Here is a 54,988-nt window from a genome sequence, read left to right as displayed (position 1 = left end):
GTGCTCGGCGAGCCGCTCGGATCGAGTTGTTGAGAAGTTCACACATAGCGATTGAGAGACGAGTTTCGATTGCCGAGTTGCTCTCAAGTCGGCAAATATAGCGTCGACCAGTTGCCGAGCGAAAATCAGGGCAAAAGTCATGTAGTGTGAACTAGGCATTAGGCTGCAAGACATGAACACACCCTGGACAGGGTGCCAATCGCTCATCCCCCCCTCTTCAGGCATAGCCAGTTATGTCTGCCCGGCCATCTGATAGCACTGCAGACAGTTTTTTTTTTTTTGCATTTATCCCAATTTTCCTCCCCAGTGTAGTTATATTTAATTACCCGATTGCATTACGCTTCCTCTCTACCGATGCTGATCTCCACTCCTGATTGAGATTTTGGACATTGACATTTTTCTCTTTTTTCTATAACCTAGAAGCAAAGAATGGAAGTAATTGCAAAGGAAAAAAGGAAACATCTGGATGAAACTCACTCCTGATATCTTACCAACCATCCATCATGATGGCCTGCAACAGCAGTGTTGGATGCAGCTCACCAGAACATCACACAATCAAATACATGACGAATGTAACCGAGCTTCTGGGAAATACAAACGACCCTTTACCCATCAGCCTCAAGGTTGTGCTGTCAGTCATAATGGTGATCATCATCAGCATCGGGTTCCTGGGAAACGCCATCGTCTGCCTCATAGTTTACCAGAAGCCTGCAATGAGGTCCGCTATCAATTTACTGCTAGCCACGCTGGCTTTCACCGACATCATGCTCTCGCTCTTCTGCATGCCCGTCACCGCCGTTACCGTGGTCTCCAATGATTGGCAGTTTGGTCTGGACTTCTGCCGCATCACTCTCATGCTGTACTGGCTGTTCGTTCTGGAGGGCGTTTCCATCCTTCTCATTATCAGTGTGGACCGCTTTTTGATCATCGTACAGCGGCAGGACAAGCTGACACCAAGCCGCGCCCGTCTGCTCATCGCGGCCTCCTGGCTGCTGTCCTTTTGCCTGGCATTGCCAGCTGCCAGCCTGCCATCTTTGGAAGATTCCTACTTCAGACCACGCTGTGTCTTAGGCTACGTGGAGTCCCCTAACCGCAGCTACACGCTACTGCTGGTGAACGCGGCCTTCTTCGTGCCTGTGAGCGTCATGCTACTCTCCTACTTGCGCATCCTGAACACGGTGCGGCGCAACGCCCTGCGCGTCCACAACCACACCTTCCCCAGCCCTGAGCAAGCCGGAAAGGCGAGTTTGCCAGTCCTACGTCGGCCACCGCAGCTCAGCGTTGACGTCAGCTTCAAGACTCGGGCATTCACCACTATCCTTATTCTATTCGTGGGCTTTTCCGTGTGCTGGCTGCCTCACACGGTGCTCAACCTCTTCGCCGTTTTCAATCAGAGGTTCTACACGAGCCACCAGTATTACGCCGCCAGCGTGGGGGCGCTGTGGCTCAGCTACATGAAGGCCGTCTTCAACCCCGTGATTTACTGCTGGAGGATTCGCAAGTTCCGTGAGGCCTGCGATGACTTCATGCCCAGGAGTTGCAGGATGCCCAGGTTAAGAACACATGGTGGACCAAGGGTCAGACCCTGCAGCATCTATGTCTGCGCCGAGAGCCAATCAGCCATGTGATTCTTTGCTAGAGATGCGATCATTTTAGATTTCGGTTGTGAATTTATTCTTTTAATTTGGATAAATCCCTAATTTGGACCATTTCCATCGTAGTATAGCTCAGAAAAGAAAGCTGCCTATTGTGTTATATAGTTTCAGTTCATTTTAATCAACCGTTTATCCTGGTCAGGGTCATGCCAGGTCCGGTTCCACACTAAAACACTGAGCGCAAATGCAGGAATACCCTAGATTTACCCAGGATATTTTCTAGATATAGCCAATCATGTCTGTCTGGATGCCCGGCCGGCCGACCGACACAGCTAAGATTCAAACCTGGATCTTAACAACGGTGGCACTGCACAACATGAGCCCCATAGTGTAATTTGTGTTGGCTGATACAGTATATACATATACAGTTTTTCATTTCGTTCCCATCAGCCACTTTATCCTGGTCAGGGTTGAGGCGGGTCTGGTTCCACAGGGTAACGCCAGGCACAAGGTAAGAATCTATCACAGGGTTATGGCCATTTCCATATGGACATAGTCCATAGACATAGTCAATCGTGTCTGTATAGATGCCCGGCCAGCCGATAGCACGCGGAGATTCAAACCCGGCTCTCAGAGGAGGTGGGCCAGCGTAATGGACTGCGGCGCCACCCGAGCACCTTTTATATACATATAGTGCCTTGAAGAAGTATTTATTCTGGTTTACAAATGACTGGTAGCTCAGTGGTTTAAGGTACAGTACAATTGATTGAAAGGTTGTTGGTTCAAGCCCCGTCACCACCAATCCTCAACTGCTTGGATTGTATTAGCCCACAATTGTAAGTCGATTTGGATAACAGTGTCTGCTTAATGTCGTAAATGAGCTACAAAATGTAAAATATTCAGGTTTATCTACCTCAGAAAAATGAAATCAACATGTCAACAATTCTGAATGATGATGCAAATCCCTGCCACCTAAAGACTCTCCATGACATGAAGCCACCACCATCATACATCGATCAACCATAACATTGAAACCACCTCCTTGTTTCTACACTCACTGTCCATTTTATCAGCTCCGTTTACCATATAGAAGCACTTTGTAGTTCTACAATTACTGCCTGTAGTCCATCTGTTTCTCTGCATGCTTTGTTAGCACCCTTTCATGCTGTTCTTCAATGGTCAGGACCCCCACAGGACCACTACAGGTCAGGTATTATTTGGGTGGTGGATCATTCTCAGCACTGCAGTGAGACTGACATGGTGGTGGTGTGTTCGTGTGTGTTGTGCTGGTATGAGTGGATAAAACACAGCAGCGCTGATGGAGTTTTTAAACACCTCACTGTCACTGCTGGACTGAGAATAGTCCACCAACCAAAAATATATCCAGCCAACAGCACCCCGTAGGCAGCGTCCTGTGACCACTGATGAAGGTCTAGAAGATGACCAACTCAAACAGCAGCAATAGATGAGCGATCGTCTCTGACTTTATATCTACAAGGTGGACCAACTAGGTAGGAGTGTCTAATAGAGTGGACAGTGAGTGGACACGGTATATAACTCCAGCAGCGGCACTGTGTCTTATCCACTCATACCAGCACAACACACACTAACACACCACCACCATGTCATTGTCACTGCAGTGCTGAGAATGATTCACCACCTAAATACTACCTACTCTGCGGTGGTCCTGTGGGGGTCCTGACCATTGAAGAACAGCATGAAAGGGGGCTAACAAAGCATGCAGAGAAACAAATGGACTACAGTCAGTAATTGTAGAACTACAAAGTGCTTCTATATGGTAAGTGGAGCTGATAAAATGGACAGTGGTGGTTTTAATGTTATGGCTGATCAGTGTATTTTTCAGTTCTGATATTTCCTGACTGATGCCTTGTTAGATTTATACTTTCTGTTTATTTTTGAACTGGTGAGCCACAACCCGTCTGTGCTTGTACAGAATGAGCCATTGGTGGATCCTCTTTAACCCTTTGATGCACAAGCTAAGCAAACCCCTTCTAATGCACAACATGGGTCAAAAATGACCCATATTCATCCAATCAAGAATATTTTCATATGCACATTTGTCAGTTATTTATGTATTTACTGTCTTAGCTAATAAAAGCTATCTATACTAGAATATGTAAACAGCTAGCAAGCAAATAGTATTGGACATATTCAAGATTCAAGAGCCTAATCTTTGGTTGTCTTTCAAAAGATCAGTAAATATGTTTTTGACTACAAACACTTAGAAATGTCAGTAGTTTCTGTCAAATTCCATAGTAAATACATAAGGGTCATTTTTGACCCATGTTGTGCATTAGAAGGGTAGTGATACAAAAATGCTTTTTATTAAAAAAGTAAAAAATATAAAACTGAAATAAGGATTTGTGATGATCAAAAACAAGTTAATTGAAAAATTCATGGAAGCTTGAATGACGAAATTAATTTATTGCAAAGATATAGAAAATAAAAACTCAGTTGGGTCACTTTTGACCCAGGTTGTGCATCAAAGGGTTAATACCCAATCATGATACCCTCACCTGTTTAAACTTCTGCTTATTGTGGAATGTTTTAAAATGGTGTAACTTGAATATTTTAAAAACTGTGTTGCAGGCATCAAATTTTACATGTGTTTATATTTAAAACAATATTGTTGGTAAGCCAAACCATTGAAAGTCATTTCTTTATGCTTTTTCAGTGACAAAGTTTAAGATAATGTATAAATCACAGATTATTGTTATTGCATGTTATAAAATGTCCCAACATTTATGGAAATGTTATTTATTCATTATTTTTTTATCAATATGATTCACATTCACAGTCTTAATTGGATGGATTAAAACATGTAAATGTATTTTTTGTTTGTAATTTTACTGTTTAAGTGGGCAAACTTTTTTAACAGGTTCAAGTCCAAAATGTGTAAAGCTTAATAAAGATACAGAACCTTACTGTGTGCCTCAGTGTAATTTAGTGTGGTGGAAAAACCCTTAATGAAGTACAGTGGTCCCTGGTAACTCGACGTCCCTTAAACTCAAAATCTTTGAAACTTGATTCCCTTGGTTGAGAAATTTGTACGCTTAAACTTGACGTTTCCCTTAAACTCATCGTGTGTGCGACCGCCGCTTTGTTCAGCGCTTGGCTGGAGTGGTAAACGTCATCCAAGTTACTAATATGAAAATGCATTTGTGGTAAATAACCGTCAAATTCACTCTAAAAGCATCCACATGTATCTGTGTTTCTCCTGTTTCGCTTTTAAACTTGTGTTGTAGCTCGGGGTGCTGAGAGTCTAAAATGCTTATCGTAAAAAAAAAAAAAAAAAAAGCTTAACGTGACTTAATGTATTAAAAGAACGACATAGAAACACTAAACCTCTCTTAATTATTACTGATCATAAGTTCTCTCCACTAATTAAATTTCTCACTCGTTGTTTTAGTACAATAAGTCACGTTAAGCTTTGTGCACCAGCACACTCCATAGGAAATAACGGCACAGCCAGTGCAAAAGCTATTTTGCCGCTTCTGAATACGCCTTTACTGAACGAAATACTGTATTCCAAGATGGCATGAGGGCTCAAAGGGACCTGTGTTTTTGTGCAGTAAAAATGACCAGAGCTCCAGTAACATTAGCAGTCATGTTTATTAAAATGGTCATCTTTACAAATTGTACATTCCACCTACACGGGCATCGATTTACAAAGCAACAAACAGTTCTAAATACAGTATGTACAGACGTAGATGTGCATTTAGAAAACACTGGAATGGACAGAAAGTCCATCTGCAGGTCAGCAGTCAGAGGGAGCGACGTCAGGATGTTGTTACATTTATGATCAGAAGAAATGTTGCAAACCAAATTTGAGACAGCAATTCAACATCTAGTCACAACAAAATGACCATCTGCTTTTTTTAATAAGAAAAATAATTCATTTATTTAATTTTGCCAACCACGTCAGGCAGATTAAAGGTAAACGGGCTATGGTAAATTAAGCAGCTCAGAATGACTCTTTCTTTGGCACTCATTGGACCCCCTGATACCAAGTGAGCACTCTTTCAATGTGACGACCTGTCTGAATATCTGAGTTCAGTGTACTTTAATGGCCTCTCCAGTCACCAGACCCGAATACAATAGAAAGATGATAGAATAGGAGTCTTCATGTACATGTTAATGCAGCATGAATGCAGCGGTTAACATGGACCAAAATCTCAAGGAAATGGTGAGAACACCTTGTGGAATCCATGCCACATAAAAATGAGGCTGTTCCTAATGAAGTGACCAGACTAGTGTGTATTTACTTAGATTAGAGCTCATTGCAAGCACCATTTATGCACATGCACACTTGAGGAAATCTACTAGACATCTGAATGTCATCAGAATGTCAGCATGAGATGTATGGACATTATAATCTCATTATTACCTGAAATACAAACATGGTCCTCACATTTCTTTAGTGCACCGTGTAGATGACCATCTGAATAATCTGATAAATGCAGAATGCAGTATATAAAGATCAGATTATCACTGTGCAACATGAACTCTCATTTTCCTCCTCTGTTATTCTTAGTACATCATCACAATTACTGCCTGAAATGTTCACTCATTTGCTACATATAAAACAAAAATAGGTCGAAACACAGAGCCACCTCAGTTATAGACCACTGCATCTAATTAACTACCCACCCCGGCTGGTGAACAAACTGAGACTCCCAATCTCCTAATGTCAGGTCAGGGTATTGACAAGAACAACCTGAGAAATCAGCGCAATCCTCTATATGTAATAATGTTCTGTAAAGAATCCCATGAGGCACGTGCTAGCCTGTGGTCCTCAAATCAGATAAGACAAACAGTTAATTAGATGAATCAAAAAACTGGAAATGGGTGGGAGTAATTCCTGTAGATATAAATGTTTCTTTAGATCGGTGCTTATACACCGATCAGCTATAACGTTAAAACCACCTCCTTGTTTGTTTGTAGTTCTACAATTACTGACTGTAGTCCATCTGTTTCTCTGCATGCTTAGTTAGCCCCCTTTCATGCTGTTCTTCAATGATCAGAACTCTCCCAGGACCACTACAGAGTAGGTATTATTTAGGTGGTGGATGATTCTCAGCACTGCAGTGACAATGACATGGTGGTGGTGTGTTAGTGTGTGTTGTGCTGGTATGAGTGGATAAGACACAGCAGTGCTGCTGGAGTTTTTAAATACCTCACTGTCACTGCTAGACTGAGAATACTCCACCAACCAAAAATATCCAGCCATGAGCGCCCTGTGGGCAGCGTCCTGTGACCACTGATGAAGGTCTAGAAGATGACCAACTCAATATGCTTCAATATGGTAAGTGGAGCTGATAAAATGGACAGTGAGTGTAGAAACAAGGAGGTGGTTTTAATGTTATGGCTGATTGTGTGTATATCTTCAAATAATCAGATGAACTTTCGAGTAATCTTAGTTTTATGATATGTTAATAGGAATATCTGACTTGTAGCACAACCAGAACCCAAAATCAACTTCTAAACTGTCCTTATGTGTCCAAATACTTTTGTGTTATAAGTAGTTTCCAGTTTCTCAGTTGCTTTGCACACTTGTCATAGGACAATTATTGTCTTTTTGAAATATTGCACACCTCTTTACATGGATAATTTATGTTCTTATAACACTACAAGTACATATATGGTCAATGTCTGGCAAAAGGGGGGCTGTGATTAATTAGGGCCTTATACAGGGTGTTCCTTTCAGGTATCGGATCCTGGATTAAACTGGATTGACTGACTATATTCAATTTTTTATATATATATTTTTTTGTTTATGCATGTTCTCCCCTTTTTCTATAAACTTTTAGCGTATCCAGTTACCCAATTACATTATGCTTCCTCTCTACTGATGCCAATCCTCGCCTTGGTTGAGGAGAGCAAGACTACCACACGCTCCCTCCAACACGTGTGAAGTAGCCGACTGCATCTTTTCACCTGCACGAGGCGAGTTCATATGCGGATCAGCTTTGTGTACGGAGAGCCACACCCTGATCAATGCATTATTCACCGACTCTGTGCAGGTCCCATCAATCAGCCAGCAGAGGTTGTAATTGCCTCAGTTATGAGGTCCCTATCCGGCTCCCACCCTGTATGAACAACAGGCAATCGTTGTTCATGCAGGCGCCCAGCCCAGCCGGATGGCAGACCTGAGTTTCAAACCGACGAGTTCGAAATGCCAGCCCTGGTGTGATAGCGTGTTTTACCGCTGCACCACCTGAGCGCTGAATATATTCATTTTTTAATGAGATGTTTTGCAGGTAAATTACCATGTTGTGTTTTCCAGTGTCGCTTAATGTGGCGTTGGCACTAAATTTAAATGTTTCAGAAAGGGTGCAAAGGCCACTGAGAAAAAAAGGCAACAGCAATCAAGCCACACACAGAATTGATCAGATATGTCCATGCTTATGTAATTACATCAGAAAAGCCCATTAGTGCATGTGTCAGTATCAGAGCGTTCTGTTAGTGTTAAAATACAGGAGGGGCAGAATGACTGATGAGGTGTTCTAATGTACAAAGGGAAATGCTAGGACACGAAGAAAACAGGGGTGTTATGATGCACAAATTCCATGACAGGTGCAGCCAGGGAAGGTCATCAGGGTGCACTGAGCGTATTCAAATTAGAATTCAAAAAGAGAAAAAACAAGGAGGAAGATTGGTGTTCCATGTATGTAGTACAGTTCTGAATCCATCCTAATGCACATTCAAACATTATAATTGGCGTCTGCTGGTCCAGCACCCTACCTAGTGTTCTTCATGCTGTTTTCTAGTGATATACACTCATCAGGCAAAACATTAAAACCACCTCCTTGTTTCTACACTCACTGTCCATTTTATCAGCTCCACTTACCATATAGAAGCACTTAGATGGACTACAGTCAGTAATTGTAGAAAATTTCTTTACATACTTTTTTTTTTAGCCTGCTTTCATCCTGTTCTTCAATGGTCAGGACCACCGCAGAGCAGGTATTATTTAGGTGGTGGATCATTCTCAGCACTGCAGTGACAATGACATGGTGGTGGTGTGTTAGTGTGTGTTGTGCTGGTATGAGTGGATAAGACACAGCAGCGCTGCTGGAGTTTTTAAATACCGTGTCCACTCACTGTCCACTCTATTAGACACTCCTACCTAGTTGGTCCACCTTGTAGATGTAAAGTCAGAGACGATCGCTCATCTATTGCTGCTGTTTGAGTTGGTCATCTTCTAGACCTTCATCAGTGGTCACAGGACGCTGTTGTCTAGATAAGACACAGCAGCACTGATGGAGTTTTTAAACACCTCACTGTCACTGCTGGACTGAGAATTCTCCACCAACCAAAAATATATCCACTCATACCAGCACAACACACACTAACACACACAGTGCTAAGAATGATCCACCACCCAAATAATACCTGCTCTGTGGTGGTCCTGGGAGAGTCCTGACCATTGAAGAACAGCATGAAAGATGGCTAACAAAGCATGTAGAGAAACAGATGGACTACAGTCAGTAACTGTAGAACTACAAAGTGCTCCTATATAGTAAGTGGAGCTGATAAAATGCACAGTGAGTGTAGAAACAAGGAGATGGTTTTAATGTTATGGCTGATCGTGTACACTATATGGATAAAAGTTATTGGGACACCCCTTCTATTTTTAATTAATGCATTTAAGCCACAGCAGTTAATTTCAAGTGAATTAGATCAATTACATGAAGGAAATTCTATGCTTCCAAATTTAAAGCAACAATTTCCTGTTCCAGCATACTAGCAAGGTCTATAAAGACAACAAACAGCTTTAAAATAAACTGGATAATCTATTGAGGCTTTCTTGACCAACATCAGTGCCCAGCCATAAACTGTTCCTTTGACTGAATGGGCACAAATTCCCACAGACAGACTTCAAAGTCTTGTGAGAAGCCTTCTCAGAAGAGTGGCTGTTGGTGTAGTTAAAACAACTGCATAGAGGTTTATTCTATTTAAAACCATTTTTGGTTTTTGAAATGGGATGTCCAACAAGCTCATGGTCAGGTGTCCAAATACTTTAGGCCATATAGTGTAAATGCTCATGGTTTTTGGAATAGACTGTCCAACAAGCTTATGGTCAGGTGTCCAAATACTTTTGGCCATATAGTGTAAATGCTCATGGTTTTTGGAATAGACTGTCCAACAAGCTTGTGGTCAGATGTCCAAAAACTTTAGGCCATAGAGTGCAATAGAAGTGGACACTATGGTAACATTATTAAGGGTGTGAGTTGTTGCAACACTAAAACAGTTCTAGTACAGTCCACCCCCTCACTCTCTCTCTCTCTCTCACTCTCACACACACACACAGCCCAGCTTTGTCAGATGAAAATTCCCTTCCACTTCCCCACTCCCACATGATCAGCATCATCACTAACATGTTCTGTGTCCAGCGATCTGAGCATTCGCCGTGTAGATGCGCGATCCGTACCCCAATTCCTCCCTCCTCCTGTGCCCGTCTCCACTGGTGCGCCCTCACCTTTCCAGGCCCAGGACATGCAGATGCCCCTGCAGTGCAGTCCATTTCCAGCAAGCTTCAGGTGTGATTGCTGGTATGGGAATGGTCTAGTTGCCGCTTTGAGGGCGAGTCCTGAAGTCTCTTGGTGGCACAGTGCGTGTGGATGGGAATTCCACCCGGTAGGCACACACAGTCAGGCTCGTTGAAGGTGTTGTGGCACAGGTGGCATCCCTTCTTTTCAGATATGATGACTGGCCCTCCACGATACTTCAGCTGAAGATGCAGAGAGAGTAAGAGAAGAGGTTCATGTGTAGAATACATTTACCAATGTTGATTTCCATGTACTAACTTTAGTCTGCTTTAAACACATTAGTAAACTCACCCTGTCATGCTGGAGCTGAAGGTTTTCGGCTCTCGCCAGCCCCAGGGCGATTTGGGAGGTGCGCCGTTCGTGCATGCTGGCCCTCACTGCCCCACACAGGAAAGGCTGAAGCAACGACAGTGACCACGCCTCAGGGACGAGCTCTAAAACCTTCGCTGCATCAAAAACATCAGCGTGACGGTTCAGCAAGTCTACGGCTTCTACAGTCCGTGACCCACCTGGTACGTCGGGGTCCAAATAAACACGCAGCAGCTGGTGAAAAACGTTCTCGCGGTAGCTACGATCATAAGCTTCAGACGCCCATATGCAGTAATCTTCAGCAGCTCTGGAGTTTTTCACTTGGTGCACCAGGATGTGCAGGGCTTTGTCGTGCTCCTCAAGCTTCCCATGCAGAGTTGCTCTTTCTGTTAGCAGAAGCTCAGAGTCCTTTAGTTTACCTGCACGATAGACACGCAATAACATTTTTAATTTGTCTGTTAATTCATGTAATTATTTAATTAGGTAGTTTTGTGGCAGCAGCACAATGAAAAACACAGACACAGTTCAGGCAGGTCAGTTAATGTTTACATCAAACATCAAATTAAAAATACAGTTTAATCTAGTGGCTTTGATGGTGCCAGATGGGCTGGCTTGAGTATGTCAGCAAAAATGGAAAAACATCCAAAGAGCAGCAGTTCTTTTGGTTGAAAATTTGTTGATGTGCCATACTGGGTGGAGCTGACAGAAAGGCTGTGCAAAAATGCATCTATAATACGCAACATTGAGCTTTGTCTAAGATTGGAATTTGTAGCCCCTTTGCATCAAAGACAGTGTAAGAATTACAGCATGGACCCAATGATGACTAGTTTTACCCTACTGCACTCAATGGCATTAGTATCATAATTTCATATGAAACAAGAAGAGCAGAGACAGTATTTCTTAAATGTATATATGTTGTGTGTTTTAATCCCGAATTGTTCAGTCTAACTCTGCTGATCCCAAGTTACACTTGTGTATCTTGCTACTGCTTCCTGTAATAAAGATTCACCATTTTCATCAAGTTTGGAGAAGACGTCCTTCTGTTCCATTTTTTCCTTACAACAGGCTTATTTCTTTATCTCCCAATCTAGTCATTTCGAATTCCTTATTGTGAATCTGCTGCTGCTTGCACAACCCCCGATCTACACAAGAAGCTTTGGATCACCACACACCCCTCTGACACGCTCTTATCATCTGTTAGTGTTGGGTTCCCACACACTCTCTGTGTATGTGTACAGTGTATCACAAAAGTGAGTACACCCCTCACATTTCTGCAGATATTTAAGTATATCTTTTCATGGGACAACACTGACAAAATGACACTTTGACACAATGAAAAGTAGTCTGTGTGCAGCTTATATAACAGTGTAAATTTATTATTTCCTCAAAATAACTCAATATACAGCCATTAAAGTCTAAACCACCGGCAACAAAAGTGAGTACACCCCTAAGAGACTACACCCCTAAATGTCCAAATTGAGCACTGCTTGTCATTTTCCCTCCAAAATGTCATGTGATTTGTTAGTGTTACTAGGTCTCAGGTGTGCATAGGGAGCAGGTGTGTTCAATTTAGTAATACAGCTCTCACACTCTCTCATACTGGTCACTGAAAGTTCCAACATGGCACCTCATGGCAAAGAACTCTCTGAGGATCTTAAAAGACGAATTGTTGCGCTACATGAAGATGGCCAAGGCTACAAGAAGATTGCCAACACCCTGAAACTGAGCTGCAGCACAGTGGCCAAGATCATCCAGCGTTTTAAAAGAGCAGGGTCCACTCAGAACAGACCTCGCGTTGGTCGTCCAAAGAAGCTGAGTGCACGTGCTCAGCGTCACATCCAACTGCTGTCTTTGAAAGATAGGCGCAGGAGTGCTGTCAGCATTGCTGCAGAGATTGAAAAGGTGGGGGGTCAGCCTGTCAGTGCTCAGACCATACGCCGCACACTACATCAAATTGGTCTGCATGGCTGTCACCCCAGAAGGAAGCCTCTTCTGAAGTCTCTACACAAGAAAGCCCGCAAACAGTTTGCTGAAGACATGTCAACAAAGGACATGGATTACTGGAACCATGTCCTATGGTCTGATGAGACCAAGATTAATTTGTTTGGTTCAAATGGTCTCAAGCATGTGTGGCGGCAATCAGGTGAGGAGTACAAAGATAAGTGTGTCATGCCTACAGTCAAGCATGGTGGTGGGAATGCCATGGTCTGGGGCTGCATGAGTGCAGCAGGTGTTGGGAAGTTACATTTCATTGAGGGACACATGAACTCCAATATGTACTGTGAAATACTGAAGCAGAGCATGATCCCCTCCCTCCGGAAACTGGGTCGCAGGGCAGTGTTCCAGCATGATAATGACCCCAAACACACCTCTAAGACGACCACTGCTTTATTGAAGAGGCTGAGGGTAAAGGTGATGGACTGGCCAAGCATGTCTCCAGACCTAAACCCAATAGAACATCTTTGGGGCATCCTCAAGCGGAAGGTGGAGGAGCGCAAAGTCTCGAATATCCGCCAGCTCCGTGATGTCGTCATGGAGGAGTGGAAAAGCATTCCAGTGGCAACCTGTGAAGCTCTGGTAAACTCCATGCCCAGGAGAGTTAAGGCAGTTCTGGGAAATAATGGTGGCCACACAAAATATTGACACTTCAGGAACTTTCACTAAGGGGTGTACTCACTTTTGTTGCCGGTGGTTCAGACATTAATGGCTGTATATTGAGTTATTTTGAGGGAAGAATAAATTTACACTGTTATATAAGCTGCACACAGACTACTTTTCATTGTGTCAAAGTGTCATTTTGTCAGTGTTGTCCCATGAAAAGATATACTTAAATATCTGCAGAAATGTGAGGGGTGTACTCACTTTTGTGATACACTGTATGTACAGCCATGCCATGCTCCATGTGACTTCCCCCATCACACTCACAGACGCCCAAACCTTTCCCAGAGATCACATATCACAACGGCAGCTGTAAAAAATCCCTGTTCAACCTCTTCTCCCCAATTTGCCAACAGAGTGCCCCAAAAATGGGAATTTAAGAATACGGTGGACACAGGTTCCATAAAACTTTGCAGCACAAGTTTGAAAAGAAAAAAAAACATTGCTTGTTATGGTGAATCTTGCCATCTTACCATCCAGTTAAAAGCGTCAAAATTTGGCATATACAGCATGAATTCACAGACCAAACCTGCTTTGAGTTGCGTGAATAGCATGGTGGTGAATGTTTTCTTGGTACACATTGGGCTTCTAATACCGATCAAGCATTGGTTGCATGCCACAGTCTGAGTAATCTGAGTAATGGTTTGCTGTGAATCTCTTTGTGGCTACAATTTGCCTCATGTTACAAAGCACAAGTCAATTTAAACTGGCTTCATAAACAGGACAATGACTTTAGTGCACTTTATTTGCCTCCCTGGTCACCAGATCTGAATCTAGTCTTACAAACCTTAGAACATGGCAGCATAAATGTGCAGCTGATAAATATGCAGCAATTACACAATGTCATGTATACTGTACATGTATACATGTATATGTCATCTATACTAGAAAGAATTTATGCTGTTCTTAGAGCAAACGGGGGTCCTACTTGGTGTTAGTTTGGCGTTTCCAAGTCCAGCAATAGTTGCCACTGTTGGTCCCTTAGGATAAGCCCTTAATTTTCAATGTCTTGCATTGTATTATTGGACAAAGAACTCACAGAAATAGATTGGACAAAATGATTGGCACCCTCAACTCAATATTTGGTAGCACACCCTATGGAAACAATCAGTAAAATCATGAATGACTTTTTTACACCTCTTTACTTCTTTTGCTAACTGTTCCACACCTCTCAGATTTGAAGTGTTTCGTCTCCCAACTGTTTTTAGATCTCTCCACAGGAATTAGATAGGATTTAGATCTGGACTTAGATTTAGTGCTGGTCACTTCAGAACTCTTCAGCACTTCGTCTTAATTTATTTCTTGGTGCTTTTTAAAGTATTCTGTGGGTCACGGTTCTGCTGTAGGACTCATGACCTCTGACTGAGACCCTGAGCCCTGACTCTAATTGGAAAGTCAACTGTGAGCCAGGCCTCTTCGACCAAACTTAGTGCCTTAGCTCAAAAATACTATCTAAACTGAATGGGTACAAATTCCCACAGACACAAACCAAAATCTTGTGGAAGGCCTTACTGTAACAGTAGAATCAGTTATAACGGGCCAAATCCATATAAATGCGCATCCAGAAAGCTTCTGGTCAGGTGTCCACATACTTTTGACCATAGTGTATTTTGAGTAGCATTTTAATTATTACATGTCTAGATCTATTTTTTACCGAGTAGCAGCTGAACTCTGTACAGGTTGGACTCTCTGAGCAGTTGCTGCAGTTTCTTTCGAGCTGAGGAGATCTGCTCCCCTGTAGCTGAGGGTCGGGAGATGAGGGTCAGCACTCGGTCAGCGTACAGCACAGCTAGGTGTGTGTGGTACTTCTCCTTCTGCATACAAATATAAATGCACAAACAAGATAAATGTAAACTGAACACCATTCATTAATTCATTCATTTCTACTCAACACTTAGTTTAAATAGAGCCAATCCACATTCTGCATGTTTGAGGTGGAAAGAAATCAGAGTAGAAATGTAAAGATTTGAGCAGAGGTAGGTCAGCGATTAAGGTACAGGACTAGTAATCGGAAGGTCGCTGGTTCAAACCCCATATCGGCCATGTTGGCACTGTTGGACCCTTGAGCAAGGCCCTTAACCCTCAACTACTTGAAATGTATACAGTCCTAATTATAAGTCGCTTTAGATAAAAAGGCGTCTGCTAAATGCCAAAAAAGTAAATGTGAAGAATTCAGAATGCTTGCATTTATCAAACTACTACTTTCTGACAACAGTCTAAGGGAAGTCCTTTCCTGTTGGCGCATGACCAACCTTAAACAGTGCCAAGTTATAAGGGCTCATATAATTTTACATTTAACAAACCCGGTGCCACTAATTGACAGAAGTGACCCAAAATGAAAGGACCTGGTGCTAATGACATTTTCCTAATGGATCCATACAGCTTGTTAGCATCTCGTCATGATGGCAAACACACAATTAAAACTCTAGATTTGGTTCTCACCTGCAATCTTCTCTCCAGAACAATGTGTTCCAGATACAGCATGAGGGCCTGGTGGTGCTTCTGCAGGTACGTTATCACCTCGTCTGGATTCAGCTGCCCAGTCAGCTCTTTAGAGGCGGGTCTCTTAGTAAAGATCTGCACTCCAAGCTATATAAAAGGGAGAGAGCGCAATAACTGAAATTCTCTCATGGTGAAAGTTTATATTCCAACTTCCTGTCAGGCAAAAATCAGGCTGCCTATTCTTGCTTGCTACTAAACATGAGCTGCTAAACAGTTTATTTAGTTGTTTTCCAATTCTCCTGTTCATGACGTGCAGTACATTTTCAATAGGAGACAGATCTGGACTGCAGGCAGAACAGCCAAGCATGCACACTCTGTGTCTACAAAGCCACACTGTTGTAGTACATAAGGAAAGAAGCCTGGCATTATTTTGCTAAAATAATCATAAATGTTCCTGGAAATGATCTCTCTAAAATTCCAATACATGCCTCTGGGTCAATAGTACATATGCAAGTCACCCATGCCGTGGCCACTGATGCACTCCCATACCATGACAGATGTTTTTTCCAACATTCGCTAATAAAGGTTTGGATGTTCCTTTTTGTCTCTGATACGGAAAACTCTATGTCTGTTTTTTTGTTTTGTTTTTAAAAACAATCTAAAAAGTGGATTAATCTGGGTTCGAATACCCAACACAGCTATTGGCCAGTTGGACGTCTACATGCAGATATGATTGTCTATGCCTTGGGGGGGAGGGGTGTTTCTGCAGTAAGCAAAGTAATTCTAAGGAAGCTGGACCCAACTCTGACCAGGATAAAGTGATGGTAAAAACATGAATATTATTATTTTTTACATCTCTTAGCAATGGATGTGACTGATACACCTGAGCTCAATAATTAAAGGAACAGATTCTGCAATTTAAGCCCACACTAAATTGTGGTAGCCTAGTGGGTAGAGCTTTGGGCATTCAATTGGAAGGTTGAGAGTTCGAATCCCAGCTCTGTCATGCAGGTACTGTTTGGTCCTTAAGCAAGGCCCTTAACCCTATCTGCTCCAGGGGTGCCGTACAATGGCTGATCCTGCACTCTGATCCCAACTTCCAAAAAATATGCGAAGAAAGAATGTCATTGTGCTGTACACATGTACACATATATGACAAATAAAGGCAGTAAGCATGGACACTTCATTTCGAGTTCTGGAGCGCATCAAATAAGCAGTTCGTTTCTAACTAAATTCTGGTGTGATTCGTTTCAGGTCTGAGTGTAATATGAATCAAAGGCATCTAAACAAACTAAGCATGTAATGATGTCACAAGACGTGACACTAAATGTGCTGTGAGAGAAGAGTGCATTAAAAGCAATTATTATCATAAAGGTAAATGTGCAGTGGAGGAATTTCCTGTGCTGTTTTGTGTTCTATATCCATTTTACCACATCTTTAATAGGATTTTAATGTCATGTTTTACACCCTTTGGTTACATTCATGACAGGACAGGTTATTACTCATTACACAAGATTCATCAGTTCACAAGTTTAATTTCTCCAATTCACTTCACTTGCATGTCTTTGGACTGTGGGAGAAAACCGGAGCTCCTGAGGGAAACACAGGAAGAACATGCAAACTCCACACAGAAAGGACCCAGACCGCCCCACCTGGGGATCGAACCCAGGACCTTCTTGCTGTGAGGCGACAGTGCTACCAACTGAGCCACGGTGCCGCCACATGACCTGATAAGTGCAGTAAGCCCATCGTGTTGCTTTGTTATGCCTGTAACCGAGTGCAATTAGGGTTCACTGAACTCATAAAGTATGAAGTAAAGTATACTGAGACAGAGTTACAGGGAACATAACTGTACTTTACTGTGACTCTGTGAGCGCAACACAGAACACAGAGAGAGAGACCAGGACTAAAATGTAACAATGTATCATTTTTTGGTTAGTCCAGACCAAGGGAAGTGAACTACAGATGCAAACACAGCCTTAGTTGCCTTGCATGGCTTCAAATATAACTAGGGTGCTGCTAAATTCACAGGAAAAGTGCTTAATTTCACTAACTTTGTTTTTCAAAAATCACAGATTTCACAGAGAAGCGCCACATAACACTTTGAATTGAATGAATAAAATAAATAAAACCTACAACACACGCACACCCTACCTTAATGGTTGAATGTAAACCTAGAACATCCAGCAAGGTGCGAGGCATCATGCGTCCACAAAATTGGTTGGGAGTTTTCCAAACTCAGTTACCCGAGTCGTGTTTTTACCTACTTTACACTTCAACATCTTGGACATTTTGACTAACCGATTGCTAGCTGAATTTCTGTAGGATTGCTAGGACCGCCTCATAGTGCAAATTGACCAGCAAACGTAAGGCACTTGGACGCTATGTGAATGTAAAATGTTAAATTGCTAAACACAAATCTTACATTTTGAATTTCACAGCAAATTGCATATTACACGGGAAACTGCTCCTTTCACTGTCTGTGACGCAATTTTCACGGCCGTGAATTAGGTGAGGCCTTAAATATAACCTATCAAAGTATTAATTGTCAGAGCTTTTTACAGATTATGCACACTGGTAATTGGCAAATCTAACTACTTTTTTGTACACATCTACTGTTTTTATGTATATGTATACAGTATAGACACAAAAGTTAACAAGCCATATGAAAGCAAGTCTTGACTCTTACACATTGTCAAATGAGACAAATAGTTTTTTTTCATAATGTGAAAGTTCTCACCTTTTGGTCTTTGTGTAAAGCCCAGTCCGCATACTTCCACACAAGGTCCAGATTCTTGCAGGAGCTGAGGAAGTCCACAACATACTCAAAGAGATCAGCCCGTGTGGAGTCCTGGAGATCCCCGTTAACAATTCTAACCCACATCTATGGAAAAAAGCAAAAAATTTTTTTTTTTAAATATTACATTGTGTAATACTAACTCTACATGTACATGCCTCAAAAAATTCCAGTGTGACACACTGAACGTGATTCGGGAAACAGTTGCAACACGTCACTACCTAATTTCCATCTTTCTTCACTAAATTTTAAGTAGACAGGCACACAGGTGGTCTATCCCAGCGGCCAACCGGGCATCTACACAGACATGACTAGCTATGTCTGAGAGGGGGTGATCAAAGCCAACAATGGACTGCCACCTTTGTCTAGGGTATTCCTGCCCTGCACCCAGTGATTTTCTATGAAACTGGATGGCACGATCCTGACCCGGATAAAGCGGTTGATGAAAATGTTATACTTGTTTAGTCTTTTTATTAGAATTTCATTATTCCTGACATAATACAGACTCATAAACAAAACTGATTCAAGATCAGTTTCTCTTCTAATCTTTGGTGCATATGAATTCGGCTCATACCTGTAGAGCAGCAGCATCCTGGCCGTTATAGTGATACAGCAGTCCGAGTGCAAAGTATCTAAAAGAAAAAAGAAACACTATTACACTGGAGCTGCCGAACACATTTGTTGCTCGGCAAGGCCAAGCTACTGTCAGACAGTGACATTTAATACTGCTTTAATCGATGTGCTGTCATGGCAACAGCAGATTCTTCCACAGCAACCAGTATCGAGGACAGATGAGAAAAACTGCTGCACAGTAGTGTTTACCAGTATATCAAATCCAACTGATGTAAACCTCCCACACGGATACACTCCACGGCCTAAAGTATGTGGACGCCCCTCCTAAATCAGTTGTTCCAGTGTGAGCCCATAATGCCATGATTTGACAAGCCTTACCCTGAACCACTTAAAAATGTCTGGAATGAATAAAACTTTCCTCATTCAACATCAGTGCGTGACCTTATGCTATTTTGATCGCCTGGGCACAATTCCCCACAGGTACACTAAAAAATTTTGAGAAATGCCTTTTAAGAAGACTGGGTCAAGTATTTCTGCTGTAAAATACAGCTGCGAAATATATAGAAATATTAAACCCCCCACCTTAAAAGGAGTTATGGTAATATGCATAGAATGTAATGTTGAAACTAAAAGTCTCACTAAACAGAAAAATAATATTTATTGATACATAAAAGCTATTTTAAGTCGTATCATAAGTTGACATAATTTTGAGCTGAAATGAAAAACATCTGGTTCTCTTGGCAAATGTATTATTCAGCCCCCCAGTCTCAGTACTTGGTGGAACATCCCTTTGCCTTGATAACATCTAATAAGTGATTTCAGTAAGTGCTAACAAGCTTCTGACACCTCTCTTGTAAAATAATTGAGGCTGATGGTTTTCGTGCTGCAACTGCTTTCTTTAAATCTGGAGTCTAAAAAGGCCACTCCAGGATTGATTTCTTAAGTGTGCTGGGTATCACTATCCTGCTGGAAAGCCCAACTATCACAAAGGTTTAATTTCACCTTTAAAAAACATAAATTTACTTTCAAAATGCAGTCAGGATTGCCAGTTCCAGCAACACATGCTTACATTATCAATGGCCCACCTCCATGCTTCACCATTGGGGTGATGTTCGTCTGGTCATAAGCTATGGCTTATGTTCAGATCTATTTAAATTCCTTATGGCATATTTTCTTTAATATTCTTTAGATATCAATAATGTACGAATGTATGTACACCAATCAGCCATTACATTAAAACCACCTCCTTGTTTCTACACTCACTGTCCATTTTATCAGCTCCACTTACCATATAGAAGCACTAGTCCATCTGCTTCTCTACATACTTTTTAAACCTCCTTTTACTCTGTTCCTCAATGGTCAGGACCCCCACAGGACCACTACAGAGCAGGTATTATTTAGGTGGTGGATCATTCTCAGCACTGCAGTGACACTGACATGGTGGTGGTGTGTTAGTGTGTGTTGTGCTGGTATGAGTGGATCAGACACAGCAGCGCTGCTGAAGTTTGCTCACTCTGAGCTGAACACCTCACTGTCACTGCTGAACTGAGAATAGTCCACCAACCAAAAATATCCAGTCAACGGTGCCCCATGGGCAGCGTCCTGTGACCACTGATGAAGGTCTAGAAGATGACCAACTCAAATGGCAGCAAAAGATAAGCGATCGTCTCTGACTTGATACTACAAGGTGAACCAACTAGGTAGAAGTGTCTAATAGAGTGGACAGTGAGTGGACACGGTATTTAAAAACACCAGCAACACTGCTGTGTCTGATCCACTCATACCAGCACAACACACACTAACACACCACCACCATGTCAGTATCACTGCAGTGCTGGAAATGATCAACCACCCAAATAATACCTGCTCTGTGGTGGTCCTGTGGGGGTCCTGACCATTGAAGAACAGGGTAAAAGGGGGCTAAAAAGGTATGTAGAGAAATAGATGGACTACAGTCAGTAATTGTTGAAGTACAAAATGCTTCTATATGGTAAGTGAAGCTGATAAAATGGACAGTGAGTGGAGAAACCAGGAGGTGGTTTTAATGTTATGGCTGATCAGTGTATGTATCTACAGTGAAGCCCAAAATTATTCATACCCCTGGCAAATTTTGACTTAAAGTTACTTTTATTCAACCAGCAGTTTTTTTTTTTGACCGGAAATGACACAGGCGTCTCCCAGAAGATAATAAGACGATGTACAAGAGGCATCATTGTGGAAAAAAATATTTCTCTGCTTTTATTTACATTTGAACAAAAAGTGGCATGTCCAAAATTATTCATACCCTTCTCAATAATCAATAGAAAAGCCTTTATTGGCTATTACAGCAATCAAATGCTTCCTATAATTGCTGACCAGCTTTTTGCATGTCTCTACTGGTATTTTTGCCCATTCATCTTCAGCGATGAGCTCCAACTCTTTCAGGTTGGAGGGTCTCCCTCCACAGATTCTCAATTGGATTCAAGTCAGGACTCTGGCTGGGCCACTGCAAAACGTTAATGTTTTTGTCCGCTAACCATTTCTTCACCACTTTTGCTGTGTGTTTTGGGTCGTTGTCGTGCTGAAATGTCCACTGGTGCCCAAGGCCAAGTTTCTGTTCAGACTGCCTGATGTTGTTGTTGAGAATCTTGATGTATTGCTCTTTTTTCATGGTGCCGTTTACTGTGATTAGGTTCCCTGGTCCATTGGCTGAAAACCACCACCAAATCATTAGGTTCCCACCACCTTGTTTGACAGTGGGGATGGTGTTCTTAGGTTTGAAGGCTTCTCCTTTTTTACGCCAAATGAAGGATACATCATTGTGGCCAAACAATTCAATTTTTGTTTCATCTGACCATAAAACAGAAGACCAGCAGTCTTATTCTTTGTCCAGATGAGCATTTGCAAAGGCCAAGAGGGCTTTTGTGTGCCTTTTCTGGAGAAGTGGCGTCCTCCTTGGTCTGCGTCCGTGGAACCCAGCAGTGTGCAGTGTCCGTTGGACTGTCTGCCTTGAGACGTTGCCACCAGCAGAGGGTGGTGATCCTTGGATTCTTTTTCACCTCTCTCACTATCTTCCTGGCCAGCACAGGTGTCACTTTTGGCTTCCGACCACGTCCTCAGAGATTTTCCACAGTGCGGAACATCTTGTATTTTTTAATAATATTTTGCACTGTAGCCACTGGAACTTAAAAACATTTAGATATGGCCTTATAGCCCTTTTCTGACTCGTGAGCAGCCACAATGCGTAGCCGCAGGTCCTTAGTGAGCTCCTTTGTCTAAGCCACGACTGTCCACAAACCAACTGCAGAGAGCTGCTGTTTTTCACCTGTTGAGTTGATTAAAACAGCGGTTTCCAGTGAATCAGGGTAATTAGGATGCCTTAGAACAGCTTGGACTATTTGGAATGGTATAGAACTAGGGATGTCCCGATCACGTTTTTTTGTTCCCGATACCGATCCCGATTATTAATTTTGATCCCGATCCGATACCAATTCTCAAACCGATACTTGTATTTTCTAGATATTGTCTAGATAAGAACTAGATAATACTGTTCACACAGTGCACACTTCAAGTACATTACAATTATTCAAATTAATCCAGTGTATATGTTTAACAACTAAATAGCTCTGCAGTGCTGAAGGGAAAAATGCTGCATCCAAGCTATTGCTTAATGTTTTTGTATTTTTACAAAATCAATCAAAATGAGTGAGATAATTAGTTTTACTTTAAACTTTACAGAAGAAGTTAATAAAGTGTTCTGCTCCCGACAATATGTGAATATACTGTGCATTTATTTCTTTATTAAACGAGTGCATCACTACGTTGTTTTGTAAACCGGTGTGATCCTTAACTCACACACACTCTCACACATGAACGCAGCTCTGCTCCCACCGCCTCGTGAAACGCTCACACTGCAGACGTTACACTTCACTGTTGGACTTGTTTTACTTTTCAATTTAAAGTATTTCCACACAGCAGACATGCTGACGTAACACAAAAGATCGGGATTAAAGTCGGGTTTAGTAAAGCCGATTCCGATCAATTAAAAAATGCCTTGATCGGCCCCGATCCCGATCTTTGAGATCGGATCGGGACATCCCTATATAGAACTCTGGATTTTCCCATAGACTGTGACAGTTTGCAAAGGGTATGAATAATTTTGGACATGCCACTTTTTGTTCAAATGTAAATAAAAGCTGAGAAATATTTTTTTTCACAATGATGCCTCTTGTACATCATCTTATTATCTTCTGGGAGACGCCTGTGTCATTTCCGGTCAAAAAAAAAATTGCTGGTTGAATAAAAGTAACTTTAAGTCAAAATTTGCCAGGGGCATGAATAATTTCGGGCTTCACTGTATCTATCTACCTTAAAGACCCCTTGAGGTTGCTTTAATAATGCTGCCACCACCATGTTCAATGTTTTCACTTTGTCACTTCACATTACATTACATACTTTACAAACACAACACATAAAATGTGTGCAAATGTTCAAGAGGTCTGGAAACTTTGGTTTCCTAATGGTTAAATGTAAACCTAAAACATCAAGCAAAATGATATGAAAATATCATATGAAAATGCTTGTCCGTGTTTTGACACCCCCCCCCCCCCCCCCCCCCTCTCTCTGCACCCACAGAATTGGTTGGGAGTTTTCCAACCTCAGCTACCCGAGTAGTGTTTTTAGCTGCTTTACACTTCGACATCTTGTACATTTTGAGTAACCGATTGCTAGCTACATTGCCGTAGGATTGCTAGGACCGCCTCATAGTGCAAATTAACCAGTAAACGTGAGGCACTTGAATGCTACACAAATGAAAAATGTTAAATTGTAAACATAAACCTTACATTTTGAATTTCACAGCAAATTGCATATTACATGGGAAACGATTGTCACTGCCGTGAATTAGGTAGGGCCTTAGACATTACCTACACAGTAGTGTGCAATTACAGTTCATTTGCTGAATTTAACACATCCTTTTAGCCATATTTGTAAACAAATGAGTGAACATACAGGAACTGTATGTAACAAACTATGCAATTTGACCATAAGTGTCCCAACTTTTGCATTAGACTGTATGAGTACTGACCTGTGGTGTTTCTCCAGCCAGGGGGTACTGTCTGCCAGCAGGCAAGCATTGTCAGAGCCCAGCAGCTCCAGCAGTCCCTTGTGTCCCATCTCGGCATAGAGTTTAAGTAGTGCGGTGTCCACATCCTGCCTGAACCCGTTGGCGCTGTCACTGGCACGTACCTCACACAGGTAGCTGATTAAGAAGTTCTTGCAGCGTTGCACCTTTTCTTGGTCACCTTGTGCCAGCTGGTTGAGATCTGCAAACTCATGCAGCGGCGGGTGGCATCGCATGAAGGATGAAGAGGCGGGCAGCAGCAGCGGGCATAGTGAGATCAGCTCCCGCACGTCTAACTGCCCTTTTCTGTCAAAACACAAATGTATGAATTTAATACAGACCCAAAATGACATACACTATAAGGCCAAAAATACGTGGACACCTGACCTTGAGCTTGTTTGTTATCCTATTTCAATAACATCTGCATTCAAATAAATGTTAAACCTCTACCATACACCCCTCTCTATGAGGCTAACAGCCTCCACTTTTCTGAGAGGGCTGTTCACAAGATTTTGTAGTGTGTCTGTAAGAATTTGTACCAAATTCAATAAAAAAAATACATGAAACATTTGTGAGAAGATGCTGACGTGGAACGAACATTCCAATTGATTCCAGAGAGTACAGTAGCGTTGACGTCGGGGATTTGTGCAGGCATCTTCAAATTTGTCAAACAATCACTTTAAGGACCTGACTTTGTTTACAGTTCTCCAAACTGTCGCCACAAAGTTTAAAGCATGGCATTGAACAGTTCAATTTAGCAATTAGATGGGAGTCCACATACTTTTAACCAAGCTTATGTTGACAGTGAATGGGTATTTGGTCCGGTTCCTGATGTCTGTCGATGTATATTCAATGGCTATGTGCTTGATTCCATGCACCTGTTAGAAGACAGCTGGATAATCCGCTAGCTCACCACTGCCGAGATTCTGAGCTCCTGAGTTCGAATTTTGGCTCGGCTAGCAGGCACAATTGTCTAATGACTGCAGCAGACAAAACTGGCTTCCAGTCTGCTGGGTGGGGAAGACCGGACTAAGGGGTGGGGTTATCAACATTGTGTAAGGACCCTGGTTGCCCAGGGCACCTGTACAGAAAGTGGAGAAGCGCACAGATAGGGGCGTGGCTCTCCGTACTCAAAGCTGGGTTTGAATGTTAGCACTGCTATCAGCCAGCCGGGCACCTACACAGACATGACTGGCTATGTCTGAGGGAGGGAGGAAATTGCTGCTGCCCTGCAGGTTGGTTGATAGCCCTTATACAAGAGATGGAGAATAATGCAGATCAGTTTGTGATACCGATACCTTGTGCAGGTGAAAAGCAGCTACTACACATGTTGGCATTTGGCCACTACACATGTTGGAGAGGGCATGTGTAAGTTTTGCCCCTTCTCAGTGAGGACAGGGGTCTGCAGAACTAGAGAAGACACAACTGGACAAGTGCAGAAATATGTATATTTTATATAGTAGGGTATCTAGATCCAAGGCAGAGGACCACAATGTTGCCTAATAAAAATGGTCACATTTGAAACAGTTTTTGACCACACAAGAGAAACAGCTTTCATTTCAATGCGATGTTAAGTGGTAACACTTTTCCATTCAAAATGACTTTATGTTCCTACTTTATGATCTCGCTCTCAGTGTAAAGTGGAAAGTATTAAACACTAATGTGATGTTGGCAGTATGTGTGTAATTCTGTTACATTAGGCATCCCTGCAGCATCCACGACTAAAATCATGCTGAAATCGGATCACAGATTCATTATGTTGGCCATTTATTCAGCTATCAGCCATGTTCTGCTCCCCTGTCATTAAGCACACAGTCATTTAGGTCAGGTGCATTAAAAGGGATGAAGCAATTACATGAGCTGTTAACTGACTGCATTCAACGGCTTTTTAAACATCTGGACTCAAAGTGGCATTAATTACAGAACGATTTATTCACCTAAAATGTTCTTTGGCTTCGGTAAACTGGAGCTGTCCAAAATGGATGAATCCTGCTTGCTGGAGAATTCTTCTGTGCAACATCTGCAAGTATACAAAGTAAAAACCAACAACAACAAAATATTATTTAAAATGTTACGCTAGAAGTACACCAAGTACTTAGTACACTAGGAGTAGTAAATGTTCTGCAGACTGTACATATTAGCCACATCAATTGCTAACATGTCTAATATAAATGACAAGGCTAGGGATGGTCAATGGTTTGACAACCAGCAAAAAGGTCATTGTTCGATAGTTTGATTAATGCCGAGAACTAAAAAAAAAAAATTCATTTCCAACAGCTGAGACTTGAGAGCACAGCTATTGTCTGTACAGTCAGAGTGTTGATTTGAAACACACCCCAACCCATCCCCAGTGCTCAAGTGCCAGCTCTGCTTTAAGACTGGTAGAAAGAAAAGTGGAAAAAGTTCTAGTATTAATTATTAATCTTGGTCTTTTTATACACCAATCAGCCATAACATTAAAACCACCTTCATGCTGTTCTTCAATGATCAGGACTCTCCCAGGACCACCATTACTTGGGTGGTGGATCATTCTCAGCACTGCAGTGACACGGACATGGTGGTGGTGTGTTAGTGTGTGTTGTGCTGGTATTAGTGGATAAGACACAGCAATGCTGATGGAGTTTTTAAACACCTCACTGTCACTGCTGGACTGAGAATAATCCACCAACCAAAAACATCCAGCCAACAGCGCCCTGTGGGCAGCGTCCTGTGACCACTGATGAAGGTCTAGAAGATGACCAACTCAAACAGCAGCAATAGATGAGCGATCGTCTCTGACTTTACATCTACAAGGTGGAGCAACTAGGTAGGAGTGTCTAATAGAGTGGACAGTGAGTGGACATGATATTTAAAAACTCCAGCAGCACTGCTGTGTCTGATCCACTCATACCAGCACAACACACACTAAAACACCACCACTATGTCAGTGTGTCACTGCAGTGCTGAGAATGTTCCACTACCCAAATAATACCTACTCTGTAGTGGTCCTGGGAGAGTCCTGACCACTGAAGAACAGCATGAAAGGGGGCTAACAAAGCATGCAGAGAAACAGATGGACTACAGTCAGTAATTGTAAAACTACAAAGTGCTTCTACATGGTAAGTGGAGCTGATAAAATGGACAGTGTGTAGAAACAAGGAGGTGGTTTTAATGTTATGGCTGTATATGTATGTATATGTATCACAAACACCTAACTCTCCCCCTCTCTCTCTTTCTCTCTCTCTCTCTACCTTTTCATGAACAGATGAATATGCTACAGTCAGTAACTGTTTACCCTTAAAGGCTAGCTATATAGTAAATGTAACTGATAAATGGTTAATGACTGTGTAGGCAGTGGTAGCTCAGCGGTTAAGGTACTGGACCAGTACCACTGTTGGGACAAGTTGCCAGACCAACCCTCAATTGCTTGTACTGAAGGCATTCACAAATGTTGCAAATGTAAATAATCATATGTACAAAGTAGGTGAAGCTAATAAAGTGGCCGGTGAGTGTATTTTTGTTGTGGTTGTTGTTGATCGATTCGCAATAAACAAAAGCGCATATAAATGTTATTTATTACTATACTTCTGAGCTTTGTACCTGAAACCGGTCTTTAGGAATGTTCCTCTGCGCACCCTCGGTAAGGATCAGTGCCTCCTCTACTCGATGCCCTGCTAACAGGTCCTGGATCTGCTGTTCCATAGGCAGCGGCACCAGGACATACACCGCCCTAGTGGAGGCCAACAGCACTTTACCTGTGAGAGAATGAGATCATGAATGTACCTGCAGTCGATGAACACAGTTTTTCGTTAAAGTAATTAATATTCCATAAATGTAACATAACATAACATTTAATTCCATAATATAACATAAATGCCTTCAAAAACAGTGTAAATGTAGAATTTTATACATTCATGTTCATGTTTTGTACACACACACACACAATATCACAGCACCCTAGTGTTTTGGCAGGAATTCATTCACTCTAGATGCATTTTGGGTCAAATTCATTCCCTTTGGCAGAGCCAGCTGCTCCACATGAGCGCCCTAAGCTTTCACTCGTTTTTGTAAGGTGGCAAGTACCCAGAGTGCACCCGTACAGACATGGGGAGAAAATGCAAACCCTTATAGACAGAGAACAGGTGCACTACGGCATCAACTCTTATTACCTATGCAAACCGTCTTACAAACACCTTCAGAAGAAACCAATCATTTGTGTAGCAAGTCTGAGTAAAACCAGTTATCTAATCCTAGCAAAACAGGTGGGAAAAACAATAAACCAGAAAACAAGATTACTTTTTTGAAGTTTGCCTTCATATGATATTACAAATCTCAGAGGCCATGTACAAACCCCATTTCTGGAAAAGTTGGGACATTTTATAAATTGCATTAGAAAACAAGAACGATTTTAGAATTAATTTCAATGGTTCGGTTGAACAACTTTGTATTTTAAAAATATAAAACACATTTTGAATTTGATTCTTTTTTATTTCTTTTTTAAGCAACATGCTGAAAAAAGTTGGGACATGGCATGTAAGAAAAAAGTTTAGACTGAGTATATTCAGGTTACACTGTTTAAAATTCCACAATAAGCAGGTGACTTGGTAATGCCAAGTTTACACTACACGACTTTCCAAGTCGTCAGGTCGCTGTACAGTTCACACTACACAAATGGATCTCTTGTAATCGGGAGTCTCTTAAGTCGGTGTGTATTTCACACTACACGACTGATCAGTGATAGGGGGTTTCACTTTACACAATCTATCACCAACTGGAATCGCAGGCGAGCTTCTCTGGTCTCTCAAACTACATTTTGTCGCAAAAACAAACGCAAGAATGACGAGAGGTTTAATTATATCATGTCCAAAAATGCGCGTCAACAAGTAGCGAGCGATAAAAGTTGTTAATGCGCTGATGTGCAGCGTTAAATCAAGGAGAAAAAATAAATGAATCTGAGTGGATTTGGCTATGTGAGCAGCATGGATTGTTCTATAGTGAGTTGGAGGTTAATAAATATTTTTTGCAATGCAACGTTGGTGTTTTGTAGAGAACAATAAGGTCAGAAATACTGTAAAACTTGTGTGTGCCGATGTATTCTGATATAAACTATATTACGCCCCTGTCCCACCTTTTTACAACTCCTCCCCTGCGTTTCCCCTCACACTGTATCTTGCGGTCTCATTGGCTGTTCGACATAGCACTCACTGTCAGTCGGGCAACTTAGATCTAGATATCTGACATGCTAGAAATCTTGCTTCGGTCGCCGAGCGCTCAGCGAGGACTCGGCGAGCCACTCAGTTGTTTAGTAGTTCACACATAGCGATTGAGAGCCGAGTTTCGTAGCGGAGTTGCTCCCGAGCCGGCAAATCTAGCGCTGACCAGTTGGCGAGTGAAAATCAGATCTAAAGTCGTGTAGTGTGAACTAGGCATAACAGGTGAGGGCATCATGATTATAAGAGGAGTCATCAAAGGTTCAGTCTTTTCAGTCTGTGGCTCCCCACTTTACGCCAACCTTTGTTGGGTCTCCTAGACAGATGCCATAGATCATGAAGGCTGTGGCGTCTGGTACAAACCAACAGAGGAACTATTAGGGTTCTAACTGTAGATCATTTTAATACTGGTGATGAAGTTAATGTGTCAAATCAAACCCTCCAGTAACTCGTGTCCAGCATAAAAAGCACCTACAATGGGCAAATCCTGTGGAAGGTCCGGCATGTGTGGATCATTTACCCATCAAAGAGAAGGCACCAGGATGCACTGTAGGATGATCCATTTTACAATGTACAGAAGTTAAAGGTACTGCTGCTAATGTTATACATTGTATTTAAATATTATAACTATCATAAATAAATATATCACATCATAACTAAATTATGCCACTTTATACACTTGATTGTGTTATTTATGGCACAATCGGTGCCATAACTAAATAAAACCAGGTAAAACTCAGCTCAGTGTATTAGTGTAATCAATACTCTCAATCTCATGCAGCCCTGACACCTTCAAAAGGCTCTTTAAATACCAAGAGGGGTTTTAAACGCCCTTGTCTGTCTAAACAAAGATCAGAATCTTTATAGCTGCCAAGCGACTTATAAAAATAGTGATATACTGTCCGGTCACGCCGGCCATGAAAACCATGACCAATAGTTATTCACTTATTTAGTATTTAAACGTCATGTTTTACACTTTGGTTACATTCATGACAGGAACGGTAGTTACTCGCTACACAAGATTCATCAGTTCACAGGGCTCTAGAGTGCGACCAAATTTCTCAATGGTGCGACTAAAAAAAATCTCAGGTCGCACCGGTGCGACCAGGCGTCCGAGGGACAAAAAAAACAACAGACACACATTAGGCCAATATCATGGTCTAAACCAATCAGAGATAGTGAAGAGCGGGACAATATTGTAGCGGTGATATGTGAGCGACATTCAGCTCAGCCAATCAGAATGCAGCACCAGGTTTATACACGTGCGTTCGAACCAGAGCGGTAGAGAGAACAGAGTGGCGACACTCCCATAGGGAACCGTTGGAAAGGGGGCGGGACATATTTTCTGCGCAGCTTCCGGGTTGTGGAGCTCTGTATAGTTCCAAACATCCCATAGAGCCCCATTCATTTCCACTACTTATCAAGCATTTTTAGCTGTTTGTTGCTTTGTTTTAAAAAAATTATGAATTTAATGTCATTAATATACTTAATACTGTTATTGTTTAGCATTTGCTCAGCACTAAATGTTACATGTTTATCTTAATTAATAGGTATAACCCAATTTAGCTTAGTCAGTTAAGCTTAATTAATGACACACGAGTCTTTTCACCTAAAATGAGTTGATTAATCAAGAGTCTTGTTACAGAAATGATCATAAAACATTAGAACCACAATAAATCATTATACTTTTACTTTCATACTTAAGTACATTTGAAGGTAAATTTAGTTTAGTACTTTAGTGGAGGTAAAGAGTATTTTTACTTTTACTACTACTTTTACTGGAGTAATATGTTACCTTGGATATCTCTACTTTAACTCAACTACATGGTTTGTGTACCTTGTCCACCACTTACATTAGACAAAATGAACTAGTGCATATATTCATAATGAATTCATTAATGTATTACATGTAGGAATCAATTATTAATCACTCATGAAATAAGAGATGAATGAATGCTTTTTCATGTACCTGCACTATAATGTTTTTGGTACGGTAATGTGTTTATCAATCTGTTCATTCAGTGCAGGTAAACCTTATGAATCCAGCACATGACTTAGTGTTTAGCCAAAATGATTATTATTATGAATCCTCAGGAAAGTGAAGGGAGATTAGTTTATGCAAAAAACAAAACATAAAAAACTTTAATGTCTATACTGTATATTGTCTCTACTACTTAATGATATCGCATTATGTAATGTATGCTAATATAATGTACTGTGTGTTAACAAGAACGACCTATTAACAAATCATTATAAACATCAATCTTCCACTTTATGGTTGCAGTAAGATGCAGTAAATGTAAACGCAGTTGAAAATACCCAGAAATTGTACAAATGTTTATTATTTGCCGTTTAATATTTCATTTACTGCTGACTGTCCCATTTGAGAACATGACAGCGCCGGGTTTGTTTGGAACTATTGAGGGTTACATGAACCACGTGACCGCGTAGCGGCGAGATCAAGGAGTGTCGCAACTCTCTCTATCTACGGCTCTGGTTCGAACGTTCTGCCGTAAGTTTAGTTTTGTATATGAGACTCGCCGGATGTTCCAGAATGGAAGTTCGGGTTCTGGAGCTCGGCGGTGTAAAGTGTTGTAACGCTCACTTAAGTCCTGACTAAACAGTTAAAGTGACTCTACCCTGCCGTGTGCCTTTATTCCCACACCTCCACCACCGCACAGCAAAAGACCCGCAGCATCCCCACCGGACAGCGGCTAGGTGAGCCGACCCTCTACAGTAGCAAGGGGCTAATGCTAGCGGTAAAGTGCCGCGATAGTGAAAGTAAAAACACGACAATATTTTCGTTAAGTAATATATAAAAATAACTAAAAGACCAAAATATATTACAATACATGTAGTCAAAATACGCAGTGAGTGCACCGCAAGCGATTTTGGGAATCTGTGTAAAAGATTCAGTAAAGCCGATAATATAATGCACTGCATTTAAGATTACACTCTAACACACACACACAAACATATACATATAATTTTAAATATACACACACATATAAATAGATATACACACATACATACACATTTACTCTATTATTTTTATAATTTTTATAAGTGTGCTATAATTAGTCTGTAATACTATAATTAACTGTAAAGAAGACAGTGGCCGGCAATAGTATATTTGTGACTGGTTCTAATACATTTCGAATTGAAAGGCTGAAAAAGCCCAATGCATCTATAAAACACATTACATGCCTCGATAAATGCACTGCCCAAGTGTCCCCTCTCCCCACTGCCTTTCAGCGGCAGGCAGCAGCAAACAGATCATCAGACGAAACCATGTTGACCAGATTGTTAGTTATTTACAAGTCAATATTGCCTGTATGGACAGTGATTTAAAAAAAAAAAAAAAAAGTGAACCTGTAAAACTGCGGTGTTAAATGCGATGTGGTCGAAAATTTGGGTGCACCTAACTTTTGTGCTGGTGCACCTAAGAAAAAAAGTTAGGTGCACCAGTGCAACCAGTGCAAAACGTTAGTCTAGAGCCCTGGTTCACAAGGTTATATAGAACACAGTCATGGACAATTTTCTATCTCCAATTCACCTCACTTGCATGTCTTTGAACTGTGGGAGGAAACTGGAGCACCTGGAGAAAATCCACACGGACACGGTGAAAACATGCAAACTCCACACAGAAAGGACCCGGACCGCCCCACCTGGGGATTGCTGTGAGGCGACAGTGCTACCCACTTAGCCGTGCCGCCCCCATGACCAATACGTTAAGCTATAGAAATAAATGGTAAGGAAATATTCCAACAATTTAAAATCTCATCAAGTGTGTGTTCATCACTGTAAAAAGATCTGAAAATCTATCTCATTATAGAAAACTCAGTAGAAACTATAGTGCAAAAGTTAACCTCACGCAGGTGCAATGTACACTTTAACATTTAATTTACTAGGCTCCAAAAGTAAAAAATAATACTAAGAAAATCCCAGAAGAAACTGTGTAATGACAGAGCCTTGATAAAAACAATCCATAATTTCCCCTCAAGTCACTTGTAAGAAACAGTTAAAGGAAACTAAACCAGTGACATCACTGGACATGTACCATGGAGGGGGAAAGGTACTGCTAATTTACTCAAAGGTAAGTATTCAGTAGACAACATAAGACAACACAAAACTGTGGCTAGGACCAACTACTAACTGTGATAACGCATCTACTGTAATTTAGTAGATCAAATAAAAAATAAAAAAATAAAGCATTTTCTGACAAAATTATTCTAGTTATAAAATGATAAGCAACGTTTTATATTCATACTGGGGCATAATTCAAAATATCCACATTATTTTGTAGAAACATATATGGCTTTGGAAAAATCAAGACACCACTCCTGTTCTTCAATAAGAATCTTTATAAGTTTTAGGTGAGAAAAAGAAGGATTAAATTCAGGATTAACTGGCAAAGGGGTACAATAAGCATCCAATACAATAAGCTTATATGGACAAGGTCAAGCAGCAGAAATTGGATAACAAAAATTCTAGAGCAGCAGAGGGCGAAAACGACTCTTCACTGGTCTGGATGACCAGTTCCTCATTCAAATGTTAGTCAATGACTTTAGAATAACAAAATGACCCTCAAAAAGAATGGTGAATGGTAGCTGAAAAAAAGCGTACGGCATGGACAGCTAGAAAATGGCTTTTAGGGGCAACTGAAGTCGTGCAAAGCAAGAAAAGAGTCCTTCATTAATGAAAATCAAAAAAGAGCCAGGCTTTGTAAAAGATCATAAGGACTGTACAATAGGGGACTGAAGTAAGGTCATTTTCTCTGATTATTATATCTCTGATGGCCCAACAACCTGTTGTCTAAAGGTTAGACCGAGACCTGGTGAAGGTCAACAAGCCACACTAGATAAACAAGTCTGCTTAAATGTAAAATGTAAATGTTTTAAGATTCAGTCCAAATCCACACTGATGCAAACCAGCTTCAGTTTATAATTGTACTATGTAATATTTATGTCATTCATATGCATAATAAAGTTCTTTTATGCATATGAAGTAAGAACTGCAACGCTCTTTCCACAGCTGGAAACAAACTGTGAATGATGGGTGAGGGTGAGTTACAAATAAGCACTCTGTACGACTTATTTATGAGATCTGTAAAAACCCTCTTGTGCTTACTTATACTGTGTAATACTGTGTTACAATCATTCATCCTGGTCAGGGTCAAATGGGTTACTTGGCACAACGCATTAATACACTGCATCCTTGGACAGGACACAAATCCATTGTGAGGTGTCAAACATTCCAATCACAATCCCATCCCTTTAATCCTCAGACACAGCCAATCTTGTCTGTATGTAAATGTCTGACCAGGCCAATAGCACCGCTGGGAATTCAAACCCTGAATCCCAGCAGCACAGACTAGCATAATATAACACTGCACCAGTGTAGCGTCTTGCTATTATTTAGTCACAAGAAAATGAACAAAAATGAATCAATGTGAATCAATCTTAAAAACTGTCATATCATACATGACTCTTACAAACGTATGTTAAAAATTTACATTGTTTATGTTTGACTGTAATTACATTTTGGGCAATCTAGACATGGTTCTGGGCAAGCGCTTCAGAAGATTCATTTGGCAGGTGGGCTATCTGTCAAATGTATTATTTGTCCACACCTAAAGAACAACGCACTATATGACCAAAAGTATTTGAACATGAGCTTGTCGGACTAAAACAAATGGCATTCAAATAGAGTGGCCTATGTGATATAAGACAGCCAAAAGACTTTAAAGTATGTCTGTGGTAAGTCATTTCAGAAAAAAAAAGCATTTGTATGGCTGGGTATTTGGTATGGTATTTAATGTTTGGTATGGTATTTAAATAGTGACCTCTATGATTTTTTTCAGCTACAGGAACAGCCACAAGACTTTAAAGTATGCTTTTATTCATGTCTTTATAGACCTTGCTTTATACACTTTACACACTATTGTGGTACAAGAGTGCTGGAACAAAAAAGGGCCTTCCCATCTGAAAACATGTAATTTTCTTTATATAATTGTTGTGACAATTAGCAAAAAGAAGGGTGTCCCAATACTTTTATAGCTTTACACAATGATAAAAGATGTTCAGGAAACTAATAGTAGCAGAATGGAATGCAAACCTTCAAAATCTTGCAGGATGTGTCCTTCTCGGAAGGAAATCGTCTGTTTGAGCTGCTGATCCAGCATGCTGTGAACCGTCACAAAGCCCTCATCCAGAGCCACCACGTACGGAAAACAGACAGCTGCGCTGATCACATACTCTGACCAGTTCACTGGGGCACGCTGGGATATGCCCTCAGCATTAGCAAACATCCCTGAGAAACACAGACAATGAGAGAAAGGCATAAATCATTACTGTTGTGAACGCCAGAAACATTTCACTTGTGACTGATGCTGCTTCAGACAGCACAACACATTCAGTTGTGAAAATGATTGTCAGTAAAAACCTGGAACATGAATTGCTTAACAAAAGCTTTGCTGTTCGGCATTCATTATAATACTTATTAAGCTAACTGCGTAAGGCAGCAATACTGTAATAAGTTTAATTTATTTGATTGCACTTTTATTGTTTCTACTTGTATCTGAGCTACACATACACAAACACTGAGTCATGTGGTGGGGGGGGGTTGGGGGGTTACTGCTCCTTAAAGCACAAAGTTTGTACTGTAAAACTGTTAAAATCTATAGATCAGGTGCTCTGGTTCGCAACACTAATACACTAGCACACCACTGCAGAGTTCGAATCTCAGCAGAGCCACCAACATGGTTGGGCATCCTCATAAAAAAAAAAAATTGGCCGTGTTTAGGGAGGGAAGGTCGGATGGGGTCTTTTCCAACTGCCACTGGGATATCGACCTCTGGTACTGTTCTGGGGTGGGGTCACATGGAGCTTAGTGTGGCTTTCCGTACACAATACGCTCTGTGTGGGAACCCAACGCTGGCAGGTAATAAAAAGCGGCCACAGATCGGACATGTGTCAAGTGGGAGTGTGGCTTTCCGACTCTTCTTGATCTGATAAGTTTATTGTTTTTTTTTTGTGACAGTCAGGGATTTATTAAATGTTACACTGATGGTAGTTGCTGGTAGTTCACATGTTGAATGATGTAGATATGATCAGGTGTAAAGACCTGAGTGACTGTGATAAGGGCTAAATCGTTAAGACCAGACAACTGGGTTGGGGTATCTCTGAATCAGCAGCAGAAGCTTACAGGCAGTTGTGGTGAGTACCCACAGACTGCAGTCCGAGGAGGGACAAGCCACGAACCGCTGACAGGTTGTTGCACAGCTAAAACTCATTGATGCCAGAGAACATAAAGAAAATGGGAGTTTATTATGCAGGCCTACCTTGGCCATTTTATGCGTTACACCTGCTACAAGGCACTTTCGATATAATTACGGACGGTAGACTATTGGTCGCTCTGCACACTTTGTCACTGCTCTTGAAAGACCAGACGTTATTTGTGTTGGACCATTCTCTGGTACAAAATGACAGGTAAGTATTAATGACATGGTAGTTCGAGTAGTGCTAGCATGAGCATATTTGGTGCAGTAAAGTTGTTGGGATTTTTAACTAGCTAAGTTCAACCAACTTCAATCGCAGCACCCCCAGACATAGCCAATGTCTGCGTAGGCGCCCGGCCAACCGACAGACCTCTGCCTACCATAACAGACCTCTGTGCCACCTGAGCATTAGTTTTATTCTATTTATGCATTTTCCCCTTTTCTTAATTTAATTGTGTCCCATTACCACGTTGTATCTTCTCTACGGCTGCTACCCTTACCGAGAAGGGCCTGACACTGACACATGTGCAGTAGACAACTTGGTCTTTTTACATGCACAAGGGGGGTTCACACAGGGATCAGTATTGTGTATGGATAGTCACACACAGATCTCACGTTGAGGAATCCTTTTAACCTGCCCTGCCTCAAATATAGCCAATCTTGTCTGTGTAGGCATCTGGCATTTGCGCATCATAGGTTCCAACAACATGGTGCTTTAAAAAAAAAAAACATCCAGTGAGTGGTAGTTTTGTGGGCAAAAATGTCTTGATCAGCACAGTAAGGCTACAGTAACTCAAACAGCCACTTTTTACCTCTGCATTGAGCAGAAAAGCATTTCAGACCACATAAAATGTTAAACCGTCAGACAGAAGGGCAACAAAAGCAGAAGGTCAGGTTTCACTTCTGTCAGCCAAGACTCGCCAAAACTGAACAGTTGAAGACACCGTAATCGTCATCCAACACTGGTACCCAATAAGTCCGAAATTTAGAATTACTTCCTACACAGCAATGACCTTTGTACCGCATCTAGAGAGTGACTTGAACGTGAAAGTAATAATTACAGGAACTCAAGCTTGAAAGCCCTGCACTGGTGAATTATTAAACACCACAGTCAGAATACTTCAACTTTCCCCCAGGTGGCACGGTGGCTTGGTGGGTAGCACTGTCGCCTCACAGCAAGAAGGTCCTGGGTTCGATTCCCAGGTGGAGACGTCCGGGTCCTTCCTGTGTGGAGTTTGCATGTTCTGGGTTTCCTCCCACAGTCCAAAGACATGTAGTCAGGTAAATTGGAGATACAAAATTGTCCATGACTGTGTTTAACATTAAAAACTTTAAGAACTGATGAATCGTGTGTAACCAGTAACTACCTGTCCTGTCATAAATGTAACCAAAGTGTGGAAAACATGACAGTTAAATCCTTATAAAATAAATAAACAACTTTCACCCTATATAGCGTCAGTACGCGCCGAGATTTATGTTGAACGCAGCACAAAACACTTATCATGTGAAAGCAGCCGTGGCTGTATAAACATGGGTTCGATGACTTGGTATAATGTTGAGCCTGCAAAATCATACTGACATTTTTAAAACTCACCCAGACCACCTGGTGCAGCCAGAAGAAACTCCTCTCTGCCAGTGCGCTTGATGATGGGCTTTCTTTCCTCACTGTCGTAGGGAAAGAGGTCCTGCGATGCACCCGTGCCATAGTTCAGGATCACATATCGTGTGGGAAGAGCTAAGCAAAGAAAGTAACCATCAACACTGAGTGCACAGGGTTGATCAGGAGTGGCCACTTCCTTCAGGATCTGAACCCGATCCTCGTGCACAGTACAAATGTGGACAGCACGCCGCCGTGCAGACGCCACCGCCATCTCCACGCAGAACGGCTCGGCCGTCACAGGGTTCTCGTTGACGCAGAAAACAGTCACGCCTTTTAATTTGGTCCCTCCTGATGCCACCAGCTCCAGAGTAACCATATTCACCAGCAGGATGACACCATCACATAAGACGATGAGGCGTTCCAAAGCCGAGGCAGCTTTTAACTCGGACGGCGGTTTCTTCAGGCCTAGCTGCTTGTGCAAAAGCTTCTGGGAGCTGTAGGCCAGCCTGCATTTGGACGTGGCACGCTCCTCCAGGAGGAAGTGATGGATGAAGCCATCGTTAGTGCCCAGATAAAGGTGCTGGCCGCAGCATTCGATGCACTCAATACTTACGCGTGCCTTCTCGCTAGCCAACTGCTCCCGCTCTATGGCGGGCACCAGCTCGAAGGCCTTCACGCTCATGCTGCCTGTCACATCTGCAGAAAGAGGAGGAATGAAAGAGACTTTTTACAGACTGACTATAAGAAAAACACATTTTGTATAACAAATTATTAGGTATAAATTGTTTATTATTTACGCAACAAAGGTATTTAACACCCATATTACCCATGTTAAAAAAATTAATTGCTACCCTTGGTAACTTGAACAAATCGCAAAACAAAGCCAGGCTTGATTTCAGCCAGTCCTCTGAAATACATAAATCTTACTCATGTTAAACCTTACCATTAAAGTTAATCAGGTGCCTTTTACAGAAAGAGATACTAGAAACATCTAAGGCTTTAGGACTCCACCAAACCACAATTAGTTCACATTTTACATAGAAAAGATAAACCTAAAAGATTTTGTCCAAACCAATGTACAATTACTAACAGCTACATAGCCAGAGCACTTCCAATCAAAATCAAATGCCATTACCACTGACCAAACACCTACCAGTAATCCTACCAGTAATCTACCCTTGATGAAATGTCTCCAAAAGCTCAGTGACTCATTCAGGATACCATTAAACATCCCAGATAACAAAAAAGCAACTGGAGGATCCACTGACACTTGAGGAAAATGGACTAATAAAAAATGAGATATTTTCAAATCAATAACAGACTTTCTAGTGTCCCAGTCCAAGTACCGACTTAAACCCAATAGAGATTACGTGAGTGACATGAGGAGACCAAAGACAAAAAGTTTGTTTCTGGTCAGATTTTTTGACATTGTCCACAAATTTTTTTTATTTTACATTTACAGCATTAAGGAGACGCTTTTATCCAAAGCGACTTACAATTGTAGGGCTTAAATCAGCAATCTTTTTAATCAACAGTCTGGAACCTTAATCACTGAGCTACTAACACCTTACTCATTGCCTTTGCCAAATCATTGCCATTTTCCTGGTGCAATTTTCATGCCCCTTAATACTTTCACCCTCCTCCCTCACAGAGAGTTGTACAGCATATGGGGAATCTCTGTGAATACCCACCCACATAGGCATTTATACCAGCACTAGGGATGCATCAATACCATTTTTTCCCAACCGAGTACAAGTACATGTATTTTTGTACTTGCCGATACCGATACCGATACCAATACCTATTTAGAATACCGTTTTCTTTTAAACAAAAACACACGTGAGAAGTGACGAGAAGTTAAATGATACCACGTCCAAAAATGCACGTCAACAAGTAGCGAGTGATCAAAGTGTTTGTGCGCTGACGTGATGTTGTTATGTTTTGTAGAGAACGATCAGGTCAGAAATACTGTAAAATGTGTGTGTGCCGGTGTATTCTGATATAAGCTATATTATCCCCCTGTCCCACCTGTTTACACTCCTCTCCTGCGTTTCCCCTCACACCGTATCCTGCGTTCTCATTGGCTGTTCGACATGTCACTCATTCCCAGTCACACATCTCAGATCAGATATCTGACGTGGTAGAAATCCCGATCCGGTCAGGCGAGCGCTCGGCACACTTAGTTCACTTAGTAAGTTCACACTTAGTGATCGAGAGCCGAGTTTTGATCGCCGAGCGAACGCCGAGTTGCTCCCGAGCCGGCAAATCTAGCGCCGACCAGTCACCGAGCGAAAATCAGGGCAAAAATTGTGTAGTGTGAACTAGGCATAACGCAGCAACGTGCACTAGGCACACGGTATCGGATGTTTAGTATCGGAGCCTCGTTTGCGAGTACGAGTACAAGTTAATGAGCGCGGTATCGGGCAAATACCCAATACCAGTATCGGTACTCATGCATCTCTAACCAGCACCAATGAACCCATTCTACCATCTTTCTACTCCATCAGGCACAGCCAGGTTGATATTACCACAAAGGAATTCAAACCACTCGTTTTACATAAGTAATATAGGTTTCAGATACCTTAATTAATACCCTTCAACAGTACAGTACCCTAAACAATCTGTTTTTCTTTCCTTTTAAGTGCTTACATATTAAGGGGTTGCCAAAGCAGAACATTTTGGTTTGCATAACTGATTTGGCACCATTATTTTTGCTAATCCAACCCTTCCTATTTTTTATCCAGGCTTGGGACTGGCCCTGAGACCGTACTGAAAAGTGCACCTTCCAATGGCTAGGCTGTTCGACCACCAATTATGTCTGTTTAGATGCCCAATCGGCCAATAGTTGGTAGATGAAAGCTGGCCACACCACCCAAGCACCTACCCTTAATATGTTTTATAATGTGTGTTGTATTATTATTCAGATTTTTTCTTTTTCTTGTGCAATATGTAAACTATTCATGTGACATTATGTGCATTCTATGCCTGGTACTTTATTACTGTTTATGGTAGGAGCAACCAGACTGAGGCAATCGTCCAACTTTCCTAATAGGAATTCCCAAGTTGAAACAGCATTTTGCATTTTTCCTAGTCAGAAGAAATGAATTCAATACATCGTTTTGCTGCGTTTAGTAAAACACAGCAAAACGTAAAGAGTTTTTATTATATTGTCTTTGTTGTAAAGACTGTATATGTGTTCTGGTGACAATACCAGTGTATTGTAACAACATGGTATTGAAAATGGGATGAGATCAACCCTGACTTATTAGGTACACTTACACCTAATGCAGACTGACTTCAGTTATGACACTTTGCTGTCTGAAAGTATCTGAATACCAAACTACAAGCTTGTTGTTCCAAAACCATAGGCATTAATAACAGTAATTCTATTGGTCATTATTTTTTATTTTATTTATTTATTAATTATGATTTTAACATAATGTTTTACACACTTTGGTTACATTCATGACAGGACAGGACAATTTTGTATCTCCAATTCACCTCACTTGAATGTCTTTGGACTGGGGGCGGCACGGTGGCTTAGTGGGTAGCATTGTCGCCTCACAACAAGAGGGGGGACCGGAGCTCCTGGAGGAAAACCACGCAGACACGGGAGAACATGCAAACTTCACACAGAAAGGACCCGGACCGCTCTACCTGGGAATCGAACCCAGGACCTTCTTGCTGTGAGGTGGCAGTGCTACCCACCGAGCCATTGTGCCGTCCCCAGTTACTTTTGATTACTAAAGTAGCCAGTGATTGGAGAAGGCTCTTCCACAATAATTTTACATTTGCTTTTAGCCCAGACACTGATGATAAACAAGGCCTGTCTCGCAAATGACATTCTAATTCAAATCGCAGGTGTTCAATGTGTTCAGGTGTTTATTTATATCATTGATTCTATACACCTGTAAGCACTGGGTGTGGCTTTATCACCTGAAGTCAATTAGGAAAGGTGTAAATGTACTTGGCCTTACATTGTATCTTTAAAGCTTGGACAGTGTAATGTGCATTATAGGTTTCATTACTCGTGATCACAGAGGTGTGTTTAACATATCTTGATCAATGAATAACGGCTTCCAGACAGAACGGCCACTCACTACTAGTGCGAAACAGGGGATGCTAACGTGCTAGCTACAGCTAAACAGCACCTATTCCGCAGCAGTTGAACTGACTTTAATAACCTGTAGCATGTGATCGCACCTTTATCACCGACCACTATTACTACAGACCAGCCAGAACCAGCTGCTTCTCTCAGACTGACAGTGGACATACACTCACCCCTCAATACATTAGTGCTGATACAGCTCGCTAACGTCCAGCTAGCTACCAAAACACGAGCTGGCAGTTAGCTTCCATTATAATGCGAACGCCGACCAGAGAGCAAACACTTCATATTATTAAAATTAAAGCCCATTTATAAGTTAGTATACACACTTTACACTTAATATATATTTAGTGACATGCTGTAGCAGTGAGAGCAGTTACAGCTAACTGAAGCGTACAGTAGCAGTGAATAAGCACTAATGAAAGTTTAGCAGTAATAATATATGACTGTGCCATTTGTTCTTATTATTTTTTTTTACCATGAACAAGGTAGTGAGCAGTAAGAAATAAAAAAATCGCTCCATACCCTAATCATGACCACTGCAGTAACGCTGGAGAGATGATGAACACTCGGCCTCTCCGCTCACTTCCACTCTCCTCCACTTTCTCCTCACTGCTGTCTTGGTGTTTTTCCCACTCGTATTCCGACAGACTCCTCCCACTGGGTCAACCTACGTTATGTCGGAAAACGGGTAGAAAAAAATATGCTCGTCTTCCAGTGATACGTTACATATACGGTCGGTCACGTGATATATGATTTTCTTCTGTGTATAAACTCATGTTCATATATATACGTATATATACACCGACGAGACATAACATTATGACTACCTCCTTGTTTCTACACACTGTCCATTTTATCAGCTCCACTTACCATATAGGAGCACGTTGTAGTTCTACAATTACTGACTGTAGTCGATCTATTTCTCTGCATGCTTTGTTAGCCCCCTTTCATGATGTTCATTAATGGTCAGGACTCTCCCAGGACCACTACAGAGCAGGTATTATTTAGGTGTTGGGTCATTCTCAGCACTGCAGTGACACTGACATATGGTGGTGGTGTGTTAGTGTGTGTTGTGCTATGTGTTGACACAGCAGCGCTGCTGGAGTTTTTAAACACCTCACTGTCACTGCTGGACTGAGAATAGTCCACCAACCACAAATATCCTGTGACCACTGATGAAGGTCTAGAAGATGACCAACTCAAACAGCAGCAATAGATGAGCGATCGTCTCTGACTTTACATCTACAAGGTGGACCAACTAGGTAGGAGTGTCTAATAGAGTGGACAGTGAGTGGACACGGTATTGAAAAACTCCAGCAACGCTGCTGTGTCTGATCCACTCATACCAGCACAACACACACTAACACACCACCACCATGTCAGTGTCACTGCAGTGCTGAGAATGATCCACCACCCAAATAATACCTACTCTGTGGTGGTCCTAAATTTAAAGATAAGTATACATTTTGCTTAATTACCAGTGGCCCTAAAATGCTATTGTAGTGTCCCAAGGTCGTGTTTGGTCTCCCCCATGTTAATTAATGACTATGGTTTTTTAGTGTCCTCTCCTAAAACACTTCAGTAATTAAGAAACACAAATGAAGATGGTGTTTAATTATATCACGCAAGCTCTGTGTATAATACAGTGCGCCCATATTATTCTGTTCTTTTATGCTCTAATACTCTTTTATAAACAGAACAGACAAAAGCATTTGTATTTGATAACCTTATATTTATTTATTTATTAAATATACGAACAGCCACTATACTCAAACTTGTACAGTACTACACTTAAACGTATCCATGCAGAACCACGGATAGTGCTATTTACAATTCTATAATAAAAACTTGTTCCCACAGCGGGAAGAACTTGTCATAAAGTTAGCGATGACAAAGCCCACACATTCAAAAAGAAGATGTGAAATTGGTCTTTCATAGAAAAACTATGCTAATCCTACTGAGAATTTACAGGTGGACTGACGGTTTGTTCTACCGACAGCAGAGGGCGACAAAGCGGCTTATTTAATCTAACCCCTCCCATTACAACACAAACTGATCAGAGAGTTATGAAGGATTAACTTGTTTAGATTTGTATTTGTTGGATGTTGAATGACAAAGTATAAGTAAATACAATGAAATTAAAACTAATGACTTTTATATTATTATATATTATTATATACAGGGACACAGCTATGCTGGAACAGCTTTCCCAGCTTGCCACAAAAATTTAAACCATTTTAAATAATTATTTGCACCTGCTAACAATGGGTATGGTGTTAGATGTTGGTTACACTTATGTCCATATATTTATGGTATTAGGCCTAGTATTTCTTTACTTCGCACTGCTTACGAGCTGAGAATGCAGTTTTGAACATTGTTTTAGCTAGTTTTGTTACTCTCAAAAACTTTTTGATGTAGTTTAGCCATCACACACACACACACACACACACACACACACACACACACACACTTTTCTTGTGTATAAAAACTTGTATATTTTATAAAAGCTCGGTTTTCTTTCAATAAAGTAAGGCATTCATACTTTGACATGGTGTCTTGTCTGGGTGCTTTCCTTGTACACAAGATTTAACGAATGATTCTTCTGCTGGTAAAGTTCTTTCTATAAGCTCAAGGCACAGGACTTTGAATGACTGAGTAAAAACCAGGGGCGTAACTACAGGGGCCCATGCTCGGCCTTCCACAACATGAACTCAACCACTCACTGCCCCCCATTGGCTGTACTTGCCAGGTTGTTGTTATTGTATTACAATATTTAAGTTAAGTAAAATTAAAATAACTAAAACTGTGCATTAAAAATACCAGGGGCAGGAATTTGCACTTGAATTCTATTGCAGATGATTTTGCTTAGCGCAAGGCAGGCTATATTTTTTTATATATATATAAAACCTAACATATGGCCATGAGCAGTAACTGCATTTTATAGGCTATATGGCTTGTCATTGCGTTTTAAACAGGTTTTGTTTGTTTATTGATGGGTTCCACAGAGAACATTCACGGCTGTTGAAACATGATCTCTTTAAATGATGCATTACACTTCACTATCTGATTGTTCAACACATAAATACGTATAAGTTTGTGATGCTAGAAAAATGCACAAAGCGAGGTCCACAAAAGTAAGCTTGGCATAGAGCACAGGACCTCAATCTTAACCCCAATAAAGACTGTGAGGGTCAGTTGTTTACGTACGGTTAATTTTATAGGCCTACTTATTTTAGAGTATTTTGTAATACCATTTATACATAGTACCAGCAGATGTCGCCACAATATCAATTTTACGCAGCTTGAAACCAGGGCGTTTAAGTGGGTGTCATGAGGTTCTTTTCTCGGCGTGCTTCGGTTTCCGCGACTCTGACCAGAACCAGGGTTTGCTCGTCGTCCCCAATTAGAGTATGTGTGAGTACATAGATTTGGTGTGTGTATGGTCACAAGCCATTAAACAAAACGGAGCTGCTTAAATGTTTGGCTATTGGTAATACACATGCTAAAGGCAGCAGATATGATTAGACCTACAGACCTGAGTGACTTTGATCAGCCAAATCATTATAGACAGAAGACTGGGTTAAAGTATTTCTGAAATAGCGGGACACCAACAGTAACACTATTTAAAAATCCCAACAACACTGGTGCACTTGATACACATATACCAGAAAAACACACACTACCACTTAATTATCATTTTATTGTAACTGCAGTGCTGAGGTCCACCACCAAAATGATATCTGGTCAGTCAAGGTCCCATAGCAGTTTTAATTGATAAATGTGGTACATAGAGTAACACAGTATACAGAGCAAAAGATAATAGGTATGTACAAGCCAGATAAGTGTACCTTATGAAGTGTTTGTGAGTGTATATACAGTGTATCACAAAAGTGAGTACACCCCTCACATTTCTGCAAATATTTCATTATATATTTTCATGGGACAACACTATAGACATGAAACTTGGATATAACTTAGAGTAGTCAGTGTACAACTTGTATAGCAGTGTAGATTTACTGTCTTCTGAAAATAACTCAACACACAGCCATTAATGTCTAAATAGCTGGCAACATAAGTGAGTACACCCCACAGTGAACATGTCCAAATTGTGCCCAAATGTGTCGTTGTCCCTCCCTGGTGTCATGTGTCAAGGTCCCAGGTGTAAATGGGGAGCAGGGCTGTTAAATTTGGTGTTTTGGGTACAATTCTCTCATACTGGCCACTGGATATTCAACATGGCACCTCATGGCAAAGAACTCTCTGAGGATGTGAGAAATAGAATTGTTGCTCTCCACTAAGATGGCCTGGGCTATAAGAAGATTGCTAACACCCTGAAACTGAGCTACAGCATGGTGGCCAAGGTCATACAGCGGTTTTCCAGGACAGGTTCCACTCGGAACAGGCTTCGCCAGGGTGGACCAAAGAAGTTGAGTCCACGTGTTCGGCGTCATATCCAGAGGTTGGCTTTAAAAGATAGACACATGAGTGCTGCCAGCATTGCTGCAGAGGTTGAAGACGTGGGAGGTCAGCCTGTCAGTGCTCAGACCATACGCCGCACACTGCATCAACTCTGCACTGCATGGTCGTCATCCCAGAAGGAAGCTGACGCACAAGAAAGCCCGCAAACAGTTTGCTGAAGACAAGCAGTCCAAGAACATGGATTACTGGAATGCCCTGTGGTCTGACGAGACCAAGATAAACTTGTTTGGCTCAGATGGTGTCCAGCATGTGTGGCGGCGCCCTGGTGAGAAGTACCAAGACAACTGTATCTTGCCTACAGTCAAGCATGGTGGTGGTAGCATCATGGTCTTGGGCTGCATGAGTGTTGCTGGCACTGGGGAGCTGCAGTTCATTGAGGGAAACATGAATTCCAACATGTACTGTGACATTCTGAAACAGAGCATGATCCCCTCCCTTCGAAAACTGGGCCTCATGGCAGTTTTCCAACAGGATAACGACCCCAAACACAACCTCCAAGATGACAACTGCCTTGCTGAGGAAGCTGAAGGTAAAGGTGATGGACTAAACCCAATTGAGCACCTGTGGCGCATCCTCAAGTGGAAGGTGGAGGAGTTCAAGGTGTCTAACATCCACCAGCTCCGTGATGTCATCATGGAGGAGTGGAAGAGGATTCCAGTAGCAACCTGTGCAGCTCTGGTGAATTCCATGCCCAGGAGGGTTAAGGCAGTGCTGGATAATAATGGTGGTCACACAAAATATTGACACTTTGGGCACAATTTGGACATGTTCACTGTGGGGTGTACTCACTTATGTTGCCAGCCATTTAGACATTAATGGCTGTGTGTTGAGTTTGTTTTCAGAAGACAGTAAATCTACACTGCTATACAAGTTGTACACTGACTACTCTAAGTTATATCCAAGTTTTATTTCTATAGTGTTGTCCCATGAAAAGATATAATAAACTATTTGCAGAAATGTGAGGGGTGTACTCACTTTTGTGATACACTGTATATATACACCGATCAGCCATAAAATTAAAACAACCTCTATTTTATCAGCTCCACTTACCATATAGAAGCACTTTGTAGTTCTACAATTACTGACTGTAGTCCATCTGTTTCCCTTCATACCTTTTTAGCCTGCTTTCACCTTGTTCTTCAATGGTCAGGACCCCCACAGGACCACCACAGAGCAGGTATTATTTAGGTGGTGGATCATTCTCAGCACTGCAGTGACACTGACATGGTGGTGGTGGGTTAGTGTGTGTTGTGCTGGTATGAGTGGATCAGACACAGCAATGTTGATGGAGTTTTTAAACACTGGGCACGTGGGCAGCGTCCTGTCACCACTGATGAAGGTTTAGAAGATGACCAACTCAAACAGCAGCAATAGATGAGCGATCTGATTTTACATCTACAGGGTGGACCAACTAGGTAGGAGTATCAAATAGAGTGGACAGTGAGTGGACACGGTATTTAAAAACTCCAGCAGCACTGCTGTGTCTGATGCACTCATACCAGCACAACACACTTTAACACACCACCACCATGTCAGTGTCACTGCAGTGCTGAGAATCATCCACCACCTAAATAAAACCTGCTCTGTGGTGGTCCTGTGGAAGAAGACCCTTGCACGACACCCTCTAAGCCTATAGTGACATAAACCTGGTTCGACTGCAGGTGTCATACATGTTGATGCAAATTTTAACTAATGACTTGTTTTCGGTGGTTCTTGGATCTGACCATACAGAGAAATTAGCTTCTAGATTAGGGTTTTCAAGGGTTTTGTACAGACCATGGCAACAGACCACTGTTTCATGTATTAGTAGCCGAACTAGCCCTACTAACCCCACATACAGTACCTTTGATCCAATGAGGTATGTTTATCTCAATGTAATGGTAACAGTTTTCTTACCAGGCATGATGGTACTCTTACACTCATAGCATTTGGAAGAGTACTCATTGGAGTAGCACTCAGTGCAGACTAGCTCCTCGTCCTTGGTTAAGAATGACTTGTCCACTAATGAGCGCCTGCACTTGAAGCAGTGGAAGCACTCATCATGCCAGTGACGGTCCTTGTAGGACAGATCCTGTGTGAGACAACACACACAACAGGTAGAAATGCTTGGGAAAGCTTATTATGATTGACCTGAAATGCTAAATCATACTGGTGAATCAGTATTTAGCCCAATGTATATTTTGATGATGCAGGGAACTTATTTTATAAAAAATAAATACATGACCACACTGTGGCATTACTGGTAGAGTGGGTGCTGCTCAGCAACATGGGACCTGAGGACCAGGGTTTTATCATCACCTCTGGTCACTGTCTGTGAGTAAGTGAATGGGTTCTTGGTAAGTAAGTAAATAATTGAGTGGATGTTAAATAACCTTTGATGAAAAGGCACCTTGTCAGTGTGTATTTTAGCAGTTCTCCCTGTGTTACCTGATGCCAGACCCACAGCTGCCCTAACTAGGATAAGGCCTATGTTTTAGTTTTACCGTCAACCACTGTCTGTGAGGAGTCTTGTATGTTCTCTGTGTGGGTTTTTCTTCAACCTTGCATTTGTTGGCACTCCACCTGTGTGTTTTCCTCCATTGTGTTCAGACTGGGGTACAAAGTTAATGATCACCCCAGATGGATAAACTATATGAACCCAACTCAAATTATAATTAATACGTACACCGATCAGCCATAACATTAAAACCACCTCCTTGTTTCTACACTCACTGTCCATTTTATCAGCTCCGCTTACCATATAGAAGCACTTTGAAGTTCTACAATTACTGACAGTAGTCCATCTGTTTCTCTACATACTGTTTTAGCCTGCTTTCACCCTGTTGTTCAATGGTCAGGACCCCCACAGGAAAACCACAGAGCAGGTATTATTTGACACTGCAGTGCTGAAAATGACCCACCACCCAAGTAATACCTACTCTGTAGTGGTCCTGGGAGAGTCCTGACCATTGAAGAACAGCATGAAAGGGGGCTAACAAAGTATGCAGAGAAACAGATGGACTACAGTCAGTAATTGTAGAACTACAAAGTGCTTCTATATGGTAAGTGGAGCTGATAAAATGGACAGTGAGTGAAGAAACAAGAGGTGGTTTTAATGTTATGGCTGATCAGTGTAGATTATATACAATAAATGCATATGCACACTGGCTTAGGGTGAACATTATTGATGAAAGTTACACAAGCACTCACTAGTAGGAGTCCAATATTGTCTGCATTCTGGGTCCAAACACTATGGCGATAAATGATGTTATTTAATAGTTTAAAGGCAATAATTCAACTTTTATTCACTGCTCACCTTCCCTTCATGATTACTTTTTTTTGTTTTTTACACCATTCTTTGTACATTTTAGAGACTGTTCTGTATAAATATCTCCAAAACCTGTGGGGTGAGCTAAAGATAGAACCAGAACTTTTTCCCCACACATATGCAAATAAATGGGCCAATTTCTCGTACTTTGTGAGAAACTTTTTTGGTTTTTTTTCCTTCCCTGATTTTAATGTTTCCCAGTGGCAGCAGATGCATCTTAACCCTAATCAGGATAAAACCGGTACTGACAGTAAATAAGTAAGGCATAAAACATACCTTGTTGGTGCATCCAATGAGTTTCTTACACTCCTTGCAGGTGTTAGAGTACAGAATCTCATAACAATTTATACAGTATGGATTCTCCTCTCTCAGAACATACTTCTTCCCGAGCAGAGACTCATTGCAGGAGTGACAGTCAAATCGCTCTGTCATTTTGGACCAAAATGGCTAAAATAAAGAAAGATTACTTTAATACTTTATTACTTTCATAATATAAAAACAATCACAATATGATAACAGGAAACCACAGAACCACCATTGACCAGATGTTATTTTGGTGGTGGATAGTTCTTAGTCTGTAATTTCTCATGTGTATTTCTGTTATACACCATTTGTTTCATGGATAGACTCTGAATCCACCGAAAAAGTAGGTACTAAAGGGTATAATTAAATAATTATCCACATATACAAGACAATGGTTTTGGCTTTGTACATATTTAAATAAAGTTGTTAGTTGGTGCCAATGGGGGTTCCTTGAAGTCATGTCGTGGAAGTAGAAGCAGAACTGTTTTGCTAAAGTGAATTTAATGCATTGCCATTTTTCATCAACCTCAAAATATTAACCTGCAGGGGACATCTTGGACACAACAGAACAATAAGTCTACAATCAAGCCTTTGAAACAAATCACTATCTGTTCCATTTATTCGATTACAGAACACAACTATTTTAGAAAGAATTAAAAACCCAAATCTGACATGACAAACATGTTCCTCATAAGTGTATATAAACATTTGACTTCTAGTCCATGTTCCAGGCATTGTAATCTCAAGTACTATTTATAGATATATTGTTTTCTGTATCATAAGCTGATCTGGCAAACCATTTTATTCGGTAAAGCTTTGATGCAATGGTAATAAGAAATTATGCCAAAAGTCCAGCTTGCCAATCTGAGATAATTAAATCTGGAGTGTGAATACTTGCTCACCTCTCCATCCACACTTAGGAAAGTGAATTACCAATGAATAAAACAAATATGTTTAAAGTAACATATTAACATTCCTACAATCATAGCTGAAAATCTGTTGCAGTTCAGCTGTGTGGTTTCTTTTATGTCAACTGGCCAGAAAAGAAGCTGCTTTAAATTTAATCAGATTGTAATTCTGCTGTTGCTGCGAAGATGTTTCTATGATTAGTACTTGCCAGACGTAACGCTGACCTTTAATGCATGACTGTTGGTGCTTACAGTAGGTATTATATCTGGACATAATATTTTTTTTATGCATTTTTCTCCCCATTTTTCCTCCCGATTTAGCGCATCTAATTTGTCTTCCGCTGCTGACAGACTCCAGATTTTGCATCCAAGCCGCTGCCCACGCCTTTTTTACACGTGTACAGCCCTCCTACTTCTCGTCCGTGCTTCCTGCACCGGTGTCTCTTCTGCCAATCAGGGTCCTTACACAGTGTATGAATACCCACCCACCCACACATAGTCCGGTCCCCACCCTGCATATACGGTGGCCAATTTGTATCTGCTGCATGCACTGCCAATTATGCCCGCCAGATGGCGCCCAGCCGACCGGTGGCAACACCGAGCCTTGAACCTGGGAGTTCAGAAACTTGGTGCTGGTGCGTCAGCAGAATATCCTGCTGCGCCACCTGGGTGCTATTCTGGCCACATATTTAAAACAAATCTTAATGGTGATAGCAGCACTTGGTATTAGGGGTGGCACGGTGCCTAAGTGGGTAGCACTGTCGCTTCATAGCAAGAAGGTCCTGGGTTCGATCCCCAGTTGGGGCGGTCCGGGTCCTTTCTGTATGGAGTTTGCATGTTCTCCCTGTGTCCATGTGGGTTTCCTCCGGGTGCTTCGGTTTCCTCCCACAGTCCAAAGACATGCAAGTGAGGTGAATTGGAGATACTAAATTGTCCAACAATGTGTTTGATATAACCTTGTGAACTGATTAATCTTGTGTAATGAGTGACTACCGTTCCTGTCATGAATGTAACCAAAGTGTAAAACGTGACGTTAAAATCCTAATAAACTAACAAACAAACTTAGTATTAGTATTCCAGATCTGAGGTTTCATTTCAAGATGATCAGTTACAAAATGTATAATTTAAATAAAGTCAAATTGCCCAGAACAACAACCATTAATATAAAGTAGGTTAGAAATGTGATGAAGGGGATCCATGAGTTGAGCGATGCAACAGAAAAGAGGTTGACCAGTTCCTACTTGAGTTCTCAGATATGTCATAGCCACATCTGTGGTAATGGAGTCTAAGACATCATAATTGGTCATCATAATTAACCCTGATTTTTGGGTCAGGGATGTCATTGTTGTCTTTCCTAAAATACACAGTGATGGTAGAGTAAAAAGACATAGTAAAATCTTTTATTTATGGGCTGTTGATATGCCCGATAAAACTGCAGTAGCACGCAGTCCATTAAAAATGTGATGTCTCAGAGGAAGCACATGCTAGGCATAATTTGTTGCATATTGGGTTCAACCATATCAAGTAATAGCCAAGTAATATTAATGTAACTTGCTTCAAAGTTTATCATTAGTATTAGTGGTGCCATAAAAAATGCAATCCTTATGACAAACATGAAATACAGCTAAAACAATCTTGCCAATAACTGCCAGCATGTGTTAAGAGGTGGCAAAAAAAACCCATCTGGATTTGGGTTGAACATACCATGCTCCACACAGACAGTAACAATAGCCTAGGATTGAACCCCAGGCCCACTGAGCTGTGTGCAAAGAGGAGGGCAAAGAAAAGATGAGAAGAGAAGAACCTACAAGACAAAGATAGTTACAACTGGGACAAAGAACAGATAAAAGAGATGCGAAATAAATGTGAAGAGAGAAAAAGAAAGAAAAGAACACAAAAACATCATAAGATACTAAAAGAAAAAAAAACACAAGAAACAAGTAAAGGTGAGAAAAGATAAGAGACTAAAAGAGAAGATAAATAGATGTAGTACCTACCTGTGCCAGATATAGTTGCCTGTGCTGTGTTGGTCTTTGCTGCTTAAACTTAAATATCTGAGAAATCATACAGCTAATCATCCCCAACCTGTACATGGAGGAAGTGGAAAAGAAGGCACTAAGGACCTACCCAGGGACACCACGAGTCATTGGTTCAGATATGTGGACGACACCTGGGTTAAAATAAAATCAGAGGAAGTACCACATTTCACGGACCACATCAACTCGGTGGACAAACACATCAAGTTCACAAGGGAGGATGCAAGCGACAACGTTTTAGCCTTCTTAGACTGTGAAATTGCTAGTAAAGATGGGGGACGGTTGAAAGTAAATGTTTACCGCAAACCAACGCACACGGACCAGTACTTAAGGTTTGACTCCCATCATCCTTTGGAGCACAAACTAGGAGTCATCAGGACACTGCACCACCGGGCGAACAGCATCCCCACAGACACTACGGCCAAGGATAGAGAGAAATCTCATGTCAAGAAGGCCCTGGGTCAATGTGGTTATCCCAACTGGGCATTCGTAAAAGCGGGAAAAATGCCCAAACACAGCTCCAGTGGATCGAAGGGAGGAGAAGAACAGCCGCGGTCTAAGTGCAAACCAGTGGTGATTCCGTATGTGGTGGGAGTATCGGAACAATTAAGACGGATATTCTCCAAACACCGTGTTTCAGTTGCTTTCAAACCCCAGAACACGCTACGCCAGAAATTAGTTCACCCTAAGGACCGGGTTCCTCGACACAAACAGAGTAACGTAGTGTATGCTGTTAGGTGCCGGGAGGATTGTCGGGAACTGTACATCGGGGAAACTAAACAGCCACTGGCGAAACGGACGGCCCAACATAGAAGATCGACCTCTTCTGGCCAGGACTCGGCGGTTTACACTCACCTGCAAGCCAGCGGCCACTCATTTAATGATGAAGATGTGCAGATCCTTGACAAGGAGGAACGCTGGTTTGAACGTGGAGTCAAAGAGGCCATTTACGTGAAGAGGGAACGACCATCTCTGAACCGGGGAGGGGGCCTGAGAGTACATCTCTCACCATCATACAACGCCGTCATTGGAGCGTTACCCCAATCATGTGTGAAAGACACACATGACCATTGTAATTAATGGTCATTGTGAATTTCATATGGACCTGATCACCAGTTCCATTGTTATGCAATGGGCGGTGATCGGTCGTTATGCAAATTAACTGCATATAAGGTTGGGGTATTCAACACCAGCTCAGACTGAAGAAGTCATTCGGATTGAGTGACGAAACGGATCTCTACAACAAACTTGTGTCCAGATGAACTGATTCAACTTTGTGGATTTGTGTACCTGGATTATTGAGCATGCATCAACAGATCTGAGAAAGACACACAGGGATGATTTAGCCACCGCTTTTCATTGGTTTACTTCCTCTACGGACAGAGCAGTGGGGTAATAGGGATGGTCCAGTTGCTGTATCACCAACTATAAATAGCAAAAGTCATGCTAAAATGTACAGACAGGTTGTAAATCATCATGCTGTTCCTCCTGAAAAGCTCCTGGTTCAAAATGGTTTTATTTTGCAGCATTATAACGACCCCAAGCACATTGCTAATGCAATGAAATCATATTTAAAATCATAATAACAGCTAACAAAACGCTGACAGTCATGGACTGGCCTCCACCAGAATCACCTGGACAGAGAAAAAAATAAAAGAAATAGATAATATGTACATAGTATAATAGATTACTTCAGAAAACTTTAGGACAGTCTCCCTAAAAGAGTTT

General features: G+C 41.5%; 3 protein-coding genes across 3 annotated transcripts; 1 reads left to right on the top strand and 2 right to left on the bottom strand.

Moving 5' to 3' along the window:
- Nucleotides 1-503: 503 nt before the first annotated feature.
- LOC134316451 (high-affinity lysophosphatidic acid receptor-like) lies at nucleotides 504-1,873 on the top strand. Its single transcript, XM_062996813.1, has one exon. The coding sequence runs from the start codon at nucleotides 504-506 to the stop codon at nucleotides 1,626-1,628; it is 1,125 nt and encodes a 374-aa protein (XP_062852883.1). The 3' UTR covers nucleotides 1,629-1,873.
- Nucleotides 1,874-9,903: 8,030 nt separating this feature from the next.
- On the bottom strand, nucleotides 9,904-42,799 carry tgfbrap1 (transforming growth factor, beta receptor associated protein 1). The gene is made up of 12 exons (XM_062996814.1): nucleotides 42,750-42,799; nucleotides 38,111-38,812; nucleotides 35,355-35,549; nucleotides 27,628-27,782; nucleotides 25,986-26,068; nucleotides 24,013-24,354; nucleotides 18,949-19,006; nucleotides 18,318-18,461; nucleotides 15,578-15,724; nucleotides 14,790-14,949; nucleotides 10,460-10,896; nucleotides 9,904-10,350 (listed from the first exon to the last, which is right to left on the bottom strand). The coding sequence occupies exons 2-12, from the start codon at nucleotides 38,796-38,798 to the stop codon at nucleotides 10,156-10,158; spliced, it is 2,604 nt and encodes an 867-aa protein (XP_062852884.1). The 5' UTR covers nucleotides 38,799-38,812; nucleotides 42,750-42,799; the 3' UTR covers nucleotides 9,904-10,155.
- Nucleotides 42,800-48,570: 5,771 nt separating this feature from the next.
- On the bottom strand, nucleotides 48,571-50,445 carry LOC134317281 (four and a half LIM domains protein 2-like). The gene is made up of 2 exons (XM_062998100.1): nucleotides 50,290-50,445; nucleotides 48,571-48,777 (listed from the first exon to the last, which is right to left on the bottom strand). The coding sequence occupies exons 1-2, from the start codon at nucleotides 50,443-50,445 to the stop codon at nucleotides 48,571-48,573; spliced, it is 363 nt and encodes a 120-aa protein (XP_062854170.1).
- Nucleotides 50,446-54,988: the final 4,543 nt, after the last annotated feature.

The sequence above is a fragment of the Trichomycterus rosablanca genome, chromosome 6, assembly GCF_030014385.1.
Source record: "Trichomycterus rosablanca isolate fTriRos1 chromosome 6, fTriRos1.hap1, whole genome shotgun sequence".
Lineage (NCBI taxonomy): Eukaryota > Metazoa > Chordata > Actinopteri > Siluriformes > Trichomycteridae > Trichomycterus > Trichomycterus rosablanca.
This window is presented reverse-complemented; position numbering and strand designations above follow the sequence as displayed.

Bases quoted from the DNA above. Each gene is read 5' to 3' on its own strand.
- LOC134317281 (XM_062998100.1), bottom strand. From the start codon at position 50,445: ATGACAGAGCGATTTGACTGTCACTCCTGCAATGAGTCTCTGCTCGGG. The intron at 48,778-50,289 runs GTATGTTTTATG...TGTCTCACACAG, and splicing joins TCATTGGATGCACCAACAAG to GATCTGTCCTACAAGGACCG.
- tgfbrap1 (XM_062996814.1), bottom strand. From the start codon at position 38,798: ATGAGCGTGAAGGCCTTCGAGCTGGTGCCCGCCATAGAGCGGGAGCAG. The intron at 24,355-25,985 runs GTGAATAAATCG...GTGTTTTGACAG, and splicing joins GAAGCCAAAGAACATTTTAG to AAAAGGGCAGTTAGACGTGC. The intron at 14,950-15,577 runs GTGAGAACCAAA...ATTTGTATGCAG, and splicing joins TTCTGGAGAGAAGATTGCAG to AAGGAGAAGTACCACACACA.
- LOC134316451 (XM_062996813.1), top strand. From the start codon at position 504: ATGATGGCCTGCAACAGCAGTGTTGGATGCAGCTCACCAGAACATCAC.